Raw genomic sequence first — 72,089 nt, 5'->3', positions numbered from 1 at the left:
CCATACATCAGGCACCATGCTACGGGTGGCTGACTCATAGTGGTGGAAATGGCTAGAGCGGTCCTTACGTGGTATCTTACGTGCAATTGGTGCGCACTCGAACCCCCCAACCCCCTCACAACAAGGCTCTTCCATGACGACGAGTCAAGTGGCTGGCGCGGGCGGCCCACAGCTCACCCACCATGCGGCCTAGCTGTTTCCGCGTAAACTTGAGTCTCGCTTCAAGCCATACAATAGAATGATGCTATCGGCATATCTCTGTCCACAGACGTGCTACCCCGGCCAGGGCAACATTTCTGGAATGCTGATGACGGGGGCACTCACATGAGCCCAAACACTAGATGTTTCGGTTGTTGGTTACCAAACTTAAGTCCGCGCACTTAACAAGTGTACTGGCCTCCACAGGCATAAGAGCACCATTGTAAGTGTGCTGGTGAACCATCCCCTCACACACAGTGTACTGTTGTTTGAGTATCTGGTCATACTGTTATCTTGAATATTAGAGGAAAGACGGCTCAAGACATGATGGACTACATCACACAGAAGTCCAAGGAGGCAGCAGACAAGTTCGTCCCAATACAAGCGGAAATGAAATGCAAATGAGAAACCCGTGGTTTAATCAAGGATGTAAGCTAGCAAATCCACTAAGTAAAGGCTTGTGGAGAAACTATAGAAACAACAGAACACTAGAGAGCTGAGAAAGATACCAGAATGCCGAGAATGAATACATCTGGGTTAAAAAAGAGGTAGAGAGGCAATATGAAAATGACATAGCGAGCAAGGCAAAGACTCAACCCAAACTGCTGCAGAACCACATCAGGAGGAAAACAATAGTGAAGGAACAAGTAATGAAACTGATGATATGGGCAGAAAGATTCACTACAAACAACAAGGAAGTGTGTGAGGAACTCAATACGATATTCCAGGAGGTTTTCACTTCTGTGTAAGGAGAAGTCCTAGAGATAAGAGAGGGAATATCAAAACAGGACACCACTAGAGGAGTTTGGGACTACCAGTGGGGAGGAGAGGAAGCATCTGCCTGATTTGGATGTGACAAAGGCTATTGGTCCAGATGGAATTTCTCCATGGATTCTAAAGGAAGGATCAGAAGCTCTATGCATCCCACTCTCCATGGTGTACAACAAATCACTGGAAATAGGTGAACTGCCAAAAATTTGGAAGACGGCCAATGAAGTTCCAATATACAGGAAGGGTGATAAGCAGGTGGCACTGAACTACAGGCCAGTGTCACTAACTTGCATTCCATGCAAGATGATGGAGAAGATTGTGCGTAAAAAGCAAGTAGAATATCTTGAGAGAAAGAACTTTGTAATGCCACGTCAACAAGGATTCAGAGTTGCCAAATCATGCCTAACAGGTTTAATTGAGTTCTATGACCAGGCAACAAAAATTTGGTACTAGAGAAAGGGCTCGGCAGAATGCATATTTCTTGACAGTCAGAAAGCCTCTGTCACAGTAACACAAAAGAGACTAGGACAAAACTGGAGATGCAGGCCGGAGTGAAAGGGAAAGTACTCCACTGGATAAAGGAGTACCTAAGCAACAGGACACAGCGAGTCACTGTGAGGGGTGAGGTCTGGGAGTGGCGAGGAATCACCAGTGGAATTCCACATGGATCAGTCCTTGGACCTGTACTGATTCTGAAATACGTAAATGATCTCCCAGAACGAATTGACTCGTTCCTCTCAATGTTTGCTGACGATACAAAAACTATGAGGAGAATCAAGACAGAGGAAGATAGTATGAGGCTACAAGATGAGCTAGAAAAACTGAAGGAATGGTCCAACAAATGGCTACTAAAGTTCAACCCAAGTAAATGTAAGGTAATGAAACTATGAGGAAATAGGAAGCCAGACATTGGATACCGAATGGGAGATGAAGTCGTTCACGAAACGGGCAGAAAGAAAGGTCTATGAGTTGATATCACACCAAACATGTCTCCGGAAGCCCACATAAAAAGAATAACATCAGTGGCCTTTGTGAGGCAGGATAACATCAGAACTTTTTTCAGAAACCTGTGTAAGGAATCCTTCAGAACCTTGTATACAACATATGTAAGGCTAATCCTGGAGTATGCAGCCCCAGCATGGAGCCCGTACCTAGTCAAGCACAAGACGAAGCTGGAAAAAGTTCAGAGGTATGCCACAAGGCTAGTCCCGGAACTAAGAGAAAAAGTTATGAATTATAAGGAAAGGCTGCGGGAACTGCACCTCATGTCGCTGGAAGACAGAAGAGCTCGTGGAGACATGAACACCACATACAAAATTCTCAGGGGAATTGACATGGTAGACAAGGATGGATTATTTAACACAGGTGGTACATGAACAAGGGGACAGGTGGAAGCTGAGTTCCCAAATGATCCACACAGACATTAGAGAGAACTTTTTCAGGGCCAGAGAAGTTGATAAACGGAATGCAGTAGGAAGTGAGATGGTGGAGGCTGACTTCATACACAGTTTCATATGTAGATATGATAGAACCCAGTAGGCTCAGGAATCTGTACATCAGTTGGTTGGCGGTTGAGAGGCGGGACCTAAGAGCCAAAGCTCAACCCTCGCAAGCACAATTTGGTGAATAAAATTAGGTGAGAACAAGAAGAATGTTTTATTTCTTATTAGGGCAAGTATATACTATGCTGCAAGCCAATAATACTCACAGAGTTTCGGGCATGACAATAGCATCACTGTCGCTCTCGAGGCAAGTAATAAGTGCTCATATAAGTACAGGTGGGATGTCGGACATTTTAATGGTGATCTATTGTTAACAATTTTAACACGATCTTCCTCTCTTAAATTTAGGGTGGAAAATAATTTTGCATAATATTTGGAGTCCGTACACTTCACAAAAGTAAAAAGAAATGTCCATCTCGAACAGCTTATTTCAATATATTACAGAAACAACTTGAATCGTGATGGATTATGCATAATAACAATTGTGGTATCTGTTGACAGGCAGTACAGCCCTTCACGGGGCAGCCATACTTGGTCATGACAACACTGTGAAGGTCCTCCTCGACACTGGAGCAGACATCAACGCTTCAGATAATAATAGTAAGAGTCACACTTATGCATCCCAACATTATACAACACTTATGTCACACAACACACCAAACTTATCATTTGACAAAATGCAATATATATATTTTATAATTATACCATAGGAGATAATGTCTGTTTGTGTGTCTGTTCAAAGGTGGAGGCCAAACGTTTTATATACAAAAAATTGTCATATACGTTTCATATACAAAAGTAATCTGCACCATTATTCATTGATGTTACGAAAATTAACAGAAAATTCCTGATGTGAATAATTTGCCCGTACTAGCATCAAACAGACAATTCTCCCACACCGTTAAAAGTTTCTCAATCAACTGTAATATACCAGAGTAAGGGTAACTATTCTTGTTTTAGTATTTCACACCACTTAGCTGCTTTTGCTGCCAACCAACCACACATTAGACAATTGTATTTTTTATAAGACAGAGAGAGAGACAGAAAAAGAGTGAGACAGACACAGTGTAAGAGCGTACAATCATTAACCAGGCGTTGCCCACATAGGAAATGCCAGATGTACGTTGTTCACTTCAGGAGTCACTACAAACCCACAGGCCTCCATGCTGGGAAGCCAGTTGTGGAATCTGGCTTCCAAATTCCACATTTGGAATCGCTGATCCAGAAAGTGAGCAGCGTGAGCGTTTTGCTTCCGCTGCGCCAAGGGTTCCGTATGTCAGGTAGAGATGAAGACCAAGACGGTATTCACCCCCACAAGCCAATACAGAGCCATCCTCACTTGGGTCGTTCTCTCTACAACTTGCATGCAAGTGGTGATTCGCTCACTGGCCGCCAGAGGGCCAGGACGTGCTCGTTTGACCTGCCAGTTGTCGCCTGGTGCTGAGTGGAGGCGGGTGTGGATTGTGGTGTGGTGCTCCCGCTGGCCGGAGGGCCCGGCTGGTGGTATGGTGGTTGGTGGTGTGTCCCGTGTACGGCGGGTGGACACGGCGTGCCTTGACTTCTCAGGGGATGTGGACTGGGCGATTGTGGAAGTTGCTGTCGTCGATGTGCTTCAAGCGGATGTCCAGGATTTGATAGGGCTGGAAAAGCTTTCCCCTACGCGAGTGGCGATGACCTTCTGCAGGAGCTCGCTGTACAAGGAGTTTGTGACTCGTTGGGCCGGCCGCTCTGTTCCAGTCACCGACACGGCTGTGTCTGCGGCCGTTTCGGATCCCTGGGAGGCCGTGCAGTACGTGAGTGTGCATGGTGTACCGGTGACGTTCTCTGAGGATGAGCTGCGGGTTGTGTTTGGAAAATATGGAGAGGTGCAGTTTCATCGTTTCAACCATCTGTGTACAGGTCGGCTGAGCGGGCTGCGTACGGGCATTCGTACGCTAGGTATGAAGATTACGTCACCGGTACCATCTCGTCTTCTGTATCGTGGGCTCTCGCTCAGAGTATTCTATCAGGGACAGACTCGTACTTGTTTCTGGTGTGGTGCTGAGGGCCATGTGGCAGCGAGCTGTGATGCTCCTTGGGCTGAGGCTCCCTCCGTTTTCTTGGAGGGTGACTTCCCCCCTTTGGAGACGCGGGGGGCTTCCTCATCGCTTTCTCGCCCTGGCGAGGTGCCTGGGGTGGTTCCTGCGGCGGGTTCAGCGAGTGCTCCCTCGGTCCCTGTTTGGTCGGGACATAGTACGTCTGCTTCCCCAGTGTGCTCTGTGGGAACGGGAGCTCCTACCTCGGGGGTTCCTCGTTCGGTGGTGGCGGAGGTGCATCCACGGCCGGAGGGTTCTGTGCGGTCCTCGGCTGCTGCTGTTGGTGTGGTGCCTGCTTCCCCTGCTGAAGATTGTCTGCTGCCCGGGGATGCTGGGGTGTGTGTCCTCCTCCCTGCCCTCTGACTCTGCGTCGACTCCCTCGTCGTCTACGAAGGTCGCCTTATCCAGTGGTTCGTCCGCTGCGATTGCCTCGGCGTCCGTGGTGGATGCCCCCTGTGAGCTGGAGTGTGCTCTCCCGCTTTCTGGACCTGCTCCTTCTGCTCTGGTATCCGGGCGTGGTGGTAAGCTGTGGCCCCATGCTGTGGAGGTTGCTGCTGTGTGTGCCCGTGCTGCTTCGGCTTTGGGCCCGCCCGCGTCGGGTTCTTCTGGAGCACCCCTTGCTGGGGGTCGTTGTACCGACGATCAGCAGCCTCATGTGAAGCGCCGTCGTTCGGCTCAGGATACATCGCCTCGTCGGTGGTGGGCGGAGGGCGGTGTTGCGATGGAGGTCGCGGGCGAGGACATCGAGGAGGTTTCTTCTGTGGTGCCTCCAGTGACGGCAGCTGCGCCTCCTGATTGTGGCGCCTCTGGGTGGGTGGCTCATCACGGTGACCGGGACCTGGTGGTCGTGTTGTCTAAGAGTACCTGTCGGGGGTCTTCGGCCCTTGTTCCGGTTGGTGGGGGCTCTGCGGATCCGGCAGAGGGCTCGTCCGTGGGGCTGGGTACGGCGACTGACGGTGTTCATTGTGATCGCCCTGGGGTCCGGGATGAAGTGCAGCCTGTGTGTCGCGACGGGTTGGGGGTGTCCTGAGGTTGTTCCGATGGCGCCCTCTGTAGTTTGTGCGTCCTTGAATGTTCGGGGTTTGAATGCTCTTGGGGTCCAGTTGGGCCTGTTGGATGTTTTGCAGGAGCAACGTGTGGATGTGGCTCTCATACAGGAGCATAATGTGCATGATGCGTCTGTGTTGCAGTGTCTAAGCGTGCATTATCATGTGGTGCTCAACTCGCCGAGGACGCCTTTCGGGGGGACCCTTATGTTATTCTCTCGTAAGGCCTCCTTCTCCGTGCTTCACACGGAGTTGGACGAGGATGGGCGGGTGTTGTTTGTGCGGGTGGAGTTTTTGGGGGTCGTGATTCCGTTTTTGACGGTGTACGCCCCCTCGGGTGCAGCGCGTCGTCGGGAGAGGGAGGAGTTTTTTCGGGTGGGGCTTCTTCCTTTCTTGCGCCATGATACGCAGGGCATGATTTTTGGAGGGGACTTCAATTGTGTGACGAGTGCGCGGGATTGTTGTAGCGCCCGTCCGCAGAATGTCTCGGGTGCGCTGCTGGAGGTGGTGCGTTCATGTGGTTTCCGGGACGCTGCCGTGCTCTTTGGTGGAGGGTTGTCGTTTACTTTTGCTGCACGTGGGGTGCGTTCGCGCATCGATAGGGTGTATGTCAATGGTGGGGAATGTACGGTGTATGATTTTCGCACTGTCCCGGTTGCATTCTCCGACCACAGTTTGGTGGTGGTCCGGGTTGGGGTACCCAGTCAGGTGCGGGTCGGTGATTGTGGACTGCAAGGCGCGTATATGCGGGTTGCGGAGTGAGTGGGCGGAGGGTGTGCGTGTGAGGGCTCGTGTAAGTGAGAGGGTCGACGGGGAACGGATTTCTCCATTTCTTTTAAGTAAGGTACGGGCCGCGCGGGACTCTGTTCTTTTTACGGCCTTGCAACGGCCAGATGGGACGGTTGTTTCGGACACTGGTGGGGTGTTGCACTATGTTCGGCAGGAGTTGGCTGCGCTGTATCCAGAGGTGGCTGGGGACGCCGCACTTGCGGAGGATTTCTTGGGTCGGTGCCTTCCTGGGTTGTCGGTTGCGGAGTGTGCTGGTCTGGTGAAAGAGGTCTCCTTGGCGGAGCTGCTTGTGGTGGTGCGGTCGTTTCGTTCCGGGAAGGTGCCGGGTTCGGATGGTCTTCCTATTGAGTTCTATGTCGCCTTTTGGGATGTGTTGGGGGATGTTCTGCTGGAGGTGGTCCAGTCTTGTCTTCGGGAGTGCGTTCTGCCTATGTCTCAGTGCGTTGGGATTGTGCGGCTTCTCCCGAAGTCGGGCGATCTACGGTTATTCTCAAACTGGCGGCCCATTACTTTGTTGAATGTCGACTACAAGATCCTGTCTAAGGTCTTGGCTGGTCGGTGTCGCAGTGTTGTTGCGTCTGTTGTCTCTGTGGAGCACTTTTGTGGTGTTCCGGGTCGTTCCTTGTTGCATTGCAATGCATTGTTTCGAGATGTGCTCTTGTACGTGTCCGACGCTCGCTTGTCGGCAGCGATGCTTTGTCTGGATTGGTCGAAGGCTTTCGACCGTGTGTCGCTCGATTTTGTGTTTCGCGTGTTGGGGAGGCTGGGATTTCCGCCCTTGTTTGTTCGTTGGGTGCGTATGTTGTACGCTCAATGTTGTAGTCGGTTCTGTGTAAATGGGTTTTTGAGTGATTCTTTCCCTGTGCGTCGCTCGGTGCGGCAGGGTTGTCCGCTTTCGATGCTCCTGTATATCGTCTTTCAGGAGCCGTTTTTTCGGGCGATCAAGGGATGCCCGTTGATCGTTCCCCCCCCGTTTGCCGTCGGGTCTTCGGTTGCCTATCTGCGGTTATGCAGATGATACCGTCCTGTTCCTGGCCTCGGAGGGGTCGGTTGGGGCGGTCCAGGTTGTGGTTGAGAGGTTCGAGTTGGCCACTGGGGCGCAGGTGAATCGTGCGAAGTCCGGTCTTATGGGTCTTGGTGGGTGGTCCTCTCGCCTTGTGTGGGTGGGGTCATGGTTTCCAGTTGTCACTTCTATGCGGGTTTTGGGGCTTACCTGGTTCGCTTCCTATGAGAGGTCCTTGGCTTGCAATTGGGATATGGTTTCCCGGAGTGTCGGTGTTGCGATTGGGTTGCTGGCTGTGCGCCCGTTGACGCTTTATCAGCGGGCGTTGCTTGTGAATTGCAAAGTTTTGTCCCGGGTCTGGTTCGTGGCTCGGGTTTTCCCCCTGGATCGTAAGCTGGCTTTCGGGTTGGAGCGCCAGGTTTATCGTTATGTGTGGTGTGGTCGTTACCACCCAATTCGCCGGTCGACGTTGGTGTTGGCTGTGCGGGAGGGTGGGGTGGGCATTCCTGATGTGTTCACGAGGGCTCGGGCGCTCTTTTGGGTCTCGTTGTGTCAGGGGTTTGAGTTGGGTGGGGGGCTCAATGGTTTGTGTGTTTATTATTGCTCTGTTAGGTTTAGCTATTTGGTGGATTTTGGTGTTTGTCGGGAGGCGGCGGTCTGTACCCCCCCCCCCGGTTTACTCTTGGGGGGTGGCAATTCTTCGGGAGGTATGCCGTTGTCCGGGGTTCCTGTCCTTGTCGGTCAAGGCGGTGTATCGGGTTTTGTTTCGTCGTGTTCCACCGCGGGTGGAGGGTTTGTTTCCGTGTTGGGATTGGGGGGATGTGTGGGCGGCGCTGGGGGCTCGGTTTCTGGCTCCGCAACAGCGGGAATTGTTGTTTCGGCTCTTGCATTTGTCGTTGGCGACTAATGCACGGTTGTGCATGCTGGGTTTGCGTGCCTCTGATGCGTGTGTGCACTGTGGGCTCCCTGAGACGCGGTTGCATGTCTTTTATTTTTGCGGGCGGTTGCGGGGTTTGCTTGATTGGTTTCGGGACGTGTTGGTTGGAGTTTGTGGACCTGGGTGTCGGGGTGACCTTTTGAGATTTTTGTTTTTGTCCTTTCCGCGGAGGTCGCGCCGTGTTCGTAATACGCTTTGTCTTCTTGTTGCTGACTTTGTGTATTGTGTGTGGGTGGGTCGGAGGGAGGGTTATGGGGTTGCTAGGCTTTTGGGGTTTTTGAGGGGTCGTTTGCGGTTCACGTGGTGGTGGGTGCAGCGTGCGTTTCCGAGCGAGTTCCGTGGTTGGTTCACGGGTGGGTATGTGCGTGGGGTTGCTTTTGGGTGAGTGGTCTTCTGTTTTCATCCTAGATCCCCGGCCCTCCGGTGGGCCTCCTCGGGGGAGTTGTGCTGGGTGTGTGTGTGGTTGCTCCTGTGGTTGTGTGTTCGGTTTGGTGTGTGGGGTTGAGTGTGCGTGTGGGTTTGCTTCTATGTAGGCTCCTGCGTGGGCCGTTGCTTGTACCTTGAGTGAGTTGCATGCGGCTGTTTGTTACTCTTTTTGTTGGTTTGATTGCTGTTCTTCCTGGAAGTGTGTTTGTTTAGGGTACATGTATCTCTGTGTTTCATTGTTCGCCCCGGATTCTTTCTTGGGGTTGTCATATAGTAGTGCCTGGGCCTTGGCCATGATTTGTTTTTATGTTACTTATATGATTTGTGTGCGATGTGCTTATGCTTTGTGTTATTTCTGTACTTGTGTGCATTGTGTATTTATATGTGTGTCTGGTTTATTCTTTATATGTTAGTTGTGTCTTTCCATGTCCGTAGGCGACCGTTTGTTGTATGTCCGTTACTATGTTTATGTGTATTCGGACTTGTGTCCCTGGCGTTTCTTGGGTCTTATTATGCAATGTTCTCTTCTATGCCTGTTTATGATTATGTTTTTGTTGTTATGTTCTGTTCTTAGGTTCATGTCATGTATATATTGTGCTATACTTTGTATATTTCTTTTATCAAAAAAAAAAAAAAAAAAACTTGCATGCAAGCAAATATAGCCGGTAGAGCTTGGATTCTCACACCAATATTTATATAAAGATGTTTGGGGTTAGGAGCTGGAACCTGAACCAACTTAAGAGACAATTGGAATGTGATGTGAAATGGGGCCGTACTGCAGAATGGGGAATGATGTCAAAAGCAAGTGTAATAGCAAAAATAGCTTTATTCAACTACCTACTAATACACAGGCACCCACATTACGTTAATTCAAGAGTGTCATTTCAAATCTGTCAATACCACAATTGCAGTAGGTCTCCTGACCCACCACCTGACAGGTGTATAGAGTCATAAGGCCTCGACCCACTGTTGCAGTAGGTCTCCTGACCCACCACCTGACAGGTGTATAGAGTCATAAGGCCTCGACCCACTGTTGCAGTAGGTCTCCTGACCCACCACCTGACAAGTGTATAGAGTCATAAGGCCTCGACCCACTGTTGCAGTAGGTCTCCTGACCCACCACCTGACAAGTGTATAGAGTCATAAGGCCTCGACCCACTGTTGCAGTAGGTCTCCTGACCCACCACCTGACAAGTGTATAGAGTCATAAGGCCTCGACCCACTGTTGCAGTAGGTCTCCTGACCCACCACCTGACAAGTGTATAGAGTCATAAGGCCTCGACCCACTGTTGCAGTAGGTCTCCTGACCCCCCACCTGACAGGTGTATGGACTCATAAGGCCTCGACCCACTGTTGCAGTAGGTCTCCTGACCCACCACCTGACAGGTGTAAAGGAAATCAAGGCCTCGACCCACCGGACAGGTCATCAGTGTTATGATCTCAGCCTACAGGAGAAACGAGTCTCCCTCCTTGAGAGTTATTCGTCAAGCCTGACCTAACTAGAAGGTCTAGCAAATATTGAGGTGATAACCCATATGAAAAATGGCTGGTTGGATATGTGTAACAGTTTGAGATTATGGGCAATGCGGGAGAAAATAGATAAATGACTGGCTAGGAGATGTGGACATTTTGCTGGAGGCGTGAGGCTCGCTTCTGGAGGACCTTGACCTCACTTGAGTGCCAGACATCGCAGGGGGAAGCCGCGCTCCGTTGAGCTCCCGTCAGAAGGGAACCCCTAGTGATATATCTCTAAGAGAAGAGAAGTGTGCAGACGTGCCAGCTGTGGAATCGAGCTGGGGACGTGTGGTCTCAAGTCGTGGACGATAATTAGTGAATATTAAGCCGCCCGGAGGCATTATTGTGGGCCGTGGGAGCGCCCTGACCAGACGCCGTCAGAGGGAAAGCGCCCTCGACCAATTAATCTGTGGTAAGCACGATATACGCCAGTTCATAGTGATCACTTGTAGTTGGTCGTGTGCCCAGCGACAGTAGCAATGTTTATTTATAGGTTAGACATGTTTTAATAAGGCAGAAAGCCTGAAATAAGAGAGTGGAGAGGGAGGAACACGGAGCGACGTCCGTCCTCTCTGAGCGCTGGCGGACGACTGAGGGAGCCTGGCTCCGGATGGAGGAAGACCCTCCCAGCGAGTGAGGACCGCCGCCAGGCGAGGTGGAGTATGGACCCGCCCAAAACGGGGGAGTCCACTCTCACTGTATGTAGAGGACAGATAGAGGTTTGAGGCAAGCATATTGTGTGGTTATTTTTGTTTATGTGTTAAAGGGGAACATTTTATTGGAGTGTCGATGGGTTGCAGGTTTGTTCTTTGGGGAAGAAGTTGCTGAGAACTTCGAAGCCAGCAGATGAAGTAGCTGATGAGACTCCAAGGTAGCGGAGCAGAGGACCTCGAGCTGTGAGGAGAAGCAGCAGTGAAGAGGAGTGTCACGTGCTTCTGCAGAGGTGGAGAAGCACCATAGTTGCTCGGGGAAACTTCATGGTGTAGCAGCCAAGAGAGCTGTGGAGGAACCTAGCAGAAGGGTGAAGCACCGTAGTTACTCAAGGAAACTTCATGATAGCAGCCTGGAGGAGCTGCAGAGGATCCTGGTAGTGAAGCCTGGAAGAACCTAAGGATATTAGGGTTGTGAACTTCCAGAGGTGGAAGGGGAAGTTCTGGTGGATTACTTATAGGGAGTTGATAGTGTTTGGTTGTCAGTAGCGTGCAAGACGCAGTGAGAGGTGAGTGACTGTTTGCATTCTTATGTCAAGGAGTGATTTATTCTGAAGCTTAGAGTTGCAGTCGTAGGCTTGATTACCTACAGATGTATGTGCTCGAGGACTGACAGTGATCGATTAATCATTGTTGTGTATCAATGAACATTTATACTGATATATGTTATTGCATTCAAATGCTGATTTTCTATATATACATTATCTTGCTGATAGTGCAACAGTGTATGTAGGCTTGACCAACTTGAGGAGGTTAATAGTATCAGGTGGTAACCAGGAGATAGGATACCACTTGATAAGCTGATAATAGAGTTCTGATGGTGTTGGAGTGCAACCTGATTGTGATATTATAGAGTATAGGATTCATTATTATTATATGTGTGTATGTATCGTGCATGTGCTTTGTCCAGTAAATGTGTCACAATTTGCTGGTGTTTGCCCTTGTCCTAGTGAGGCTTCCCAGGAAGTAGTGAAGAAGGAGAGAGAGAGAGAAAGAACCAAGAACCACTGCTGTGGACAGGGTAAGAGGCAATACTAGTAAGTCGTAGGGGATTGAGGAGATCATATCTCATAAGGAGAGAGTGGGGAGTCACAGCGGCTCGAGTGGGTGTGTGCACGTGACAACGAGGCTAAGTGTTGGAGCCGCATCCCCTAAACGTGTGACGTTGAGCCCCTCTCCAAGAGCCAGAAGCGCCAAGGGTGATCTCCTAGTATAAGCACTCTGCCGAGTTGTGGGTTGGGTTGTCCATAGAGAAGGATCGACGACGACAACACCAACCAACCCACAGTCTATAATAAATTGGGGGCCTGTGTCCGGGAGAGTGAACTGACACACCCACACCCTGTCCAAGAGTGGATTTGTACACCCCTGCTGAGATAAACTGTGTGACCGCAGGTGTATGCTCTCTCTCTTGGGAAGACTCACAGGACAAGATGGATAAGGTGCAAGCATTTGTGGAGTCAGGCAAGCCTGAGGATTTAGAAGGTTGCACGAGGGATCAATTGAAACAAATAGCAGAAAAATGTGGCATCAGGTTGAAAGCATCTAAAGTAGCTGGGATGAAGGATGAGATCCTGAGGCAGTTAAGAGCCAAAAATGAAGCGGCAGAACAAGGAGCCCAGAAAGGAGCTGAAAGTGGAAAGGAGGATGATGGGCAGGATGAAGTGAGATCCCAGGGATCGAGTAGGAGCAGCAAGAGTAGCCGCAGTAGCAGGAGTAGCCGGAATAGGAGCTTGGAGAGATTCCAGTTAGAGCTCCAGATCCAACAACAGCGTGAGGAGAGACAGTTCCAGCTGGAAAAGATGAAATTAGAACTCCAGATGAAAAATGAAGCCGAGAAGGAAAAAGAGAAAACCAGACTGGAAGTAGAAAAAGAGAAAACCAGACTGGAAGTAGAAAAAGAGAAAACCAAACTGGAAGTAGAAAAAGAGAAAACCAGAGTAAGGGAACTGGAGTTGGAACAAGAGAAAGAAAAAGAGAAAGCAAGACTAGAGGTCGAAAAAGAAAAAGAGAGAACAAAACAAATGCAGATAGAAGCGAACAGAACCTTGGCTGAGCAAAGGATTGAACATGGGTTGCCAGAGAGCACCACCCAGGTATCACACCCACCAGATGTTAGGGTTAGGGAGAAGGACATTCCCTTGTTTGTTCCCGAAGAGGCAGAGAGCTTTTTCGAGCACTTTGAAAAAGTAGCCAGTATCAAGGAGTGGCCACAGGAGGAATGGGCCCAGCTGGTCCAGTTAAGATTGACCGGTGCAGCCAGGGAGGCATACACCCAATTGTCACTGGAAGAGTGCCAGGATTACGCCACAGTAAAGAGCAGCGTATTGCGCTCGTTTCAGTTAACCTCAGAGGCTTATAGGAAGCGCTTCAGAGAAATGATCAAAGTTGGAGCATGTACGTTTGCTGAGACAGCAAGAGATCTGGAAAGACGATTCCAGAAGTGGATTGAGGCTGCTGGAGTTGGATCTTATGCTGACCTGAAGCAACTGATGGTCATGGAGAAGTTCTTGGAGATGATGCATCCCGAAACAAAGTTCAAGATCCAAGAAGCAGGGATAAAGGAGGTGAAAGATGCCGCAGATAGGGCAGATATGATTACTGAAGCATACAAGAGCTTGAGGGAGAACAGAGTGCAGAATGAGGTGAGACGCAGCAATGGCAGATCCAGTGGAGTCTGGGGAGGAAGAAATTATGAGAGACCCAGAGGAGTCTGGGGTGAGAAAAATTTTGATAAATGGGCAGATAAAAGTAAGTACCCAAAAACTCAGAAGAGTAGGTCGCGCACTTCGTCTGAAAGTGAGGATGGAGGAGCTAAACGAGAAACTATTCGTGATCCAGGGAATCAAGAGTCCAGTAAAGCCCCACAGAGTGCAGGTAGTGTGCCTGGCCCTAGGAACTCTCATGCGAGTGGACAAAGTCAGAGCCACTCTGGTTCTTATAGGAGAGATTTTTCACAGATGAGATGTTACCAATGTAACGGATTGGGTCACGTGATGCGAGATTGTCGGCAGGGCAAGAGAGTTGTGACCCTGGCCATGTGTGACCCCCGAGGTAAATATACTAATGTGTTCGAAGACAAACCACAGAGAGCGAACTTAGTGAACGAGAGGTATAGGCCGTTCATGAGCAAAGGTTGGATCAGTGTAGGAGGCCAACCTGAGGTAGAAGTTGGTATCTTAAGAGATACCGGAGCTAATCAGAGCTTGATTGCGAGAAGCCTGATTGGGAATGATCGACGGTTAGCTGGCAGTGGGAAGATGAAAGTATATGGGTTATTGTCGGAGAGTGACATGCCCGTTTGTACTGTCCAGCTAAGGTCGGAATATGTGTCGGCAGAGGTGATGTTGGGAGTATGCCCCGACATACCTGTTCCAGGAGTCCAAGTGATCCTGGGGAATGACTTGTGCGGGACAAAGGTGTTGCCGAGAGTCGTAGCGGAGACTGTGCCAGAGGAGTGCCCAGAAGGCCACTGCACGGGTGGGACACCTGAGAGTGTGAACCTGACTGACATCCGAGGAGATGAGTCAGGAGACCGCCAAGCCATTGAAAACCCTGTCTCGGTAGTGACGAAGGCAGAGGTGGCCGACGAGGAAGACACTGGAGAAGGTGAGATAGTGTCGATTCAGCCGGTGGAAGATATCGACGTAGATATAGCGTGGCTGTTTGATGAAGGGCCAGCCCAGGCAAATGGAGTCTCGGTGAGGTCAAAAGTGAAGATGGCCCAGCCGAAGAAGAATCATGTGAAGAGAGCGGACCTGAGTAGAGCCCAGACTGCTGAAATTAGGAGTCGGAAGGTGAATGCAACTGTGCTGAGTATGAATGAGGAAAGATGTGGACATACTGAGGACGGGAGTAGAGCGTCACGTTGTCCACGAGCACAGAGGCATAGGGATAGTGGAGTTAAGTTGTTTGAGATGTCAAGAGTTGACACGTTTCGCAGACAACGTGGAGGAGAGATAGTGAAGAAGAGTAATAGCCGAGAAAATGAAAGGAGAAGAGACAGTATGTGTGGAGAGATGCCTACGAGCACTTTGGGAGAGGCAAAGCGACATGTATGGTCGAGTGCTGTTGGATGTAGTGCAGTGCTCGAAGAAACTTTTAGGGAACGAAGAAGAGTTGAAGGAGAAGAAATGGAGTGGTATAGAGGTGAGAAGTGTGGGAAGAGGATGATGATGCAAGCATGGAGGAATAGAAGAAAGCCGAGGACTCGATGGGAGTCGAACAGGATGAGGTCTCAGATAAATGAGGAGACGAAAAGGAGGATCGTCGGTGAAGACGAGGGAGTGAGGTATGATGACAGGAGACGGAAGTATAATGGCAGTAGATGGAAGTGTGAAGACGACAGAGGAGGTACAGACAGCAGATGTCTGACTCTGGACGTGAAGAGAAGAAGACGAGGAAACGGAGGGTGGAGACAGTAAGTAGAGTGGACCGATGGAGTGCAGGCGTCCAAGGTGGACAGCCTAGCCAAAAGGTGTCAGAGAGGTCAAATCGTTTATGAGAAGATCATGTTTCTGGAGAGAGGTGTGCCAGATGTTGCAAAGTGCAACGAATTAATTGTAGACCCCTAAGAGAGTATATGGGGTGAAGAACGAGACAGTGTGGTGGCGGATGTATTATCCCGAGCTTTGCCACTAGAATAACTCTCAAAAATAAGGGGAGGGGAGTGTTATGATCTCAGCCTACAGGAGAAACGAGTCTCCCTCCTTGAGAGTTATTCGTCAAGCCTGACCTAACTAGAAGGTCTAGCAAATATTGAGGTGATAACCCATATGAAAAATGGCTGGTTGGATATGTGTAACAGTTTGAGATTATGGGCAATGCGGGAGAAAATAGATAAATGACTGGCTAGGAGATGTGGACATTTTGCTGGAGGCGTGAGGCTCGCTTCTGGAGGACCTTGACCTCACTTGAGTGCCAGACATCGCAGGGGGAAGCCGCGCTCCGTTGAGCTCCCGTCAGAAGGGAACCCCTAGTGATATATCTCTAAGAGAAGAGAAGTGTGCAGACGTGCCAGCTGTGGAATCGAGCTGGGGACGTGTGGTCTCAAGTCGTGGACGATAATTAGTGAATATTAAGCCGCCCGGAGGCATTATTGTGGGCCGTGGGAGCGCCCTGACCAGACGCCGTCAGAGGGAAAGCGCCCTCGACCAATTAATCTGTGGTAAGCACGATATACGCCAGTTCATAGTGATCACTTGTAGTTGGTCGTGTGCCCAGCGACAGTAGCAATGTTTATTTATAGGTTAGACATGTTTTAATAAGGCAGAAAGCCTGAAATAAGAGAGTGGAGAGGGAGGAACACGGAGCGACGTCCGTCCTCTCTGAGCGCTGGCGGACGACTGAGGGAGCCTGGCTCCGGATGGAGGAAGACCCTCCCAGCGAGTGAGGACCGCCGCCAGGCGAGGTGGAGTATGGACCCGCCCAAAACGGGGGAGTCCACTCTCACTGTATGTAGAGGACAGATAGAGGTTTGAGGCAAGCATATTGTGTGGTTATTTTTGTTTATGTGTTAAAGGGGAACATTTTATTGGAGTGTCGATGGGTTGCAGGTTTGTTCTTTGGGGAAGAAGTTGCTGAGAACTTCGAAGCCAGCAGATGAAGTAGCTGATGAGACTCCAAGGTAGCGGAGCAGAGGACCTCGAGCTGTGAGGAGAAGCAGCAGTGAAGAGGAGTGTCACGTGCTTCTGCAGAGGTGGAGAAGCACCATAGTTGCTCGGGGAAACTTCATGGTGTAGCAGCCAAGAGAGCTGTGGAGGAACCTAGCAGAAGGGTGAAGCACCGTAGTTACTCAAGGAAACTTCATGATAGCAGCCTGGAGGAGCTGCAGAGGATCCTGGTAGTGAAGCCTGGAAGAACCTAAGGATATTAGGGTTGTGAACTTCCAGAGGTGGAAGGGGAAGTTCTGGTGGATTACTTATAGGGAGTTGATAGTGTTTGGTTGTCAGTAGCGTGCAAGACGCAGTGAGAGGTGAGTGACTGTTTGCATTCTTATGTCAAGGAGTGATTTATTCTGAAGCTTAGAGTTGCAGTCGTAGGCTTGATTACCTACAGATGTATGTGCTCGAGGACTGACAGTGATCGATTAATCATTGTTGTGTATCAATGAACATTTATACTGATATATGTTATTGCATTCAAATGCTGATTTTCTATATATACATTATCTTGCTGATAGTGCAACAGTGTATGTAGGCTTGACCAACTTGAGGAGGTTAATAGTATCAGGTGGTAACCAGGAGATAGGATACCACTTGATAAGCTGATAATAGAGTTCTGATGGTGTTGGAGTGCAACCTGATTGTGATATTATAGAGTATAGGATTCATTATTATTATATGTGTGTATGTATCGTGCATGTGCTTTGTCCAGTAAATGTGTCACAATTTGCTGGTGTTTGCCCTTGTCCTAGTGAGGCTTCCCAGGAAGTAGTGAAGAAGGAGAGAGAGAGAGAAAGAACCAAGAACCACTGCTGTGGACAGGGTAAGAGGCAATACTAGTAAGTCGTAGGGGATTGAGGAGATCATATCTCATAAGGAGAGAGTGGGGAGTCACAGCGGCTCGAGTGGGTGTGTGCACGTGACAACGAGGCTAAGTGTTGGAGCCGCATCCCCTAAACGTGTGACGTTGAGCCCCTCTCCAAGAGCCAGAAGCGCCAAGGGTGATCTCCTAGTATAAGCACTCTGCCGAGTTGTGGGTTGGGTTGTCCATAGAGAAGGATCGACGACGACAACACCAACCAACCCACAGTCTATAATATCAGCAACAGTTTACTAACCTGAAACACTTCGTGCACATTCTTGGCAAATATCAAAATACTTCACTACCACAATACATCAACATATATAAATGCATACATAACAGTGTCATTAGGACACACAACAATACCAACAATTGCTTTAACAATCAATGTCACCAAGACATTCAATCACCTACGTAACACATGTAACTTGAACAGCAACCAAAACATATACAATTAACATTTAATTTTTCAATTAATTATCATTAATTAATTAACCACAATTATATTAATTATGGTCACATAGATGGTCAACAAATCAACAGTTACATCAACGTCACTTTCACCCAGACAAGTGTCCAATGAAAGACAATTACGTTTATCACTGTCACCTCGACAATTAACAATCACTTAATTACATTAATATATTGTTTATCAATTAGACGAAACAATCAATTAACAGCTTAATACACTGTCAACCGACAGCCATCAATGAAAATAATGACTTTACTAATTACAATAATAATTTTACTAATTACATTAATGAATCACTACCAAGGATATCACTGGGACAATCCAACACCACACAATAATTACAAACACAATTTAAGAACATAAAAACAAAGGCAACTGCAGATTTGGCCATTACGAGGCAGATCCTATATATAACCACCCAATCCCACTCATATACATGTCTAACCCACGCTTGAAACAATCGAGGGACCCAACCTCCACCACGTTACGCAGTAATTGGTTCCACAAATCAACAACTCTGTTACCGAACCAGTATTTACCCAAGTCTTTCCTAAATCTAAACTTATCCAATTTATACCCATTTTTTCGTGTTCTGTCTTGTGTTGATACTTTTAATACCCTATTTATATCCCCTTTCTTATGTCCATTCATCCACATGTAAACCTCTATCATGTCACCCCGAACTCTTCGCCTTTCCAGTGAATGCAAATTAAGCTTTGTTAATCTTTCTTCATATGAAAGATTTCTAATTTGGGGAATTAACTTAGTCATCCTACGCTGGACACGTTCAAGTGAATTTATATCCATTCTATAGTATGGCGACCAAAACTGGACTGCATAATCTAAATGGGGCCTAACCAGAGCAAGATATAACTGAAGAACAACACCAGGTGTCTTGTAACTAACGCTTCGATTAATAAATCCCAGTGTCCTACTTGCCTTATTGCGAACACTCAGGCATTGATCCTTTTGTTTTAAATTCTTACTAATTATAACTCTCAGATCCGTTTCGCAATCCGACTTCGCAATCTCAACACCATCAAGCTCGTATCTTGTAACTCTATCATCATTTCCTAGCCTCAGAACTTTACATTTATCAGCATTAAACTGCATCTGCCAATCTTTTGACCATTTCAAAACCCTATCTAGATCAACTTGAAGTGATAGTGAGTCCTCCTCCGAATTAATTTCCTTACCGATTTTCGTATCATCGGCAAATTTGCAAATGTTGCTACTCAAACCTGAATCTAAATCATTTATATATATTTTAAACAACAGAGGTCCCAGGACAGAGCCCTGAGGCACCCCACTTACAACATTTTCCCACTCTGACTTGACTCCATTTATACTAACTCTCTGTTTCCTTTGGTATAGCCATGATTGATTTGATTGATAAAGATTAAGCCACCCAAGAGGTGGCACGGGCATGAATAGCCCGTAAGTGGTACAATTTTTTTTTTCTCAGTATTCTGAGGTTGCATTTAACCATCAAGCTGTTATTGCGGGGGAGGATACTGCTTCACAGTCTTTATGAGGATGTCCAGCTGCTGGACACCTTTGTTGACCAGGAGAGTGGCTGTGTTGGTGGCTTCAGGGTGGCCACTGCATGATTCAGGAACTCTTAAAGCTCTTCTAAGGTCATTGGTTGCTTCACATTCTAGAAGATAGTGAAGTAATGGCTTTTCTGTGACAGTTTGGCAGAAGATGCACTCTCTCTGTCGGGGTTCACCAATCTCCCAGTTGCATCTGTAACCTAGACGTAGTCTATATAGCCTAACTGCTATTTCCCTGTGGATTCCTTTTGGAATATTTAACCTTTCTAATTTGGTTGCCTGAAGATACCATGTTGCAGATGGCGAACCTTCAGCTATTCTCTGGTGCAGGTAGGCTTTGTTGAGATGTGAGCGTTTTTTGGTGATGATGTTTTTTATGTTCTCTAGGCTGGGTTGAATTGTTTTATGTATCACTGGATGACGAGTTGCCAATTTAGCAATTTCATCAGCTTTTTCATTTAATGGGATTCCAATATGGGATGGGATCCAGTTTAAAGTTATGTTGAGTCCTTTGCCTTTAGCGACTGCTCCAAGATACAAAATGGTGGTAATTATTTCCACATTATCTTTCCACTGTTTTTGTCCTAGTATTTGAAGTGCAGCTTTTGAGTCTGTGTGTATGATTGCATTTTGAGTGTTTTGTGCAATCACATATGCGAATGCCTGTTGTATGGCAAACAGCTCTGTTTGGGTTGATGATACTAGTCCTCCCAGTCTCCAATATGCCTGAACGCTGGTCGTGCAAAGAGCAGCGCCAGCACTCTCATTTTCTGTGTCCACCGATCCGTCTGTGAAGATGTGGGTGGCTCCTGCTACTGCTATGCTATACATTTGCTCTTCTATTATGCGCCTTAGGATTGTCGGATCATAGGCAGCCTTTTTCATTGGGAGACTTTCTATTACTATTTTGAAAGTAGGCTCTTCCCACGGCGCGGAAGGAGTGTAATTTGGGTGTGGATGATCACCCTCTCTATCAAGAATCATGTTTTTTAAATGTAGTCTGTTTAGGACTTTTCCTGCTCTTGCAACCCAAGAGTTTCCATTGTTTTGGCCTAGTCCAACCACCAAGGCCTGCCTTACTGGGATTGGATAAGAAGAAATAATTATCTTACTGATAATTGTAGCTGTCCTTTGTGATATTCTTTCTTGTAGAGAGGGCAAACCCGTCTCCAGTCTAAGAGTTTCAAGCCTGGTCCACATGGGGGCTCCCAGTGCAGCTCTCATAGCATTGTTTTGGGCAACTTCAAGCTTTTTCCACTGTTGGTGTGATAGATTTGTGAGTGCAGGTGCGGCATAATCGATCACTGATCTGACTGCCTGTACATAGTATGTGCGAAGGACTTGCAGATTGGCTCCTCCAGAAAGGGAGGTTAGCGACCTGAGGATTGCCGTCCGGGCCGCAGTTCGCTCTCTCAAGTAAGCGACCTCAGCATTAAAATTTATGTGTGTGTCCAGGATGATTCCTAGATACTGATAGGTGTCGACCCATTCTATTGGTTGACCCTGTACTGTGAGTTGGATGTTGGGCTTCGCTATTTTTATGGGCATGGCCTTTGACTTTGAGGGGTTGAGTTTGATCCCAATCTGTTTTGCCTCTTTACTGATGCAGTCTAAGCATTTGGGTGCAAAGCGCGGGTATAGCCATGCCCTAATCCAGCTTAATATAGCACCCCCAATACCATGAGACTCTATCTTTCTTAGAGTCTCATGGTATAAATTGGATAAGTTTAGATTTAGGAAAGACTTGGGTAAATACTGGTTCAGTAACAGGGTTGTTGATTTGTGGAACCAATTGCCGCGTAACGTGGTGGAGGTGGGGTCCCTCGATTGTTTCAAGCGCGGGTTAGACAAGTATATGAGTGGGATTGGGGGGTTATAGATAGGAGCTGCCTCGTATGGGCCAATAGGCCTTCTGCAGTTACCTTTGTTCTTATGTTCTTATTACGAACATTCATAAGAACAAAGGTAACTGCAGAAGGCCTATTGGCCCATACGAGGCAGCTCCTATCTATAACCACCCAATCCCACTCATATACTTGTCCAACCCGCGCTTGAAACAATCGAGGGACCCCACATCCACCACGTTACGCGGCAATTGGTTCCACAAATCAACAACCCTGTTACTGAACCAGTATTTATCCAAGTCTTTCCTAAATCTAAACTTATCCAATTTATACCCATTGTTTCGTGTTCTGTCTTGTGTTGATATTTTTAATACCCTATTAATATCCCCCCCCTGTTATGTCCATTCATCCACTTGTAAACCTCTATCATGTCACCCCTAACTCTTCGCCTTTCCAGTGAATGCAACTTAAGCTTTGTTAATCTTTCTTCATATGAAAGATTTCTAATTTGGGGAATTAACTTAGTCATCCTACTCTGGACACGTTCAAGTGAATTTATATCCATTCTATATATGGCAGTCGGTCAGGTGAATTCACAGTGAGAGGTTGTGTTAACCGGAGCTCCTGAGTGTTGTTATATTATCATTGCAATATGGAAGTTGTAGTTAAGGACCTGGTGACTCTAGTGGGAGCCCTGAGGACAGAGTTGGACTCTCTGCGGGAGGAGGTGCGTCAGCTGAAAGAACAACGAGAAGTAACGAAGGAGGAGACCAGCAGTAAAGGGACCTCGTCATGGAGAGTTGTGAAAGACAGGGGCCTTAAGAAGACTTTGATAAAGCCGCCTTCAAACGCCATAGCAACCTCTAATTCATTTGACGTTTTGGAGGACGAGTGCTGTGGAGAGACTGTGGATCGCGCAAAAGGGAAAGCAACGAAGAGAAAGGAAGCGCAGGCCCCTCAGAGAACATAAGAACATAAGAACATAAGAACAAAGGTAACTGCAGAAGGCCTATTGGCCCATACGAGGCAGCTCCTATTCTATAACCACCCAATCCCACTCATATACTTGTCCAACCCGTGCTTGAAACAATCGAGGGACCCCACCTCCACAATGTTACGCGGCAATTGGTTCCACAAATCAACAACCCTGTTACTGAACCAGTATTTACCCAAGTCTTTCCTAAATCTAAACTTATCCAATTTATACCCATTATTTCGTGTTCTGTCCTGTGTTGATACTTTTAATACCCTATTAATATCCCCCCGGTTATGTCCATTCATCCACTTGTAAACCTCTATCATGTCACCCCTAACTCTTCGCCTTTCCAGTGAATGCAACTTAAGCTTTGTTAATCTTTCTTCATATGAAAGATTTCTAATTTGGGGAATTAACTTAGTCATCCTACGCTGGACACGTTCAAGTGAATTTATATCCATTCTATAATATGGCGACCAAAACTGAACTGCATAATCTAAATGGGGCCTAACTAGAGCAAGATATAGCTTGAGAACCACACCAGGTGTCTTGTTACTAACGCTGCGATTAATAAATCCAAGTGTCCGATTTGCCTTATTACGAACATTTATGCATTGATCCTTTTGTTTTAAATTCTTACTAATCATAACTCCCAGATCCACCAAATTTAGACAGAATGGAAGCAAAGCATCTATGGGATGAAATATCTAGAGCATCTAGATCTAACAGTATTTATGTCATGGGTGACTTTAATTTTAGCGGAATAAACTGGTTGAACAAAACAGGGAATAGTGAAGCAGAAGATTTTCTAGAATTAATTGACGATTGCTTTCTTACGCAACACATTAAGGAACCAACACGGGAAAATAATATTTTAGATTTAGTGTTAACAAACAGGGAAACGCAAATTAATGACATCGAAATAGGGAGTGAGCTAGGGAGCAGTGATCACAAAGAAATCAGATTTAGCATAGAATGGAATAGACCAGTAGGAGAAAATTCTGTTAAAGTGCCAGATTTTCGAAAAGCTGATTTTAATAGCCTAAGAAATTTTTTGGGTCAAATTGATTGGAAAGTCTTGGGTATGGGGTGTGGGCCGGTCTTGGAGCGAGACATGAACCCAGCGATAGGTGACTTAAATGGGGATTTCGATGTGGATTCAATATATAACTTATTTAAGAATATTCTAAACAAAGCACAGGAACGTAGTATACCATACAAATTGAATAGATCGAATACTAATGACCCAAAGTGGATAACAAAGAATTTGAAGAACCTTATAGGTAAAAAGAGAGCTTGGTACAAAAGGATTAAAAATGGGGAGGTCACTTTAGAACAGGAATTCGTACAACTGGTTAGAAATGTTAAAAAAGAGATAAGGAAAGCAAAAAGAAACTATGAAGTTCGCATAGCAGGGCAAGCAAAGACAAATCCTAAAGGGTTTTTTCATTTATATCATACTAAGACTAGGGAAAGGATAGGTCCATTAAAAACTGAGACAGGTCAAATAACAGATAGTGATGAAGAGATGAGTAGTATTTTTAATAAATATTTTGTATCTGTATTTACTAAAGAGGAACTTAACAATATGCCTTCAGCCGAACAAGTCTATGTGGGTGGGGACGAGGACAGGTTGACGAGTTTAGCAGTTACCAGGGAGGATGTTCTTAAACAAATAGTAAAACTCAAACCAAACAAATCCCCAGGGCCGGATGAAGTGTTTGCCAGGGTGCTTAAAGAATGCAAAGAGGAGCTTTGTGACCCACTGTCAGCCATATTTAATAAATCAATAGAGTCAGGCAGAGTGCCAGAGTTTTGGAAAGTTGCTAATGTGATACCAGTTTTTAAGAAAGGAGATAGATCACTTGCGTCCAACTATCGACCAATTAGCCTAACGTCTATTGTGGGAAAGTTACTCGAATCTATAATAGCAAATAAAATTCGTCTTCATCTTGAAAAACATAAATTAATAATTGAGTCGCAACATGGTTTTATAAATGGCCGTTCATGTTTAACAAATTTGTTATCTTTTTATTCTAGCATTGTTGAGGCAGTTGATAGTGGTAAGGATTGCGATGTTGTATACCTTGACTTTAGCAAAGCTTTTGATACAGTGCCACATGAAAGACTGATTAAAAAAATAGAGTCTCATGGTATTGGGGGTGCTATATTAAGCTGGATTAGGGCATGGCTATACCAAAGGAAACAGAGAGTTAGTATAAATGGAATCAAGTCAGAGTGGGAAAATGTTGTAAGTGGAGTGCCTCAAGGCTCTGTCCTGGGACCTCTGTTGTTTATAATATATATAAATGATTTAGATTCAGGTTTGAGTAGCAACATTTGCAAATTTGCCGATGATACGAAAATCGGTAGGGAAATTAATTCGGAGGAGGACTCACTATCACTTCAAGTTGATCTAGATAGGGTTTTGAAATGGTCAAAGGATTGGCAGATGCAGTTTAATGCTGATAAATGTAAAGTTCTGAGGTTAGGTAATGATGATAGAGTTACAAGATACGAGCTAGATGGTGTTGTGATTGCGAAGTCGGATTGCGAAAGGGATCTGGGAGTTATGATTAGTAAGAATTTAAAACAAAAGGATCAATGCATAAATGTTCGTAATAAGGCAAATCGGACACTTGGATTTATTAATCGCAGCGTTAGTAACAAGACACCTGGTGTGGTTCTCAAGCTATATCTTGCTCTAGTTAGGCCCCATTTAGATTATGCAGTTCAGTTTTGGTCGCCATATTATAGAATGGATATAAATTCACTTGAACGTGTCCAGCGTAGGATGACTAAGTTAATTCCCCAAATTAGAAATCTTTCATATGAAGAAAGATTAACAAAGCTTAAGTTGCATTCACTGGAAAGGCGAAGAGTTAGGGGTGACATGATAGAGGTTTACAAGTGGATGAATGGACATAACCGGGGGGATATTAATAGGGTATTAAAAGTATCAACACAGGACAGAACACGAAACAATGGATATAAATTGGATAAGTTTAGATTTAGGAAAGACTTTGGTAAATACTGGTTCAGTAACAGGGTTGTTGATTTGTGGAACCAATTGCCGCGTAACATTGTGGAGGTGGGGTCCCTCGATTGTTTCAAGCACGGGTTGGACAAGTATATGAGTGGGATTGGGTGGTTATAGAATAGGAGCTGCCTCGTATGGGCCAATAGGCCTTCTGCAGTTACCTTTGTTCTTATGTTCTTATGTTCTTATCCCTTTCGCAATCCGACTTCGCAATCACAACACCATCTAGCTCGTATCTTGTAACTCTATCATCATTACCTAACCTCAGAACTTTACATTTATCAGCATTAAACTGCATCTGCCAATCCTTTGACCATTTCAAAACCCTATCTAGATCAACTTGAAGTGATAGTGAGTCCTCCTCCGAATTAATTTCCCTACCGATTTTCGTATCATCGGCAAATTTGCAAATGTTGCTACTCAAACCTGAATCTAAATCATTTATATATATTATAAACAACAGAGGTCCCAGGACAGAGCCTTGAGGCACTCCACTTACAACATTTTCCCACTCTGACTTTATTCCATTTATACTAACTCTCTGTTTCCTTTGGTATAGCCATGCCCTAATCCAGCTTAATATAGCACCCCCAATACCATGAGACTCTATCTTTTTAATCAGTCTTTCATGTGGCACTGTATCAAAAGCTTTGCTAAAGTCAAGGTATACAACATCGCAATCCTTACCACTATCAACTGCCTCAACAATGCTAGAATAAAAAGATAACAAATTTGTTAAACATGAACGGCCATTTATAAAACCATGTTGCGACTCAATTATTAATTTATGTTTTTCAAGATGAAGACAAATTTTATTTGCTATTATAGATTCGAGTAACTTTCCCACAATAGACGTTAGGCTAATTGGTCGATAGTTAGACGCAAGTGATCTATCTCCTTTCTTAAAAACTGGTATCACATTAGCAACTTTCCAAAACTCTGGCACTCTGCCTGACTCTATTGATTTATTAAATATGGTTGACAGTGGGTCACAAAGCTCCTCTTTGCATTCTTTAAGCACCCTGGCAAACACTTCATCCGGCCCTGGGGATTTGTTTGGTTTGAGTTTTACTATTTGTTTAAGAACATCCTCCCTGGTAACTGCTAAACTCGTCAACCTGTCCTCGTCCCCACCCACATAGACTTGTTCGGCTGAAGGCATATTGTTAAGTTCCTCTTTAGTAAATACAGATACAAAATATTTATTAAAAATACTACTCATCTCTTCATCACTATCTGTTATTTGACCTGTCTCAGTTTTTAATGGACCTATCCTTTCCCTAGTCTTAGTACGATATAACTGAAAAAACCCTTTAGGATTTGTCTTTGCTTGCCCTGCTATGCGAACTTCATAGTTTCTTTTTGCTTTCCTTATCTCTTTTTTAACATTTCTAACCAGTTGTACGAATTCCTGTTCTAAAGTGACCTCCCCATTTTTGATCCTTTTGTACCAAGCTCTCTTTTTACCTATAAGGTTCTTCAAATTCTTTGTTATCCACTTTGGGTCATTAGTATTCGATCTATTCAATTTGTATGGTATACTACGTTCCTGTGCTTTGTTTAGAATATTCTTAAATAAGTTATGTATTGAATCCACATCGAAATCCCCATTTAAGTCACCTATCGCAGGGTTCATGTCTCGCTCCAAGACCGGCCCACACCCCATACCCAAGACTTTCCAATCAATTTGACCCAAAAAAATTCTTAGGCTATTAAAATCAGCTTTTCGAAAATCTGGCACTTTAACAGAATTTTCTCCTACTGGTCTATTCCATTCTATGCTAAATCTGATTTCTTTGTGATCACTGCTCCCTAGCTCACTCCCTATTTCGATGTCATTAATTTGCGTTTCCCTGTTAGTTAACACTAAATCTAAAATATTATTTTCCCGTGTTGGTTCCTTAATGTGTTGCGTAAGAAAGCAATCGTCAATTAATTCTAGAAAATCTTCTGCTTCACTATTCCCTGTTTTGTTCAACCAGTTTATTCCGCTAAAATTAAAGTCACCCATGACATAAATACTGTTAGATCTAGATGCTCTTGATATTTCATCCCATAGATGCTTTGCTTCCATTCTGTCTAAATTTGGTGGCCTATATATTACTCCTATTATAATATTATTAGCTTTTTCGTTTAATTCAATCCAAATAGTTTCTGTGTGTGGCTCTGTTTTGATTCCCTCTTTGAGACTACATTTCAAATTGTCCCTAACATATATGGCTACTCCACCTCCTCGTCTAATATATCTATCTGTGTGAAATAGTTTAAATCCATATATTTGATATTCAGCTAATAGTTCTCTATTTTCTACATTCATCCACGTTTCGGTAAGTGCAATAATATCTATTTTTTCTGTGCAGACAAGAGCATTTAATTCGTTAATTTTATTTCTTAGACTTCTACTGTTAGTGTAATATACCCTAAGTGAATTGTTATTTTGCGGACCTTCTCTTTCCCTGATCGTTTTGCCAATTCCTTTCTCCCACAAACACATACTTTTATTACCTCCTTCCTCCAAATCAATTCCCATACCTCTATCTACTAACAGTTTAAACCCAAACAAACACCTCTAACCACTTCTTCTAACGAGTTCGCAACAGCAACAACCCCAGCTCTCGATAGATGCACCCCATCACGAGCATACATTTCATTTCTTCCATAGAAGTGTTCCCAGTTGTCTATGAAAGATATTGCATTTGATTTGCAATATCTTTCCAGCCGGCAATTGACACCAAGTGCCCTCGATATCCATTCATTTCCCACTCCCTTTCTTGGAAGAATGCCACATATGATCGGGATTCCTCCCTTGCTCCTAACTAACTCTATGGCTGTTTTATACCTCTGAATCAGTTCCTCACTCCTAACTCGACCAACATCATTTCCTCCCACGCTAATGCAAATAATGGGATTGTTCCCATTACCAGCCATAATATCATTCATGTTGTTTATAATATCACCAATGCCAGCTCCGGGATAGCAAACCCTTAACCTGTTCCCCCTATCTCTAGCACAAAACGTTCTATCCAAATACCTTATCTGGGAATCTCCCACAACTAATGTTTGCTTAGGTACTTCCTTTACTTCCAGAGGGTAAAGGAAGTACCTAAGCAAACATTAGTTGTGGGAGATTCCCAGATAAGGTATTTGGATAGAACGTTTTGTGCTAGAGGTAGGGGGAACAGGTTAAGGGTTTGCTATCCCGGAGCTGGCATTGGTGATATTATAAACAACATGAATGATATTATGGCTGGTAATGGGAACAATCCCATTATTTGCATTAGCGTGGGAGGAAATGATGTTGGTCGAGTTAGGAGTGAGGAACTGATTCAGAGGTATAAAACAGCCATAGAGTTAGTTAGGAGCAAGGGAGGAATCCCGATCATATGTGGCATTCTTCCAAGAAAGGGAGTGGGAAATGAATGGATATCGAGGGCACTTGGTGTCAATTGCCGGCTGGAAAGATATTGCAAATCAAATGCAATATCTTTCATAGACAACTGGGAACACTTCTATGGAAGAAATGAAATGTATGCTCGTGATGGGGTGCATCTATCGAGAGCTGGGGTTGTTGCTGTTGCGAACTCGTTAGAAGAAGTGGTTAGAGGTGTTTGTTTGGGTTTAAACTGTTAGTAGATAGAGGTATGGGAATTGATTTGGAGGAAGGAGGTAATAAAAGTATGTGTTTGTGGGAGAAAGGAATTGGCAAAACGATCAGGGAAAGAGAAGGTCCGCAAAATAACAATTCACTTAGGGTATATTACACTAACAGTAGAAGTCTAAGAAATAAAATTAACGAATTAAATGCTCTTGTCTGCACAGAAAAAATAGATATTATTGCACTTACCGAAACGTGGATGAATGTAGAAAATAGAGAACTATTAGCTGAATATCAAATATATGGATTTAAACTATTTCACACAGATAGATATATTAGACGAGGAGGTGGAGTAGCCATATATGTTAGGGACAATTTGAAATGTAGTCTCAAAGAGGGAATCAAAACAGAGCCACACACAGAAACTATTTGGATTGAATTAAACGAAAAAGCTAATAATATTATAATAGGAGTAATATATAGGCCACCAAATTTAGACAGAATGGAAGCAAAGCATCTATGGGATGAAATATCTAGAGCATCTAGATCTAACAGTATTTATGTCATGGGTGACTTTAATTTTAGCGGAATAAACTGGTTGAACAAAACAGGGAATAGTGAAGCAGAAGATTTTCTAGAATTAATTGACGATTGCTTTCTTACGCAACACATTAAGGAACCAACACGGGAAAATAATATTTTAGATTTAGTGTTAACTAACAGGGAAACGCAAATTAATGACATCGAAATAGAACATAAGAACATAAGAACAAAGGTAACTGCAGAAGGCCTATTGGCCCATACGAGGCAGCTCCTATTCTATAACCACCCAATCCCACTCATATACTTGTCCAACCCGTGCTTGAAACGATCGAGGGACCCCACCACATAGGGAGTGAGCTAGGGAGCAGTGATCACAAAGAAATCAGATTTAGCATAGAATGGAATAGACCAGTAGGAGAAAATTCTGTTAAAGTGCCAGATTTTCGAAAAGCTGATTTTAATAGCCTAAGAAATTTTTTGGGTCAAATTGATTGGAAAGTCTTGGGTATGGGGTGTGGGCCGGTCTTGGAGCGAGACATGAACCCAGCGATAGGTGACTTAAATGGGGATTTCGATGTGGATTCAATATATAACTTATTTAAGAATATTCTAAACAAAGCACAGGAACGTAGTATACCATACAAATTGAATAGATCGAATACTAATGACCCAAAGTGGATAACAAAGAATTTGAAGAACCTTATAGGTAAAAAGAGAGCTTGGTACAAAAGGATTAAAAATGGGGAGGTCACTTTAGAACAGGAATTCGTACAACTGGTTAGAAATGTTAAAAGAGAGATAAGGAAAGCAAAAAGAAACTATGAAGTTCGCATAGCAGGGCAAGCAAAGACAAATCCTAAAGGGTTTTTTCAGTTATATCGTACTAAGACTAGGGAAAGGATAGGTCCATTAAAAACTGAGACAGGTCAAATAACAGATAGTGATGAAGAGATGAGTAGTATTTTTAATAAATATTTTGTATCTGTATTTACTAAAGAGGAACTTAACAATATGCCTTCAGCCGAACAAGTCTATGTGGGTGGGGACGAGGACAGGTTGACGAGTTTAACAGTTACCAGGGAGGATGTTCTTAAAGTAAAACTCAAACCAAACAAATCCCCAGGGCCGGATGAAGTGTTTGCCAGGGTGCTTAAAGAATGCAAAGAGGAGCTTTGTGACCCACTGTCAACCATATTTAATAAATCAATAGAGTCAGGCAGAGTGCCAGAGTTTTGGAAAGTTGCTAATGTGATACCAGTTTTTAAGAAAGGAGATAGATCACTTGCGTCTAACTATCGACCAATTAGCCTAACGTCTATTGTGGGAAAGTTACTCGAATCTATAATAGCAAATAAAATTCGTCTTCATCTTGAAAAACATAAATTAATAATTGAGTCGCAACATGGTTTTATAAATGGCCGTTCATGTTTAACAAATTTGTTATCTTTTTATTCTAGCATTGTTGAGGCAGTTGATAGTGGTAAGGATTGCGATGTTGTATACCTTGACTTTAGCAAAGCTTTTGATACAGTGCCACATGAAAGACTGATTAAAAAGATAGAGTCTCATGGTATTGGGGGTGCTATATTAAGCTGGATTAGGGCATGGCTATACCAAAGGAAACAGAGAGTTAGTATAAATGGAATCAAGTCAGAGTGGGAAAATGTTGTAAGTGGAGTGCCTCAAGGCTCTGTCCTGGGACCTCTGTTGTTTATAATATATATAAATGATTTAGATTCAGGTTTGAGTAGCAACATTTGCAAATTTGCCGATGATACGAAAATCGGTAGGGAAATTAATTCGGAGGAGGACTCACTATCACTTCAAGTTGATCTAGATAGGGTTTTGAAATGGTCAAAGGATTGGCAGATGCAGTTTAATGCTGATAAATGTAAAGTTCTGAGGTTAGGTAATGATGATAGAGTTACAAGATACGAGCTAGATGGTGTTGTGATTGCGAAGTCGGATTGCGAAAGGGATCTGGGAGTTATGATTAGTAAGAATTTAAAACAAAAGGATCAATGCATAAATGTTCGTAATAAGGCAAATCGGACACTTGGATTTATTTATCGCAGCGTTAGTAACAAGACACCTGGTGTGGTTCTCAAGCTATATCTTGCTCTAGTTAGGCCCCATTTAGATTATGCAGTTCAGTTTTGGTCGCCATATTATAGAATGGATATAAATTCACTTGACGTGTCCAGCGTAGGATGACTAAGTTAATTCCCCAAATTAGAAATCTTTCATATGAAGAAAGATTAACAAAGCTTAAGTTGCATTCACTGGAAAGGCGAAGAGTTAGGGGTGACATGATAGAGGTTTACAAGTGGATGAATGGACATAACCGGGGGGATATTAATAGGGTATTAAAAGTATCAACACAGGACAGAACACGAAACAATGGGTATAAATTGGATAAGTTTAGATTTAGGAAAGACTTGGGTAAATACTGGTTCAGTAACAGGGTTGTTGATTTGTGGAACCAATTGCCGCGTAACATTGTGGAGGTGGGGTCCCTCGATTGTTTCAAGCACGGGTTGCACAAGTATATGAGTGGGATTGGGTGGTTATAGAATAGGAGCTGCCTCGTATGGGCCAATAGGCCTTCTGCAGTTACCTTTGTTCTTATGTTCTATAATATGGCGACCAAAACTGAACTGCATAATCTAAATGGGGCCTAACTAGAGCAAGATATAGCTTGAGAACCACACCAGGTGTCTTGTTACTAACGCTGTGATTAATAAATCCAAGTGTCCGATTTGCCTTATTACGAACATTCATGCATTGATCCTTTTGTTTTAAATTCTTACTCTTCATAACTCCCAGATCCCTTTCGCAATTCGACTTCGCAATTTCAACACCATCTAACTCGTATCTTGTAACCCTATCATCATTACCTAACCTCAGAACTTTACATTTATCAGCATTAAACTGCATCTGCCAATCCTTCGACCATTTCAAAACCCTATCTAGATCAACTTGAAGTGATAGTGAGTCCTCCTCCGAATTAATTTCCCTACCGATTTTCATATCATCGGCAAATTTACAAATGTTGCTACTTGTGAGGGATCTAGATCCCTCAGCTAGTTTTTCCTAGTTTCTAGATTAGGCTAGGCACTCTAGAAACTGAAGCTTTCAAAATAACATATGCTTGTTGGGTGTTGAATGAAAGCTTATGTAACGAACTATCATGTGTGAGTAGTTAGAAGTCTGTGATTGCTCTGTAGAGAGAATTACAGAGATTTTCCTGTTTATGTGAAATAGGATGGCAATTGAGAGTGAAGTGGTGTAGGGAGGTACTAGACTCCCCCAACGGTTTTACAGGGGGAGGGGAGAGAGAGTGGAGTGAACGTTGCCCCTCCCCCCACCATGTGAGACATCGCGCCAGTCCTAGGCCTCCCCCTCCTTGTGACGTCACGGGACGCCGCAGGGCGAGGCCATCTGTGATTGGTTTAGGCATCTCTGCTCCTAGCTGAGTTTTGGCGCGAACAGCTGTGATTGGGAGCGGCATGAGGGAACAGTGCCGGCTTTGTGGGACATTTGGGGCTTGAATCTAATTATTTAAATATTAATATAGTAAATTAAATTACGAAGGACCACCCGCTTTTATAGTAAAGAGGGAAACTGAGAAATTATGATCATTAGGTAATTCCTAGATGAACCAGTAACTATGGATAAAATACTAGAGAATATGATCATAGAAATAATTAATGGGCTGTATAATTAAATGAATCAAACCTCAAACACCTACATTGGGGGGTTATTACTGGAACTCAGTACGTCCAGGAACTAGTGTGGTTCGTTCACTAATCCAATGTATAATAATCTAATCCAATGAATACTTATGAAATCATTATCGTTATCATTAATGGGAACATAGATTATGAACATAATAATAATAATCATAATAAACACATGTTAATCCAATAAACAGAGTTCTGCATATAAAAGAGTACAGATAATAAATGAGAGGAATACAAAGGAATCTTAGCTTAATGACGATTCCTTAGAAGTTAGTCACGAAGCTTCCTCTGACTCTCCTGGACTCGGCATGGAACACTAGGACTTGATTAACATGGTAAAGGACAGCTCGGAGAATTCTTCTCACACGCTGCAAAATAAATGTTTACAGTAGCAACAAATTAAACTACTGGGTTTCTATGCTCAATAAAGTAATATTAATGGTAAATGAATGATAATGACCTGTGATTTATTGTTGTTATACGTAGTCACGACAAGCTACCCATCTATAAGTCTACACCCTATCAGATGCATCAAATAAGGATAAGATACTTAGCTAATATGGGCACTGTAAGTTTAGGCTTACAGTTTAGGCTTCGGTCTGTGACCGAAATTCGCGTCCCAGGCTCTGGCTTGGCCTATCCTGGATAATGACGCGCTTCACTGGCCGGTCACGTGGAGTCACAAAGAACCAAATTTATCAGGTTCCGTGAATGACACTGACACCAGGTGAAGGTATTGTCTGCAAGGCTCTTCACGCCTCACAGTGGCGACTTTCTTCTGTAGTATGGATAGCGTTTACCCCGATGACTGGGTAATGGCGTCTCCTCGTGAGCAACACGTGAACAGGTCCGCTCGGGAGCGATTCAGCACGTGCACTGGCGTCCTCTCCCGCACCGCCCCGCGTCCCGCGTTTATTAACCAAATTAATATTATGGATATCATCATTTCTCGCGGTTGTGCTTGAAATGCTCGGGTTAGGACGGGTTTATTATTTGGAAGAGTTAAATATTATCATTTGCCAGTGCTATGATAGTAAACGTATAATGGAGAAGAATTAATGTCTCTCCATGGCATTCACGCGTGACGTTAATTTTTATTACTAGATATCTGCTATAACTATAAACTCTCTATTTGGCTTTAGTTGGAGGTCATTTTATCTGTAATTAATTATCACACAGAACACCGTTTGTTATAGAGAATCGAATTCAATTCTCAGGCACATTGGATATAAATGTGTTTATTACAATGAAATCTGACGCAATACTGGCGTCGGGTGACGTAAGAATTCTAGCCTATTGTACAGATGTAATTATTAGTACATGTGAATTCTACGTTGTGTTAATTTTACTTACTACAATGATTAGTAGAATTAGTAATGATTAATGAGAATACAACAGTGTTGTATTCAGTGTTGGAAATTTCCAACATAACTCCGTGGGGAGGATTCTAGGGTCGTAGTGTACTGTGGAGTACTGACCTATCCCGAAGTTGGTATTAATATTAGTATGTTAATATGTTAGTATGTTAGTACACACATAACGAACGTCCCGTATTTATCAAGGACTTACAAGAAACTTAAGTCTTGCTAATTACATGTCAAATGAAACATGTTGTTTATAGCCTACACAATAATTAAAGATTTTAAATCACACAATTTAAACAACAGAATCTACTGTGATGTGGATATCCTGGGTCATAGTGACTTGTAATGGTTTGTTACGTGATATCACACCGCAGTATCATCATAGTTATTTAAATGGGATGTGAAAGGAATTACTCTTGTTCAGAGTTGTAATAGGCTTGCAAATTCCGCCTACATTGTTGAGCAGCAGCTCTAGTGGGGCGGTTGCTTGGAGGATCAGAATTATTGTCCTCGGAAATTACTGGGGAAACTTGGTCTGGCTGATATTCTCGCTCAGTCAGTTCAAGGGGAACCAGCTTCTCTAAAGTTTTTAGAGTAGTGTTGCCTCGGCACAAAATGTTAACTACTCTCAGGACACCTTGATGATCTGGATGAATGGCAACAATTTTGCCTATAGGCCACTCTGACCTTGGTCCATCACTGTCGACTAGTACTAGGTCCTCTGGTTTTAATTGCACCTTATTGTAAGGACTCGAAGCCCCGTAGTGGTACTCTCGTAGAGCTGTGAGGTACTCTCGAGTCCACACCTCATTCCACCTGTTAATAACTCTAGAAAGATGCTGGTAGCTTTCCACCAAGTCTCCTCTGGTCACATGTGACGGGTCTACGGAGTCCTCTTCGGCTAAAGGGATGAGAGGGCTCAGTAGACCTCCATGGATCAAGTGTGAGGGACTCAGAGGTTCTCTCTGGGTGAAATCATCAGACAGGTAGGTTATCGGGCGGTTATTGACTCGCGCCTCGATTTCCACAACAATAGTTTGGAGTTCGGAGTAACTGACCTTTTGTCTGTGTAGAGTTTTCCTTAGACACTTCTTGACTCTGCCTACCATTCGCTCATAGAACCCACCTTGCCAAGGGGCTCTCGGTGCTATGAATTTCCAGTGACATTGTCGTCTCTGTAGGACCGACTGTACTTCTGGGTGGTTCCAGACTTCTCGCAAACAAGTTTCTCCTGCCACAAAATTGGAACCATTGTCCGATATCATTAATTTGGGACAAGATCGGCGAGCAGCAAATCTGCGGAAAGCCTGGATGAAGGCTTCAGCACTTATGTCTGAAGTGACTTCTAAATGTACGCCTCTGGTTGTAGCACACGTAAAGAGACAAATGTACGCTTTCACTGGTATATTATCTGGGTTACCAGTGAGAAGTAAGGCTCCTGTGTAATCAACACCAGTGGTTTCGAAAGGACGAAGATGAACCACTCTCTCTTCTGGGAGTGGTGGAGGTCCTGGGTAAGGACATACTCTAGCGTCGTATCTCTTACAGATTACACAAGATTTAATAATTGACTTAACTGTCTGACGACCTTGAGGAAGCCAGTACTTTTGTCTAAGGTCGGTGAGAGTATCTAACACTCCACCATGTAAAGTACCATATTGATGGTGATGTAAAACAAGAAGTTTAGTGATGATGTGGTGACGAGGTAGAAGAATTGGATTCTTTGTGTCCAAGTCAATTTTTGCATGAAGCAAACGTCCTCCACATCTTAGTATATTATGAGTGTTGGCATCATACCAGATACCTAGAGACTTAGTTAATTTATCTGGAAGATTTTCATATCCGCTTCCATATGTCTCTTGTTGTGCACGTTTGATCCAGTAGAGGATAGGATTGGGAAACTTATGTCGAATTCCTATCTTAGCAAGAAAATCAAACACATGTGCAGTCACTCTTAATAATTTGTTTAAGTTAGAATAATGGTGAGGATCAATGGCTAATGTTCGTTGAGGTTCTGGTTCTTTCATGGGAGTGGTGATATTGGTCACTATGACTTGTGGCTTTTGTTTGGGCCACTGACCACCAACAAGCCACGAAGGTCCATTGAACCACAGCGAAGACTTAAAATAAATAATCTGCAGGATTGTCCTTAGTAGGAACATGTCTGAATTTATATCCAGCAGATAACTCATGAATCTCCCTGACACGATTACTGACGTAGGGAGTTTTGTTGTTGTTGTTTCTTACCCATTGTAAGACTGCCTCGTTGTCTGACCACACTACAATCTCACCAAAGTGGATATTATTGAGTGTCTTTGCCAGGCAATGAGCCAATCTTACTCCCACCAGCAATGCAGTCAACTCCATTTGAGGCAAAGATCTCTTCTTAATGGGAGCAACTCTCGCTTTAGATGTGAGCAAAATTGATTGTGCACTATTAACTAAGTAGGCTACTGCGCCGTAAGCTTTGCCAGAGGCATCGCAGAAAACGTGCAAATTGGTGGGTAAGTTTGGTCCTGAAGCATTACGAGGAAATTTCAAAACGCCTAACTGATTAAAATCCGTTGAGAGTATCTGCCATTTAGCTTGTAACTCACTTGGTAACGGATCATCCCATCCCATATGTTTCTGCCAGCACTCCTGCATTAGGAGTTTGCCCCTTATTAATATAGGACTAAGTAGGCCTAAAGGGTCAAATGGTTGACTGACAAACGAGAGCAGTGTTCTCATGGTAAGGGTTGAATTATCAGTTTGTACTGACTTGACATTCATCTCGTCAGTACTGGTGTTCCATTCCACGTCTAGAACCTTTAATTGACTGGGTACCTGATAATCTGGAAATTCTTTCTCGATTACCTGGTTGAGTAGTTTGTTATTTGAGGCCCATGACTGTAGTGGCATATTGGCTCCTAATAGTTCACGGTTAGCCTCATGGTAGATTTCTACCAGATCAGCTTGATCATTAGTTGTCCCCTGGAAATTGTCGACATACAAGATGTCGCTAATGTCTGCCTTATAGGGGCTGTTTGATTTCCTCAAATGTGTGTCTAATGTTGCTTGCAAAAGAAACGGTGAGGACGTAGCTCCAAATAATACTGAGGCAAAACGATAGGTGATTACTTCACTGTTAGGATCCAATGGATCCTTAATCCAGAGGAATTTTGTGTAGTTACGATCTTCCTCCTGCAAACCTACTCGGAGGAAAGCTTTGCTAATATCAGCGGTATAGGCAAAAATGCCTGTGCGAAATCGTAACAGCACATCATGTAGCCTTTGTGTTAGGCTAGGTCCCGTTTGGAGACATTCATTTAAAGACACACTGCTTGGCTTTACTTTAGCACTGCAGTTAAAGACAATACGAATAGGTGTTGTCAATGAGTCTTTCACCACAGCGTGATGAGGTAAATAATGACCAGTTTTTCGGTCATCGTGTTCAACAACTTCAATAAATTTACTGTTAAGTTGTTGTTGGATAAGTTGATGATACATGTTCAGTTTGTCTGGCTGCTTCTGTAGTCGTGTTAATTGAGACTGCAATTGTGAGGCTGCCATAAAATAATTAACTGGAAGTTGTGGATGATCCAACTTCCATGAGAGTCTTACCCAGTATTGTTTATTTGCATAGACAACTGTATCCAGGTATTGCTGGTAAGTCCACGTATCATCAGGACTTGGTTGTTCAGGGATAATGCCTAAAGTGTCTAAATCCCACAAACGATGTATTGGTGGGTCAGACTCAATATCCTCAGATATTTCCCTGAAACGTAGGGGTGACTGTTCCAAGCCTAGTCACGCCACTATTATATTATTAGATTGTTGGTTTGTGGACGCTGGACCTTGTCTGAAAAGCACCGGTCCTGTAAGCAATTTGCCTCCTGCGGACGACAACAAATTCATTCCGTGTTGTCTAGTGCATCCAGCTATAAACTTGTAATAATGATCCGTGCCTATAAGTATTCCAACATCTGTGAGGCAGTCAGAATTTATTTTATAATCTGCTAGCCTCATGCGGTTTCGTTTAAGATGTCTCGCAGTGCGAGCAAACCCGGTGACCTGCAGGTCTGTAGGAAGTTTATCTACTACTACCGCGTGTATTGGACTAGTAGAAGATCCGAGTCTTACTAATACTTTAACTACCTTGTAGTCACGAGGTCCACTATTTGACAAGAAACCAGAAATATTCAACCTCACACTTTTGGCAGGTTTTAAATTTAACTCATCTACCAACTGTTGTGTAATGAAGGTTTTCTGTGAACCTTGGTCAAAAAGACCTCTAGTGTTAATTCTAGATCTTCGGTTTATTAGTTTAAGTTGAGCCGTAGGCAGAGTAGTATTATTGCCTGACTCAGTAGCAAGTACATTTACTTCGTGATGCACTTTGCAATATTGCACTGCGGTAGAATTCGTGGAATTCTCCCCAGTGGTTATGGTTGGTGTAGAAGATTTTCTACATAAGGCGTAGTGGTGTACACCTTGGTTACAGCGGTTGCAGGAACGTAGCTGCACTGCACATTTCTTGGAATCATGAGAGCCCATGCACTTGTGCAATTCTTGCAACCTTTTAACCCTAACATTATAAGTAGGATAAACAGAGCATTGATAAGTGGTGTGTCCCTGATTGCAGAACAGACACCTTCTCTGGTTAATAGACTTAGTCTCTTTAGTAGACAAGTCATTGGTTATCTCAGAAGGAGACACCGAATATGTACCTACATTTCCACTTCTTTTCCCAGTGGATGTAGTAGCTTTGGGGTTATATTTATTAGACTTACTCAGAGTCTGTTTAGGTTGGACTGAAGTATCAGTATTAGTTGGTTTAGACTCAGGTTTAATTTTATCATGAGTCTTCAACCTGTTAACCGTTATCCTCAATCCCTCGAATATTTGGTCAAGAGTGAGAAACTCGGTATTATAATGTGAGCAGAGCTCTGTCAAGACATTTCGAGGTAATTTCCTCTGCAATAGTAACTTGATAGACCATTCTGAAGCAGGTATATTAACTTTAATACCTAAGGCCTTTACTAGAGACTCTACTTCTAGTCTGAAGCTTTGAAGTGACTCTGGTCTACTATTTGGTGCATTCAGATCTAGCAGTTGATAGTAGAGGGGTAGCTATACTTAACTTTTTGTTGCAATAGTTCAACTTCAAGAGTTTTATAGCTTCCTCATAATTACTCTCATCAAGAGTGAGGTTATGTATGACCTTTTTAGCCTCTCCTTTGAGAAGACTAAGTAGGTATGAAAATTTAGAAACCTTGTCTAAAGACGGCTTCTTATGGATGTGAACTTCAAAGGAAGTCCAAAAATTATCCCAATTTTCTGTATCTAATCCTGAAAATGTAGGTAAGTCTAAAGTAGGTAAACGAACCTCTGGTAGTTGGTTATTGAAGTGAGACCCTGTGTTACTGGCATTGGATCCAGATTGTTTCGCTAATTTAGATAGCCTGATAATTATATCTTGAGTCTCATCTTCATACTGGGAGATGTCGTCTACAATTTGACTTACTTGATCAGGATCGATTTCTACAGTATTTAGCAGATCAAGGTAAGATTGACTTGCAGATTTGACTTGATCAAATTTCAGATCAGCCACTCTAACTGATGTCTCTAGGTGATAAGAGTCAATGGGAGTATCTTTAGTTAAGCCCTCAGCCTTGTTAAGTAATCTGGTCAAATGACCTTTAAGGCCAATGTAGGTTCTCCTCAATTGCTCAGGAGTAGCCATGTTGGGCTTAGGTCCAAACTTCATGGGATTAGTATATGTATTACTAATGAAGCTTGGGTACTTGTTCATTAGTGGACAAGTAACATTAAATGTAGCCTAATTTAAGGTGGCTATTTATACTTTACCTCACTTGAGGTTGAATGTACCTACCTACCTAACAACAAATAGCTAGATATTTTGTGCACTGTCTGAACTTCACCATTAGTTCTCGTCCGGTTAGCTCTTCTATATCACCATCAGAGTTAATGGAGATTATCCAGCAATACACAAAATAATGCATACAAGAGAAATATTATGGAGACACTCCAATCAGAGTTATCTCAAAAATTTAATCCCACCCTGATTAGGGTCAGCACAAATAGTATAATACATACACTACTGACTAGCTTAGGTCTAGCCGTGATAATTCCTAACTAAGAACTATAAAGTTATTTAGTCTGGGCTTGTACCAAATTCAGCACAATCTCAGCCTAAATTCTACCTAATAACATTGGTAAAGATTATTGTGGTGCAGTAAGGTGAATATAGTTGTGCTGTATTTTTGGGTTTTTTGTTTTATAAGAGTGCACTTGCACACACAGGTGAAACAATTATGTACAGTTAAGTTTGGCTTGCTAGCCACAGCCGTTTGTGATGGTTGATGGTGTTAATTAACTTGTCAACCACATGCAACCTAGACTCACCTGACAAGTGTACACCATCTCTGGTCAGGTTCTGTCTGTAAGGTCTGGCTGTAAATTGGATATATGTAGCATCCAATCTCACTCGTTTTTTCAGCCTGAAATTTATGTACTTAGCAGCTCTCTGGTAGTAGTCTGGGGTTACTCCCCAACGATTATCTTGACTTGGTTGGCGAGGTTCCACTAATGTGAATACTACCGATTTACTGATGAGCTTGAAAGAAGAAATTATGGCTTTGAGGTGTTTGATCACCTCAGCTGGATGACGAGTGGGATGGATGTCATTACCACCTAAGTATATAATGGTTAGATGGTGAGGCCACTCTAACGCAGGTGTTAGTGTGGGGTTGTTATAAAAGTTATGAGCTGTTGCTCCTGGTGACCTAAAGATTCTCACCTCTGTGTGAGGTATAGGTCTAAGTGTTGTGGGTAATTGGCTATGACCCACTAAAGCTACCTTATACATGAGGTGAAAGTAGCAATATGTTACTGTGATTTAGACTAACTGATGTGTTACACTGTTAGTTGACACAATTATTAAATAGTTAGTCTAGTTTATGTCACACAAGGATTAGTTATTAATGATTAATGTTTGTAATTATAAATTTATTCCTATCCGGTTCGAAGGACCATAATGTGGGACATTTGGAGCTTGAATCTAATTATTTAAATATTAATATAGTAAATTAAATTACAAAGGACCACCCGCTTTTATAGTAAAGAGGGAAACTGAGAAATTATGATCATTAGGTAATTCCTAGATGAACCAGTAACTTTGGATAAAATACTAGAGAATATGGTCATAGAAATAATTAATGGGTTGTATAATTAAATGAATCAAACCTCAAACACCTACATTGGGGGGTTATTACTGGAACTCAGTATGTCCAGGAACTAGTGTGGTTCGTTCACTAATCCAATGTATAATAATCTAATCCAATGAATACTTATGAAATCATTATCGTTATCATTAATGGGAACATAGATTATGAACATAATAATAATAATCATAATAAACACATGTTAATCCAATAAACAGAGTTCTGCATATAAAAGAGTACAGATAATAAATGAGAGGAATACAAAGGAATCTTAGCTTAATGACGATTCCTTAGAAGTTAGTCACGAAGCTTCCTCTGACTCTCCTGGACTCGGCATGGAACACTAGGAGTTGATTAACATGGTAAAGGACAGCTCGGAGAATTCTTCTCACACGCTGCAAAATAAATGTTTACAGTAGCAACAAATTAAACTACTGGGTTTCTATGCTCAATAAAGTAATATTAATGGTAAATGAATGATAATGACCTGTGATTTACTGTTGTTATACGTAGTCACGACAAGTTACCCAGCTATAAGTCTACACCCTATCAGATGCATCAAATAAGGATAAGATACTTAGCTAATATGGGCACTGTGTAAGTTTAGACTTGCCGAAATTCGCGTCCCAGGCTCTGGCTTGGCCTATCCCGGATAATGACGCGCTTCACTGGCCGGTCACGTGGAGTCACAAAGAACCAAATTTATCAGGTTCCGTGAATGACACTGACACCAGGTGAAGGTATTGTCTGCAAGGCTCTTCACGCCTCACAGTGGTGACTTTCTTCTGTAGTATGGATAGCATTTACCCCGATGACTGGGTAATGGCGTCTCCTCATGAGCAACACGTGAACAGGTCCGCTCGGGAGCGATTCAGCACGTGCACTGGCGTCCTCTCCCACACCGCCCCGCGTCCCACGTTTATTAACCAAATTAATATTATGGATATCATCATTTCTCGCAGTTGTGCTTGAAATGCTCGGGTTTGGACAGGTTTATTATTTGGAAGAGTTAAATATTATCATTTGCCAGTGCTATGATAGTAAACGTTTAATGGAGAAGAATTAATGTCTCTCCATGGCATTCACGCGTGATGTTAATTTTTATTACTAGATATCTGCTATAACTATAAACTCTCTATTTGGCTTTAGTTGGAGGTCATTTTATCTGTAATTAATTATCAAACAGAACACCGTTCGTTATAGAGAATCGAATTCAATTCTCAGGCACATTGGATATAAATGTGTTTATTACAATGAAATCTGACGCAATACTGGCGTCGGGTGACGTAAGAATTCTAGCCTATTGTACAGATGTAATTATTAGTACATGTGAATTCTACGTTGTGTTAATTTTACTTACTACAATGATTAGTAGAATAAGTAATAATTAATGAGAATACAACAGTGTTGTATTCAGTGTTGGAAATTTCCAACAGGCTTAGTGCTGATTGCTCAACATAGGTAGGGGGGGAGAGATGGGTATTTTGAGTTGCCTTAGCCCGCCAATTCTTCAGTTTGAATTGGTTGGCCAGGGAAGGAAGGAGTTTTTGGTGGGGGTGGCTCGCCAGCCACCTCCACCCCCTGTTAATCGCTTCTGTCGTCCAAATTACTTGATTGATGGCACTCGTGCCATCAGGGGTTGTGTCAAGGCCCAATTAAGTGAATTGGGGCCAGGAATTTACGGAAGAAACAGTAAAAAGGTAAGAGACAGTTGACTGTGTGAACGCATGAGGCAGGCTGGCTGAGCCTCATGGTGTAACAGGTGGATCGAGTATCCTGTCTAGTGGCAATGGACAATTGATGTTGGGTAGTGTACGTGTATGTGATATTACAGGCCAATGTGGGACTTTGCATTCCGCCAGGCTGCGTCAGTATGGGGACGCCGCCGGCCATTGTCACCACAGTGTTGAGCCAGGCAGGCTCTAGTCTGATGAGGTTGTGATTCGCCAGCCATGTGGGTACTCCTGTGGGCGGCACCCATGTGCGCGCCCGCCCGCGGGTGGAGGCCACCCACCCCGGCCAAACACCACCCAGCCCGCCAGCCCGGCCGGTGGGGTGTTATGACGTCATGCGCTACCCGTGGCCACCCGCACGCCGGCCACCTGCACGCCGGCCACCCCTGGCCACCCAACCCCCCTCTCTCAGCTCGGGAGGGGCGCTGTGGCCACATGCCTTGGCCACTTTCCCTGGACATTCTAGGGCCACACCTCGCACGAGGAGCAAGCTAGGTGTTTACAGCCAGAGAGGTAGTGACCAGGGAAAGGATTGTTGAGGATTTAAGGAGCCGTGAGTACAATAAAAGTTGTTACAGTGAGAGACAGCTGTCTGTACTGTCGTCCAGGTGACTGGTTGGGATGTACCTGGAGATGGATGTTGTACACGGTACCACACAAGTAGTTATATATATATATATATATATATATATATATATATATATATATATATATATATATATATGCGAACAAGCCTGAATGGTCCCCAGGACAATATGCAACTGAAAACTCACACCCCAGAAGTGACTCGAACCCATACTCCCAGGAGCAACGCAACTGGTATGTACAAGACGCCTTAATCCACTTGACCATCACGACCGGACATAATGAGGTGATATCCGAAGCTATTTGAACCACCCCACCGCCGGCACTCGGATGGTAATCTTGGGCATAGCATTTTACCAAATCACCTCATTCTTTGGGGCACACGTGAGGAACACAAATGCGAACAAGCCTGAATGGTCCCCACGACAATATGCAACTGAAAACTCACACCCCAGAAGTGACTCGAACCCATACTCCCAGGAGCAACGCAACTGGTATGTATAAGACGCCTTAATCCACTTGACCATCACGACCGGACATAATGAGGTGATAGCCGAAGCTATTTGAACCACCCCACCGCCGGCACTTGGATGGTAATCTTGGGCATAGCATTTTACCAAATCACCTCATTCTTTGGGGCACACGTGAGGAACACAAATGCGAACAAGCCTGAATGGTCCCCAGGACAATATGCAACTGAAAACTCACACCCCAGAAGTGACTCGAACCCATACTCCCAGGAGCAACGCAACTGGTATGTACAAGACGCCTTAATCCACTTGACCATTACGAGGAGGTGAATGAGTTGATTTGGTAAAATGCTATGCCCAAGATTACCATCCGAGTGCCGGTGGTGGGGTGGTTCAAATAGCTTCGGCTATCACCTCATTATGTCCGGTCGTGATGGTCAAGTGGATTAAGGCGTCTTGTACATACCAGTTGCGTTGCTCCTGGGAGTATGGGTTCGAGTCGCTTCTGGGGTGTGAGTTTTCAGTTGCATATTGTCCTGGGGACCATTCAGGCTTGTTCGCATTTGTGTTCCTCACGTGTGCCCCAAAGAATGAGGTGATTTGGTAAAATGCTATGCCCAAGATTACCATCCGAGTGCCGGCGGTGGGGTGGTTCAAATAGCTTCGGCTATCACCTCATTATGTCCGGTCGTGATGGTCAATTGGATTAAGGCGTCTTGTACATACCAGTTGCGTTGCTCCTGGAAGTATGGGTTCGAGTCACTTCTGGGGTGTGAGTTTTCAGTTGCATATTGTCCTGGGGACCATTCAGGCTTGTTCGCATTTGTGTTCCTCATGTGTGCCCCAAAGAATGAGGTGATTTGGTAAAATGCTATGCCCAAGATTACCATCCGAGTGCCGGCGGTGGGGTGGTTCAAATAGCTTCGGCTATCACCTCATTATGTCCGGTCGTGATGGTCAAGTGGATTAAGGCGTCTTGTACATACCAGTTGCGTTGCTCCTGGGAGTATGGGTTCGAGTCACTTCTGGGGTGTGAGTTTTCAGTTGCATATTGTCCTGGGGACCATTCAGGCTTGTTCGCATTTGTGTTCCTCATGTGTGCCCCAAAGAATGAGGTGATTTGGTAAAATGCTATTCCCAAGATTACCATCCGAGTGCCGGCGGTGGGGTGGTTCAAATAGCTTCTGCTATCACCTCATTATGTCCGGTCGTGATGGTCAAGTGGATTAAGGCGTCTTGTACATACCAGTTGCGTTGCTCCTGGGAGTATGGGTTCGAGTCACTTCTGGGGTGTGAGTTTTCAGTTGCATATTGTCCTGGGGACCATTCAGGCTTGTTCGCATTTGTGTTCCTCACGTGTGCCCCAAAGAATGAGGTGATTTGGTAAAATGCTATTCCCAAGATTACCATCCGAGTGCCGGCGGTGGGGTGGTTCAAATAGCTTCGGCTATCACCTCATTATGTCCGGTCGTGATGGTCAAGTGGATTAAGGCGTCTTGTACATACCAGTTGCGTTGCTCCTGGGAGTATGGGTTCGAGTCACTTTTGGGGTGTGAGTATTCCGTTGCATATTGTCCTGGGGACCATTCAGGCTTGTTCGCATTTGTGTTCCTCACGTGTGCCCCAAAGAATGAGGTGATTTGGTAAAATGCTATGCCCAAGATTACCAATCGAGTGCCGGCGGTGGGGTGGTTCAAATAGCTTCGGCTATCACCTCATTATGTCCGGTCGTGATGGTCAAGTGGATTAAGGCGTCTTGTACATACCAGTTGCATTGCTCCTGGGAGTATGGGTTCGAGTCACTTCTGGGGTGTGAGTTTTCAGTTGCATATTGTCCTGGGGACCATTCAGGCTTGTTCGCATTTGTGTTCCTCACGTGTGCCCCAAAGAATGAGGTGATTTGGTAAAATGCTATGCCCAAGATTACCATCCGAGTGCCGGCGGTGGGGTGGTTCAAATAGCTTCGGCTATCACCTCATTATGTCCGGTCGTGATGGTCAAGTGGATTAAGGCGTCTTGTACATACCAGTTGCGTTGCTCCTGGGAGTATGGGTTCGAGTCACTTTTGGGGTGTGAGTTTTCAGTTGCGTATTGTCCTGGGGACCATTCAGGCTTGTTCACATTTGTGTTCCTCACGAGTGCCCCAAAGAATGAGGTGATTTGGTAAAGTGCTATGCCCAAGATTACCATCCGAGTGCCGGCGGTGGGGTGGTTCAAATAGCTTCAGCTATCACCTCATTATGTCCGGTCGTGATGGTCAAGTGGATTAAGGCGTCTTGTACATACCAGTTGCGTTGCTCCTGGGAGTATGGGTTCGAGTCACTTCTGGGGTGTGAGTTTTCAGTTGCATATTGTCCTGGGGACCATTCAGGCTTGTTCGCATTTTGTGTTCCTCACGTGTGCCCCAAAGAATGAGGTGATTTGGTAAAATGCTATGCCCAAGATTACTATCCTAGTGCCGGCGGTGGGGTGGTTCAAATAGCCTCGGCTATCACCTCATTTTGTCCAGTCCTGATGGTCAAGTGGATTAAGGCGTCTTGTACATACCAGTTGCGTTGCTTCTGGGAGTATGGGTTCGAGTCACTTCTGGGGTGTGAGTTTTCAGTTGCATATTGTCGTGGGGACCATTCAGGCTTGTTCGCATTTTGTGTTCCTCACGTGTGCCCCAAAGAATGAGGTGATTTGGTAAAATGCTATGCCCAAGATTACTATCCGAGTGCCGGCGGTGGGGTGGTTCAAATAGCCTCGGCTATCACCTCATTTTGTCCGGTCGTGATGGTCAAGTGGATTAAGGCGTCTTGTACATACCAGTTGCGTTGCTTCTGGGAGTATGGGTTCGAGTCACTTCTGGGGTGTGAGTTTTCAGTTGCATATTGTCCTGGACACCATTCAGGCTTGTTCGCATTTTGTGTTCCTCACGTGTGTCCCAAAGAATGAGGTGATTTGGTAAAATGCTATGCCCAAGATTACTATCCGAGTGCCGGCGGTGGGGTGGTTCAAATAGCCTCGGCTATCACCTCATTTTGTCCGGTCGTGATGGTCAAGTGGATTAAGGCGTCTTGTACATACCAGTTGCGTTGCTTCTGGGAGTATGGGTTCGAGTCACTTCTGGGGTGTGAGTTTTCAGTTGCATATTGTCCTGGGGACCATTCAGGCTTGTTCGCATTTTGTGTTCCTCACGTGTGCCCCAAAGAATGAGGTGATTTGGTAAAATGCTATGCCCAAGATTACTATCCGAGTGCCGGCGGTGGGGTGGTTCAAATAGCCTCGGCTATCACCTCATTTTGTCCGGTCGTGATGGTCAAGTGGATTAAGGCGTCTTGTACATACCAGTTGCGTTGCTTCTGGGAGTATGGGTTCGAGTCACTTCTGGGGTGTGAGTTTTCAGTTGCATATTGTCCTGGGGACCATTCAGGCTTGTTCGCATTTTGTGTTCCTCACGTGTGCCCCAAAGAATGAGGTGATTTGGTAAAATGCTATGCCCAAGATTACTATCCGAGTGCCGGCGGTGGGGTGGTTCAAATAGCCTCGGCTATCACCTCATTTTGTCCGGTCGTGATGGTCAAGTGGATTAAGGCGTCTTGTACATACCAGTTGCGTTGCTTCTGGGAGTATGGGTTCGAGTCACTTCTGGGGTGTGAGTTTTCAGTTGCATATTGTCCTGGGGACCATTCAGGCTTGTTTGCATTTTGTGTTCCTCACGTGTGCCCCAAAGAATGAGGTGATTTGGTAAAATGCTATGCCCAAGATTACTATCCGAGTGCCGGCGGTGGGGTGGTTCAAATAGCCTCGGCTATCACCTCATTTTGTCCGGTCGTGATGGTCAAGTGGATTAAGGCGTCTTGTACATACCAGTTGCGTTGCTTCTGGGAGTATGGGTTCGAGTCACTTCTGGGGTGTGAGTTTTCAGTTGCATATTGTCCTGGGGACCATTCAGGCTTGTTCGCATTTTGTGTTCCTCACGTGTGCCCCAAAGAATGAGGTGATTTGGTAAAATGCTATGCCCAAGATTACTATCCGAGTGCCGGCGGTGGGGTGGTTCAAATAGCCTCGGCTATCACCTCATTTTGTCCGGTCGTGATGGTCAAGTGGATTAAGGCGTCTTGTACATACCAGTTGCGTTGCTTCTGGGAGTATGGGTTCGAGTCACTTCTGGGGTGTGAGTTTTCAGTTGCATATTGTCCTGGGGACCATTCAGGCTTGTTCGCATTTTGTGTTCCTCACGTGTGCCCCAAAGAATGAGGTGATTTGGTAAAATGCTATGCTCAAGATTACTATCCGAGTGCCGGCGGTGGGGTGGTTCAAATAGCCTCGGCTATCACCTCATTTTGTCTGGTCGTGATGGTCAAGTGGATTAAGGCGTCTTGTACATACCAGTTGCGTTGCTTCTGGGAGTATGGGTTCGAGTCACTTCTGGGGTGTGAGTTTTCAGTTGCATATTGTCCTGGGGACCATTCAGGCTTGTTCGCATTTTGTGTTCCTCACGTGTGCCCCAAAGAATGAGGTGATTTGGTAAAATGCTATGCTCAAGATTACTATCCGAGTGCCGGCGGTGGGGTGGTTCAAATAGCCTCGGCAATCACCTCATTTTGTCCGGTCGTGATGGTCAAGTGGATTAAGGCGTCTTGTACATACCAGTTGCGTTGCTTCTGGGAGTATGGGTTCGAGTCACTTCTGGGGTGTGAGTTTTCAGTTGCATATTGTCCTGGGGACCATTCAGGCTTGTTCGCATATATATATATATATATATATATATATATATATATTATTAAATATGACCGAAAAAGTAAGATTAATAATTCTAACACGAATTTTCTCAATCTTTCGTACATTTCGTTTCACTGTTGGAGGTAAATCAAAAATCAATTCTCCAAAATTAATTTTTATTTTTAGTCTGACGCGACACGAGCGCGTTTCGTAAAACTTATTACATTTTCAAAGACTTTAGTTCACAAATACACAACTGAATAGAACTTACGCATCTCCAATTTTATATCTACATTTAGATATATGGCAATTCCACGACCAAGAGATGGCTTCCTGAACCTTGCAGGAATTAACCTCACTGAGGACCAAGTCACTCTCCTAAATCTGGGCATAAACTGTCATGTTATGTCCAGACCGAGTGAGATGGCCCGGAAAGTAGAGTTGGAAATTCTGTTGGACGACATATTCGACCTCGAGACTGAAAAGAAGGTCACTACCAAAGATAGCTTACAAGCAGAACTTATTGCAGAAGGAGGAAAGAATCGAGGCAACTACAGAAGCACCATACTGTCCCCCGAGCTTAAAGCGGCAGCTAAAAGCCTTCGTGAGAACAAGGAGATAGATGTCAGGAGAGGTGACAAGTCGCCAATATATGTCATTCTTAAAAAAGACGAATATCTGGCGAAAATGAACATCATACTCTCTGACCAAACTAAGTTCCAAAGGATAACGAAGGACACTACAGCCGAATTAAAAGCAAAGGTCAACAAACTGATCGTAACTGTGAACGCCAAGAAATCCGGACTCCACCTGCCAAAGATCATTGGGGAATATAAACCTGGATATGCGTATGGAAATGTCAAGACGCACAAGCCTGGAAACCCACTTCGGCCAATCATTAGCCAGATACCCACACCCACGTACAGACTGGCGAAGCGACTCAACGGCCTGCTGACTCCTTATGTTCCTTGCGCCTTCAGCCTGAAGTCTCCAAAGGAATTTGTTGACTTACTGCGGGGCACACGGGCCACAGGGATAAGAGCCTCGTTGGACGTAGAATCGCTGTTTACCAACGTACCTGTGGACGAGACAATCGGAATGATAGCCGACAGAGTGTATCGTGATCCAGCCTGCACTCCTCTTGACATACCAGAAAATATTCTGAGGAAACTACTCCAAGCTTGTAATAAAGAGGCACCCTTCTTGAGCCCGGATGGGCACATGTATAAGCAAGTAGATGGGGTCGCCATGGGTTCTCCCCTAGGTGTCCTGTTTGCAAACTTCTACATGGGTACCATCGAGCAAAAAGTCTTAGTCGACATGAACTTGAAACCGGCCATATACTGCAGGTATGTTGACGACATTTTTACACAGGTACCTGATGTCAGACATCTGCAGGAGCTGAAGGAGTCATTTGAGCAGAGTTCCGTGCTGCGTTTCACTTACGAGATGGAAAAGGATGGGAAGCTGCCCTTTCTAGATGTAACAGTCATGGAAAAGTGCGGAGGTTTCCACACTGCAGTCTACACTAAGGAAACAAACATAGGAATGTGCCTATATGCCAACAGCGACTGCCCAGACAGGTACAAGAGGAGTGTTGTTAACGCATATGTCGACCGTGCTCTCAGCCACAGCTCAGAATGGAAGCAAGTCGACGAAGAACTCTGTAGGGTAAGGCAGGTCCTAGTCAATAATGGCTTCTCCAATGGTTTCGTCGAAGACATCATAAGAAGGAAAGTGCAAAGCCATGCAACCTCTGAAGAGACAACTAACACAACACCTATACCCCCTATTAGACTATTTTACAGGAACTTCTTTTCCACAGCTCATAAAACGGAGGAAAGGGTCCTGAAAGATATTGTTAATAGAAACGTTACCCCTATAGACAAAAATCAGAGGATACAACTGACGATTTACTATAAAACCAGAAAAACGGCCAGCCTACTCATGAGAAACTCTCCAGACACAAAACAGAACGCTTTAAAAGAGACTAACGTCGTCTATGCCTTCAAATGCCCTCTTGGGGACTGTAAGCTCCAAAAAACCCAGTATATAGGCAAGACAACAACATCTCTTTCTAGGCGTTTAACGATGCATAAGCAACAGGGCTCCATTAAGGAACATATAATCTCTTCCCACAACCAAACCATCGCCAGAGAAATCCTAGTAAACAACACAGAAATCATCGATAGATACAGCGATAGCAGGCGGCTTGACGTTTGCGAGGCACTACACATCAAGAAGTCAACACCAGCAATCAACAGCCAATATTGCACAACTATATTCTACCCACCTCAAGACTCCGCTCCAATATAGAAGCATCAAGAAATAAGGACCAATAGGCTTTCTACAAACACTTCTATTCAATATCCATTGTTTCGTGTTCTGTCTTGTGTTGATGAAATTAATACCCTATTAATACTCTTGTTCTGTCTTGTGTTGATGAAATTAATACCCTATTAATACCACATCTTGTTCTGTCTTGTGTTAATGCCACATCACCCCTTCCACCTCACTCAAATGTAGATATAAAATCGGAGATGCGTAAGTTCTATTCAGTTGTGTATTTGTGAACTAAAGTCTTTGAAAATGTAATAAGTTTTACGAAACGCGCTCGTGTCGCGTCAGACTATGAAATAAAAATGAATTTTGGAGAATTGATTTTTGATTTACCTCCAACAGTGAAACGAAATGTACGAAAGATTGAGAAAATTCGTGTTAGAATTATTAATCTTACTTTTTCGGTCATATTTAATAATATATGTCTACAGGAAAGACTGCTACCAAAATATACTATATATATATATATATATATATATATATATATATATATATATATATATATATATATATATATATATATATATATATATATATATATATATATATATATATATATATATATATATATATATATATATATATATATATATATATATATATATATATATATATATATATATATATATATATATATATATATATATATATATATATATATATATATATATATATATATATATATATATATATATATATATATATATATATATATATATATATATATATATATATATATATATATATATATATATATATATATATATATATATATATATATATATATATATATATATATATATATATATATATATATATATATATATATATATATATATATATATATATATATATATATATATATATATATATATATATATATATATATATATATATATATATATATATATATATATATATATATATATATATATATATATATATATATATATATATATATATATATATATATATATATATATATATATATATATATATATATATATATATATATATATATATATATATATATATATATATATATATATATATATATATATATATATATATATATATATATATATATATATATATATATATATATATATATATATATATATATATATATATATATATATATATATATATATATATATATATATATATATATATATATATATATATATATATATATATATATATATATATATATATATATATATATATATATATATATATATATATATATATATATATATATATATATATATATATATATATATATATATATATATATATATATATATATATATATATATATATATATATATATATATATATATATATATATATATATATATATATATATATATATATATATATATATATATATATATATATATATATATATATATATATATATATATATATATATATATATATAAGCGTGTAGACTGACTAGAGTATGTAACCAGTCAGTGTAGAGATTTACCATATAAGTGATCCAGCCTGTCGATTCTATATAATCGTTCAGGCGGGATTAATGCCATAGAGTACCGTAAAATTATAATCATTAGAGGTAGGCAGGGATGTCAGTGGGGACCCCTGAAGTCTGTGTAGGTAGTTGCACACTACTTGGTGATATAATTTTCATTGATTATGTGAATGCCATTTCTATGTGTTCATTTGCATGTATATGTACTGTGTTGTGTGGTAAGTCAGTAGGGGTGATTGCTGACTGATTGCCTAATGATGTCATTAGCATGTGGGGTATGCTGACGGCATCATTATGTTGCAGATTTGTGCAGTGTTGTTATCAGTTTATACGATACTATTGCCCCAGGAACTGTGTTGAGGGTTTAAGGGACCTCTAGGATTATTTAGGGAAATTCACAGTACTTAATGAGAGCAGGCAATTGATGGGTTAATTGCCTGGCTGAGGTATGTGTGTGTTCACAGTAGCCCTTTGCAATCGGGTGCAAGAAGATAAAGGGGGCAGTAATATTAGTATACTTGTGTGTGTTGCACAACCGTGCGTCATTATTGTGTGGGCACAGTAATTAGCGAGTTGCAGTAGCCGCAACCATATGTGGGCAGTGCTGTTATGATGTTGCATGCCATTGTAGTGTGACCTATGTAACGCTGGGGTCACTTTGTTTCTTTAAGTTATGTTGAGGACTTAAGGATTCAGTGAGTTAATTAAGGGGTAATTAACTGGATAAGGGGTGCACACTTAGTATTGTGGAGTGAGTGGGGGCTGTTAGGAAAGAACAGTGTTGAACGAGAATGAGATACGTCTCGGGAGCAATTAATTATCCATGTGACAATTAATTGACCACTCTAGCTAATTATGTAATTAGCCTTCTCATCATGAAATCACGTAGTGGGAGAGGATCTGTCAGAGTCTGTCAGTACTTGTGTTAACGTAATATGCTCGAGACTAATTACCTTTCAGGGGTATAGTAATTAGTGGCTCATGTTAATTAGTGGAGTAATTAACATTGGAGAGCTCCGGTGACTTGGTAAAGTGAGGTCATAGAGCTAGCATAAATCGTTGTATTAATCATATCCTGTCTGAGGACAGTGGATTATTGGCACATCTTGTTAATTAGGGTAATTAACTCCTTTCCCGTGAATTCACAGTGTTTGACGAGACCTGCTTAGGCAGTGCGGAGTGAGACGTATTTCTGGATGATTAATTATCGGTCCTAGTGACAGTTAATTAATGGCTCAGTAATTAGTGCCTTAATTAGGGTAATTACCACTCACTCGTAATTTTTTGACACAGACTGTGGAGAAGCTACCAAGTTAGGGTAGGCTTAGTTAACGTAACTCAATGGGGATGTAATTAGTGGTCCGTTTGACCTTAATTGAGAATTACTCACTGAATACTTGCAAGGAGTCAAGTGTGGTGTAATATGTTGAGTTATTGTTAACACGAGAGAGACAAGTGTTAATGATTAACGTAGTGACGTGTAAAGGCAACAGTCACAGTGGAGATTCAACCTCTCCTAAAAAAATTTAGGAGAGGTTGTGTTAACCGGAGCTCCTGAGTGTTGTTATATTATCATTGCAATATGGAAGTTGTAGTTAAGGACCTGGTGACTCTAGTGGGAGCCCTGAGGACAGAGTTGGACTTTCTGCGGGAGGAGGTGCGTCAGCTGAAAGAACAACGAGAAGTAACGAAGGAGGAGACCAGCAGTAAAGGGACCTCGTCTTGGAGAGTTGTGAAAGACAGGGGCCTTAAGAAGACTTTGATAAAGCCGCCTTCAAACGCCATAGCAACTTCTAATTCATTTGACGTTTTGGAGGACGAGTGCTGTGGAGAGACTGTGGATCGCGCAAAAGGGAAAGCAACGAAGAGAAAGGAAGCGCAGGCCCCTCAGAAAGTAAAGGAAGTACCTAAGCAAACATTAGTTGTGGGAGATTCCCAGACAAGGTATTTGGATAGAACGTTTTGTGCTAGAGATAGGGGGAACAGGTTAAGGGTTTGCTATCCCGGAGCTGGCATTGGTGATATTATAAACAACATGAATGATATTATGGCTGGTAATGGGAACAATCCCATTATTTGCATTAGCGTGGGAGGAAATGATGTTGGTCGAGTTAGGAGTGAGGAACTGATTCAGAGGTATAAAACAGCCATAGAGTTAGTTAGGAGCAAGGGAGGAATCCCGATCATATGTGGCATTCTTCCAAGAAAGGGAGTGGGAAATGAATGGATATCGAGGGCACTTGGTGTCAATTGCCGGCTGGAAAGATATTGCAAATCAAATGCAATATCTTTCATAGACAACTGGGAACACTTCTATGGAAGAAATGAAATGTATGCTCGTGATGGGGTGCATCTATCGAGAGCTGGGGTTGTTGCTGTTGCGAACTCGTTAGAAGAAGTGGTTAGAGGTGTTTGTTTGGGTTTAAACTGTTAGTAGATAGAGGTATGGGAATTGATTTGGAGGAAGGAGGTAATAAAAGTATGTGTTTGTGGGAGAAAGGAATTGGCAAAACGATCAGGGAAAGAGAAGGTCCGCAAAATAACAATTCACTTAGGGTATATTACACTAACAGTAGAAGTCTAAGAAATAAAATTAACGAATTAAATGCTCTTGTCTGCACAGAAAAAATAGATATTATTGCACTTACCGAAACGTGGATGAATGTAGAAAATAGAGAACTATTAGCTGAATATCAAATATATGGATTTAAACTATTTCACACAGATAGATATATTAGACGAGGAGGTGGAGTAGCCATATATGTTAGGGACAATTTGAAATGTAGTCTCAAAGAGGGAATCAAAACAGAGCCACACACAGAAACTATTTGGATTGAATTAAACGAAAAAGCTAATAATATTATAATAGGAGTAATATATAGGCCACCAAATTTAGACAGAATGGAAGCAAAGCATCTATGGGATGAAATATCTAGAGCATCTAGATCTAACAGTATTTATGTCATTGGTGACTTTAATTTTAGCGGAATAAACTGGTTGAACAAAACAGGGAATAGTGAAGCAGAAGATTTTCTAGAATTAATTGACGATTGCTTTCTTACGCAACACATTAAGGAACCAACACGGGAAAATAATATTTTAGATTTAGTGTTAACTAACAGGGAAACGCAAATTAATGACATCGAAATAGGGAGTGAGCTAGGGAGCAGTGATCACAAAGAAATCAGATTTAGCATAGAATGGAATAGACCAGTAGGAGAAAATTCTGTTAAAGTGCCAGATTTTCGAAAAGCTGATTTTAATAGCCTAAGAAATTTTTTGGGTCAAATTGATTGGAAAGTCTTGGGTATGGGGTGTGGGCCGGTCTTGGAGCGAGACATGAACCCAGCGATAGGTGACTTAAATGGGGATTTCGATGTGGATTCAATATATAACTTATTTAAGAATATTCTAAACAAAGCACAGGAACGTAGTATACCATACAAATTGAATAGATCGAATACTAATGACCCAAAGTGGATAACAAAGAATTTGAAGAACCTTATAGGTAAAAAGAGAGCTTGGTACAAAAGGATTAAAAATGGGGAGGTCACTTTAGAACAGGAATTCGTACAACTGGTTAGAAATGTTAAAAAAGAGATAAGGAAAGCAAAAAGAAACTATGAAGTTCGCATAGCAGGGCAAACAAAGACAAATCCTAAAGGGTTTTTTCAGTTATATCGTACTAAGACTAAGGAAAGGATAGGTCCATTAAAAACTGAGACAGGTCAAATAACAGATAGTGATGAAGAGATGAGTAGTATTTTTAATAAATATTTTGTATCTGTATTTACTAAAGAGGAACTTAACAATATGCCTTCAGCCGAACAAGTCTATGTGGGTGGGGACGAGGACAGGTTGACGAGTTTAGCAGTTACCAGGGAGGATGTTCTTAAACAAATAGTAAAACTCAAACCAAACAAATCCCCAGGGCCGGATGAAGTGTTTGCCAGGGTGCTTAAAGAATGCAAAGAGGAGCTTTGTGACCCACTGTCAACCATATTTAATAAATCAATAGAGTCAGGCAGAGTGCCAGAGTTTTGGAAAGTTGCTAATGTGATACCAGTTTTTAAGAAAGGAGATAGATCACTTGCGTCTAACTATCGACCAATTAGCCTAACGTCTATTGTGGGAAAGTTACTCGAATCTATAATAGCAAATAAAATTCGTCTTCATCTTGAAAAACATAAATTAATAATTGAATCGCAACATGGTTTTATAAATGGCCGTTCATGTTTAACAAATTTGTTATCTTTTTATTCTAGCATTGTTGAGGCAGTTGATAGTGGTAAGGATTGCGATGTTGTATACCTTGACTTTAGCAAAGCTTTTGATACAGTGCCACATGAAAGACTGATTAAAAAGATAGAGTCTCATGGTATTGGGGGTGCTATATTAAGCTGGATTAGGGCATGGCTATACCAAAGGAAACAGAGAGTTAGTATAAATGGAATCAAGTCAGAGTGGGAAAATGTTGTAAGTGGAGTGCCTCAAGGCTCTGTCCTGGGACCTCTGTTGTTTATAATATATATAAATGATTTAGATTCAGGTTTGAGTAGCAACATTTGCAAATTTGCCGATGATACGAAAATCGGTAGGGAAATTAATTCGGAGGAGGACTCACTATCACTTCAAGTTGATCTAGACAGGGTTTTGAAATGGTCAAAGGATTGGCAGATGCAGTTTAATGCTGATAAATGTAAAGTTCTGAGGTTAGGTAATGATGATAGAGTTACAAGATACGAGCTAGATGGTGTTGTGATTGCGAAGTCGGATTGCGAAAGGGATCTGGGAGTTATGATTAGTAAGAATTTAAAACAAAAGGATCAATGCATAAATGTTCGTAATAAGGCAAATCGGACACTTGGATTTATTAATCGCAGCGTTAGTAACAAGACACCTGGTGTGGTTCTCAAGCTATATCTTGCTCTAGTTAGGCCCCATTTAGATTATGCAGTTCAGTTTTGGTCGCCATATTATAGAATGGATATAAATTCACTTGAACGTGTCCAGCGTAGGATGACTAAGTTAATTCCCCAAATTAGAAATCTTTCATATGAAGAAAGATTAACAAAGCTTAAGTTGCATTCACTGGAAAGGCGAAGAGTTAGGGGTGACATGATAGAGGTTTACAAGTGGATGAATGGACATAACCGGGGGGATATTAATAGGGTATTAAAAGTATCAACACAGGACAGAACACGAAACAATGGGTATAAATTGGATAAGTTTAGATTTAGGAAAGACTTGGGTAAATACTGGTTCAGTAACAGGGTTGTTGATTTGTGGAACCAATTGCCGCGCAACATTGTGGAGGTGGGGTCCCTCGAGTGTTTCAAGCACGGGTTGGACAAGTATATGAGTGGGATTGGGTGGTTATAGAATAGGAGCTGCCTCGTATGGGCCAATAGGCCTTCTGCAGTTACCTTTGTTCTTATGTTCTTATGTTCTTATGGAGGAATTGTCAAGTGAAGACTAACGTAGTGTTAACGATTTAACGAGCTGTCGTTAATTGAGTGATTAACGTAAGGGGTTGACAGTCTGTTATGATCGGAGTCAATTGCGCTGTAATTAAGTTTCCGTAATTCGTTGGACTGATCAGCTCTGTCTGCGGACAGAGTGATTAAGCACTCGTAGCTAATTAAAGATAATTAGTAATCGCCACTTAGTGAATTCACCAGGTGTTGATGTTGTTGTTTACACGGAGTATTTGAACATTGTTTGTGATTACCGTAGTACAATGTTGCTGACTGCTGTGATCAGTCAATTAACGTAATTAATCACTTAAGGCAATTTCTTTTGATTGTCGTCTGGTGACGAGAGTAGAGTCATCTAGGGATCTGTGGAGCTGTGTCCCAGAATCCCGCCTTGCCTATCTTTGTTACTTACAACAGGGCAACTTCTTAGTGGGAGTTGCAAAGTGTTCACATGGGGTTGTGATAGGGGGGAGTCACTGTTGGACTCCCGCCTAGTTACGTGGGTCTCTCCTGGGGGGCGGGAGGACCCCTAAGTTTGTGATTATAGTAGCTGTCAGGGAAACCGAGACACTATTGATTGCCTGCTTGTGTCTTTGTTTCAGTGGATCCTTCATTTGTTCAGTTAGTTCATGTTGTCAGCCCGAAGTGTCAGCAAGATGGAGCCTGCTGTCACTTCTCGAGGGGCTGTTGAATGGCTGTGTTGCAAATGCCACTTGCTGTACAATAACGTAACCATTCGCTGTGGTGTAACTTAGTCTGTGATATTTTTCTTTGTTTTGCAATATTGCGTCATCAGTGGGCACACCTGTGTTCAGGTTAGTTCAGTATACAGCCTCACAGTAAGGGTTGCTATGTAGCTGGTTGTTATCGTGCCACTGGATTGACATTAACGTAATGTAAACTCGGTAATGTAGTAGTTAGTCTCTTGTTATTAATAAATTGTTATGTTATAGAAAACAGTCTTTGATGTCAACCCTTCAACCATATTATTGCACCATATTTCTGCATATTATTAAATGTTGATGTGATCTTGATAAGGCGGCTGTTCTTGGGAATTCGAATTCCAATTCATAGCGCCACATCAAATATTTATATTTGATTGTGAGAACCCGTCGGTTACCCTTTATTAGTTTTAACGTCCTGTTTAACTAGGAGGAGCCAGCGGCCTATTGTGGACAGGTTTTCACCCTTGGTGGTGGAGGCCTGGCGGTTTGCTCCCGCTTTTCGTTTTTCTATTGGACTCATGCTTAACTGCTGAGAGCAGACTTTAAACTTGTAGTCCACCTCCTAAGGGAGGTAGGCGTAGAGAAAAATCTCACAGCTGGCGCCCAACGTGGGGCTATGCAACTTGGGTTCGAGCCCATGAAGTGTAGTCTTATTGATTTTTAAAGTAACATAAGATATTGTTGCAGAATATTGTGGAACAGTATTGTTGGAGGTATGTTTTGTTCACGGTTGTCACACGTAGGTACAGACACCACACACAGACAGTATGAAAGAGGTATTTCATGGTAGATATGGGGAAATCTGTCTGGCTTTTTGTGGCTGCTAGCTAGGGGACATTGACACACTCATTTGGTGAGGGGTGTTAGCTCAGCAGCAGGTGTCGTGGACACCAAGCCAGCGTGCAACAGGGGTTGCAAGAGTGCACTCAGGATCTGCCTGAGGTGCAAGACACCACCTACCTGAGGGTAGAAGAAGCTTCTAGAAGTGACCTCAAGAGTGAGAGGCCTTATTGGACGACACTGTAGTTGTCAAGGGTGTGATAGGAGTGTAGTTGTTATTACACGGTAGGATCTTAGTGGGAGGTCGCGCCACCAGAGTAGGATCCGAGTAGACTTCTTTAGAGAAGGGGAGTAATTCATCTGTAGTTAGACAGGTGATGAAATTTCTTGCCAGAGTGGGGACTGTACAACCCCAGGAAGAATTCATGGTAGTCACTAGAGAGGTTGAGCAGAGGCTCCCGTTTGCAGAGGTGACAGCAAGGCCGAGTTCGAGCCTGATGGTGAGAGCGTAGCAAGTCAGTGCTGGCTCAAGTGCAGATTGCAAGGAGGCAATCTCACACAGGGAAGGGAAGCCAAACCCACCCTAGTGCACTTAACCCGGTGACAAGGTATGAAGGTAAAGATGCCTAGCTTGGCAGTTCTGAGAAAGACTATTCGATGGATGCATACATCGATCGCCTTTTGAAGAAAGGCTGCCAATGCAAGATGGCAAAGGTCATTTTGGGTTGGTGATTTTCCATGGTTTAGATCCCCAGCAGCATAATGATTTTGTTCTTTAAGGGGTGGTAAAGGCCTTGGTAAAGGGTTATAGTAGATCTGCAGAGGGAATGCTGATCACATTACAAGTTAGATTCAGGGAGAAATTGACAAGAGAGTTTGACAGATGTCAAAAGTTTCGCTTGAGTCTTTGTTAGAGTAGCGAGACCTAGGAGAAGCAAGGGAGGGACCCCAGGCTCAGTAGGGGAGCATAGGTACTTGTAGAAGAGGGTTTTCTCCCAGATAGTTCAGTCGGTAGAGCAAAACCGGCTGGTGTTGGGCAGTTGGACAGTGAGAGTGATCCTGTCAACTTGTTGCTAGGTCAGGTGGAGGATTGACAGTAATTCTTTTGTAGGCTGAGGGGAGTGTAGAAGTGCTTCACCGGTAAGGCCACACCAATGTGTTGCTCATGTGTCCAGTATGACATAGACCGAGGATGGAAGTGGGAGGTTCAGTGATGGAAATGGTTGCGAGGTGTTGAACCGGCCAGGACCAGAGCTGGAGCCGAACATGTTGCCACTCCAAGGTCGGGCAGCACCACCAGGGTGATCTGGTGGTAGTGCACAGAGACTCTCAGGCCAGGGATGTATAGGAAACAGAGTTTCACACTCCACACTTGTTTAGCTAGTACACCTGTTGGGCAGGTGTGTGCAGAAAAACAGGCTGGTGTTTTAAATGTATTTTCCTTGCAGGAAAATATATTCTTTAGTGGGAGGTTGTGTGAGGGATCTAGATCCTCAGCTAGTTTTCCTAGTTTTTAGATTAGGCTAGGCACTCTAGAAACTGAAGCTTTCAAAATAACATATGCTTGTTGGGTGTTGAATGAAAGCTTATGTAACGAACTATCATGTGTGAGTAGTTAGAAGTCTGTGATTGCTCTGTAGAGAGAATTACAGAGATTTTCCTGTTTCTGTGAAATAGGATGGGAATTGAGAGTGAAGTGGTGTAGGGAGGTACTTGACTCCCCCAACGGTTTTACAGGAGGAGGGGAGAGAGAGTGGAGTGAACGTTGCCCCCCCCACCATGTGAGACATCGCGCCAGTCCTAGGCCACCCGCTCCTTGTGACGTCACGGGACGCCGCAGGGCGAGGCCATCTGTGATTGGTTTAGGCATCTCTGCTCCTTGCTGAGTTTTGGCGCGAACAGCTGTGATTGGGACCGGCATGAGGGAACAGTGCCGGCTTAGTGCTGATTGGTCAACATAGGTAGGGGGGGAGAGATGGGCATTTTGAGTTCCCTTAGCCCGCTAAATCTTCAGTTTGAATTGGGCGGCCAGGGAAGGAAGGAGTTTTTGGTGGGGGTGGCACGCCAGCCACCTCCACCCCCTGTTAATCGCTTCTGTCGTCCAAATTACTTGATTGGTGGCACTCCTGCCATCAGGGGTTGTATCAAGGCCCAATTAAGTGAATTGCGGCCAGGGATTTACGGAAGAAACAGTAAAAAGCTAAGAGACAGTTGACTGTGTGAACGCATGAGGCAGGCTGGCAGAGCCTCATGGTGTAACAGCTGGATCGAGTATCCTGTCTAGTGGCAATGGACAATTGATGTTGGGCAGTGTACGTGTATGTGATATTACAGGCCCATGTGGGACTTTGCATTCCGCCAGGCTGCGTCAGTATGGGGACGCCGCCGGCCATTGTCACCACAGTGTTGAGCCAGGCAGGCTCTAGTCTGATGAGGTTGTGATTCCCCAGCCGTGTGGGTACTCCTGTGGGCGGCACCCATGTGCGCGCCCGCCCGCGGGTGGAGGCCACCCACCCAGGCACCCACCCCGGCCAAACACCACCCCGCCCGCCAGCCCGGCTTGTGGGGTGTTATGACGTCATGCGCTACCCGTGGCCACCCGCACGCCGGCCACCCCAGGTCACCCAACACCCCTCTCTCAGCTCGGGAGGGGCGCTGTGGCCGCATGCCTTGGCCACATGCCTTGGCCACTTTCCCTGGACATTCTAGGGCCACACCTCGCACGAGGAGCAAGCTAGGTGTTTACAGCCAGAGAGGTAGTGACCAGGGAAAGGATTGTTGAGGATTTAAGGAGCCGTGAGTACAATAAAAGTTGTTACAGTGAGGAAGCAGCTGAGAGACAGCTGTCTGTACTGTCGTCCAGGTGACTGGTTGGGATGTACCTGGAGATGGATGTTGTACACGGTACCACACAAGTAGTTATATATATATATATATATATATATATATATATATATATATATATATATATATATATATATATATATATATATGTCGTTTGTATATGTCGACATATATATATATATGTCGTTTGTATATGTCGACATATATATATATATGTCGTTAATTTCATCAACACAAGACAGAACAAGAGTATTAATACTCTTGTTCTGTCTTGTGTTGATGAAATTAATGCCCTATTAATACCACATCTTGTTCTGTCTTGTGTTAATGCCACATCACCCCTTCCACCTCACTCAAATGTAGATATAAAATCGGAGATGCGTAAGTTCTATTCAGTTGTGTATTTGTGAACTAAAGTCTTTGAAAATGTAATAAGTTTTACGAAACGCGCTCGTGTCGCGTCAGACTATGAAATAAAAATGAATTTTGGAGAATTCATTTTTGATTTACCTCCAACAGTGAAACGAAATGTACGAAAGATTGAGAAAATTCGTGTTAGAATTATTAATCTTACTTTTTCGGTCATATTTAATAATATATGTCTACAGGAAAGACTGCTACCAAAATATACTAATATTAAAGCGCACGACCCAGCAGCAAGGAATCAAGCCTTCACGATAAAATAACGCCAAGATCTGATTCGTGATCAGATATACAAGGCAGAGAATAAAATCAAAGACAACAAAACGCAACTACTTCATGCTACAAACGAGTGGAGAAATAGCAACACCGACGATAGTATCCGTACCCGCATTGAACAACACCTCGACATCCTCACAGACCAACATCACCTCAGCACTGAAACAAGGATTATCAAGAAACTAACAACATTATATGTAGGACCTATGGCAATTCCACGACCAAGAGATGGCTTCCTGAACCTTGCAGGAATTAACCTCACTGAGGACCAAGTCACTCTCCTAAATCTGGGCATAAACTGTCATGTTATGTCCAGACCGAGTGAGATGGCCCGGAAAGTAGAGTTGGAAATTCTGTTGGACGACATATTCGACCTCGAGACACAAAAGAAGGTCACTACCAAAGATACCTTACAAGCAGAACTTATTGCAGAAGGAGGAAAGAATCGAGGCAACTACAGAAGCACCATACTGTCCCCCGAGCTTAAAGCGGCAGCTAAAAGCCTTCGTGAGAACAAGGAGATAGTTGTCAGGAGAGGTGACAAGTCGCCAATATATGTCATTCTTAAAAAAGACGAATATCTGGCGAAAATGAACATCATACTCTCTGACCAAACTAAGTTCCAAAGGGTAACGAAGGACACTACAGCCGAATTAAAAGCAAAGGTCAACAAACTGATCGAAACTGTGAACGCCAAGAAATCCGGACTCCACCTGCCAAAGATCATTGGGGAATATAAACCTGGATATGCGTATGGAAATGTCAAGACGCACAAGCCTGGAAACCCACTTCGGCCAATCATTAGCCAGATACCCACACCCACGTACAGACTGGCGAAGCGACTCAACGGCCTGCTGACTCCTTATGTTCCTTGCGGCTTCAGCCTGAAGTCTCCAAAGGAATTTGTTGACTTACTGCGGGGCACACGGGCCACAGGGATAAGAGCCTCGTTGGACGTAGAATCGCTGTTTACCAACGTACCTGTGGACGAGACAATCGGAATGATAGCGGACAGAGTGTATCGTGATCCAGCCTGTACTCCTCTTGACATACCAGAAAATATTCTGAGGAAACTACTCCAAGCTTGTACTAAAGAGGCACCCTTCTTGAGCCCGGATGGTCACATGTATAAGCAAGTAGATGGGGTCGCCATGGGTTCTCCCCTAGGTGTCCTGTTTGCACACTTCTACATGGGTACCATCGAGCAAAAAGTCTTAGTCGACATGAACTTGAAACCGGCCATATACTGCAGGTATGTTGACGACATTTTTACACAGGTACCTGATGTCAGACATCTGCAGGAGCTGAAGGAGGCATTTGAGCAGAGTTCCGTGCTGCGTTTCACTTACGAGATGGAAAAGGATGGGAAGCTGCCCTTTCTAGATGTAACTGTCATGGAAAAGGGCGGAGGTTTCCACACTGCAGTCTGCACTAAGGAAACAAATATAGGAATGTGCCTAAATGCCAACAGCGACTGCCCAGACAGGTACAAGAGGAGTGTTGTTAACGCATATGTCGACCGTGCTCTAAGCCACAGCTCAGAATGGAAGCAAGTCGACGAAGAACTCTGTAGGGTAAGGCAGGTCCTAGTCAATAACGGCTTCTCCAATGGTTTCGTCGAAGACATCATAAGAAGGAAAGTGAAAAGCCATGCAACCTCTGAAGAGACAACTAACACAACACCTATACCCCCTATTAGACTATTTTACAGGAACTTCTTTTCCACAGCTCATAAAACGGAGGAAAGGGTCCTGAAAGATATTGTTAATAGAAACGTTATCCCTACAGACAAAAATCAGAGGATACAACTGACGATTTACTATAAAACCAGAAAAACGGCCAGCCTACTCATGAGAAACTCTCCAGACACAAAACAGAACGCTTTAAAAGAGACTAACGTCGTCTATGCCTTCAAATGCCCTCTTGGGGACTGTAAGCTCCAAAAAACCCAGTATATAGGCAAGACAACAACATCTCTTTCTAGGCGTTTAACGATGCATAAGCAACAGGGCTCCATTAAGGAACATATAATCTCTTCCCACAACCAAACCATCGCCAGAGAAATCTTAGTAAACAACACAGAAATCATCGATAGATACAGCGATAGCAGGCGGCTTGACGTTTGCGAGGCACTACACATCAAGAAGTCAACACCAGCAATCAACAGCCAATTATTACACAACTATATTCTACCCACCTCAAGACTCCGCTCCAATATAGAAGCATCAAGAAATATGGACCAATAGGCTTTCTACAAACACTTCTATTCAATATACATTGTTTCGTGTTCTGTCTTGTGTTGATGAAATTAATACCCTATTAATACTCTTGTTCTGTCTTGTGTTGATGAAATTAATACCCTATTAATACCACATCTTGTTCTGTCTTGTGTTAATGCCACATCACCCCTTCCACCTCACTGAAATGTAGATATAAAATCGGAGATGCGTAAGTTCTATTCAGTTGTGTATTTGTGAACTAAAGTCTTTGAAAATGTAATAAGTTTTACGAAATGCGCTCGTGTCGCGTCAGACTAGAAATAAAAATGAATTTTGGAGAATTGATTTTTGATTTACCTCCAACAGTGAAACGAAATGTACGAAAGATTGAGAAAATTCGTGTTAGAATTATTAATCTTACTTTTTCGGTCATATTTAATAATATATATATATATATATATATATATATATATATATATATATATATATATATATATATATATATATATATATATATATATATATATATATATATATATATATATATATATATATATATATATATATATATATATATACATATATATATATATTTATATAAGTGTGTAGAATGACTAGAGTATGTAACCAGTCAGTGTAGAGATTTACCATATAAGTGATCCAGCCTGTCGATTCTATATAATCGTTCAGGCGGGATTAATGCCATAGAGTACCGTAAAATTATAATCATTAGAGGTAGGCAGGGATGTCAGTGGGGACCCCTGAAGTCTGTGTAGGTAGTTGCACACTACTTGGTGATATAATTTTCATTGATTATGTGAATGCCATTTCTATGTGTTCATTTGCATGTATATGTACTGTGTTGTGTGGTAAGTCAGTAGGGGTGATTGCTGACTGATTGCCTAATGATGTCATTAGCATGTGGGGTATGCTGACGGCATTATTATGTTGCAGATTTGTGCAGTGTTGTTATCAGTTTATACGATATTATTGCCCCAGGAACTGTGTTGAGGGTTTAAGGGACCTCTAGGATTATTCAGGGAAATTCACAGTATTTTTTTTTTTTTTTTTTTTTTTGAGATATATACAAGAGTTGTTACATTCTTGTACAGCCACTAGTACGAGTAGCGTTTCGGGCAAGTCCTTAATCCTATGGTCCCTGGAATACGATCCCCTGCCGCGAAGAATCGTTTTTTCATCCAAGTACACACATTTTACTGTTGCGTTAAACAGAGGCTACAGTTAAGGAATTGCGCCCAGTAAATCCTCCCCGGCCAGGATACGAACCCATGACATAGCGCTCGCGGAACGCCAGGCGAGTGTCTTACCACTACACCACGGAGACTGCAAGAGAGCAGGCAATTGATGGGTTAATTGCCTGGCTGAGGTATGTGTGTGTTCACAGTAGTCCTTTGCAATCGGGTGCAAGAAGATAAGGGGGCAGTAATATTAGTATACTTGTGTGTGTTGCACAACCGTGCGTCATTATTGTGTGGGCACAGTAATTAGCGAGTTGCAGTAGCCGCAACCATATGTGGGCAGTGCTGTTATGATGTTGCATGCCATTGTAGTGTGACCTATGTAACACTGGGGTCACTTTGTTTCTTTAAGTTATGTTGAGGACTTAAGGATTCAGTGAGTTAATTAAGGGGTAATTAACTGGATAAGGGGTGCACACGTAGTATTGTGGAGTGAGTGGGGGCTGTTAGGAAAGAACAGTGTTGAAGGAGAATGAGATACGTCTCGGGAGCAATTAATTGTCCATGTGACAATTAATTGACCACTCTAGCTAATTATGTAATTAGCCTTCTCATCATGAATTCACGTAGTGGGAGAGGATCTGTCAGAGTCTGTCAGTACTTGTGTTAACGTAATATGCTCGAGACTAATTACCTTTCAGGGGTATAGCAATTAGTGGCTCATGTTAATTAGTGGAGTAATTAACATTGGAGAGCTCCGGTGACTTGGTAAAGTGAGGTCATAGAGCTAGCATAAATCGTTGTATTAATCATATCCTGTCTGAGGACAGTGGATTATTGGCACATCTTGTTAATTAGGGTAATTAACTCCTTTCCCGTGAATTCACAGTGTTTGACAAGACCTGCTTAGGCAGTGCGGAGTGAGACGTATTTCTGGATGATTAATTATCGGTCCTGGTGACAGTTAATTAATGGCTCAGTAATTAGTGCCTTAATTAGGGTAATTACCACTCACTCGTAATTTTTTGACACAGACTGTGGAGAAGCTACCAAGTTAGGGTAGGCTTAGTTAACGTAACTCAATGGGGATGTAATTAGTGGTCCGTTTGACCTTAATTGAGAATTACTCACTGAATACTTGCAAGGAGTCAACCCAGCAAACAATTTTAGGTTGCCACAACATATCTGGAAAGTATTCGAAAGTATTGGAAACGTTTGTTTTATCGTATCAGATACGATATTGTGTGTGGACTTAAATAGGTTTCCAAAACTTATAACCAAGACATATGTATCTAACACTAATTTGAGATGTTGTGGCAACTTTACACTCCTAACATGAGTCATTCATAATCCATTCATATACCAATATGAATCTCTTATGAAAGGTTTGAGCCAATAATCTGAACCCTTTTCACATCTTTGTGTTTAAAGTTAAATTTCTTGAAATTAAATTATATTTTATATTATATTATTTTTATTATATTTTATATTATATTATTTTTTTCAATTTAAATATTAAAACCAATTTAAGGGTAAAAAAAATCTAATAATGTATAGTTCTTTTATTATTTACTAACAATTATAATTATTTACTAACGGAGAGAGGGGAGGCTGTACGGCGGAGAGTGGCGGCTGTGGCGGACAGTGGCGGCGGTGGCGGATAGTGGCGGCGGGCGGACAGTGGCGGAGGCGGGCGGACAGTGGCGGCGGGCGGACAGTAGCGGCGGTGGCGGATAGTGGCGGCGGGCGGACAGTGGCGGCGGTGGCGGATAGTGGCGGCGGGCGGACAGTGGCGGCGGGCGGACAGTGTCGGCGGGCGGACAGTGGCAGCGGGCGGACAGTGGCGTCGGGCGGACAGTGGCGGCGGTGGCGGATAGTGGCGGCGGGCGGACAGTGGCGGCGGGCGGACAGTGGCGGCGGTGGCGGATAGTGGCGGCGGGCGGACAGGGCGGCGGCGGGCGGACAGTGGCGGCGGGAGGACAGTGGCGGCGGTGGCGGATAGTGGCGGCGGGCGGACAGTGGCGGCGGGCGGACAGTGGCGGCTGTGGCGGATAGTGGCGGCGGGCGGACCGTGGCGGCTTTGGCGGCGGTGGTGGACAGTGGCGGCGGGCGGACAGTGGCGGCGGCGGGCGGACAGTGGCGGCGGCGGGCGGACAGTGGCGGCGGCGGGCGAACAGTGGCGGCGGCGGGCGGACAGTGGAGGCGGCGGGCGGACAGGGGAGGCGGCAGGCGGACAGTGGAGGCGGCGGGTGGACAGTGGAGGCGGCGGGCGGACAGTGGAGGCGGCGGGCGGACAGTGGTGGCGGCGGGCGGACAGTGGTGGCGGCGGGCGGACAGTGGTGGCGGCGGGCGGACAGTGATGGCGGCGGGCGGACAGTGGTGGCGGCGGGCGGACAGTGGTGGCGGCGGGCGGACAGTGGTGGCGGTGGCAGACAGTGGTGGCGGTGGCGGACAGTGGCGGCGGTGGCGGACAGTGACGGCGGTGGCGGACAGTGGCGGCGGTGGCGGACAGTGGCGGCGGTGGCGGACACTGGCGGCTGTGTCTGGCGGTGGTGGCGGGCGGTGGCGGGTGGCGGCGTCTGTGATGAGTGGTGGCGGCTGGCGGTGGTGGGTGGTGGCGGCGGTGGTGGTGGGTGGTGGTGGCGGCGGTGGTGGTGGGTGGTGGTGGCGGCGGCGGCTGGTGGTGGTGGGTGGTGGCGGCGGTGGTGGTGGGTGGTGGTGGTGGTGGTGGGTGGTGGTGGCGGTGGCGGCTGGTGGTGGTGGGTGGTGGTGGCGGTGGTGGTGGGTGGTGGTGGCGACGGCGGCGGGTGGTGGGTGGCGGCGGCGGCTGGTGGTGGTGGGTGGTGGCGGCGGGTGGTGGGTGGTGGCGGCTGTGGTGGGTGGTGGCGGGCGGTGGCGGGCGGTGGCGGGCGGTGGCGGGCGGTGGCGGGCGGTGGCGGGCGGCGGCGGCTGTGGTGGGTGGTGACGATCGGCGGTGGTGGGGGCTGGTGGCGGCTGGCGGTGGCGGCTTGCGGTGGCGACTGTGGCAACGGGCGGTGACGGCTGATAGCGGGCGGTGGTGGTGGCTGGTGGCAGGTGGTGGTGGCGGTGGTGGCGGCTGGTGGTGGCGGCTGGTGGTGGTGGCAGCTGGTGGCGGTGATGGCGGCTGGTGGTGGTGGCAGCTGGTGGCGGTGATGGCGGCTGGTGGTGGTGGCAGTTGGTGGCGGTGATGGCGGCTGGTGGTGGCGGCTGGTGGTGGTGGCAGCTGGTGGCGGCTGGTGGTGGGTGGTGGCGGGTGGCGGCTGGTGGTGGGTGGTGGCGGGTGGCGGCTGGTGGTGGGTGGTGGCGGGTGGCGGCTGGTGGTGGGTGGCGGCTGGTGGTGGGTGGTGGCGGGTGGCGGCTGGTGGTGGGTGGTGGGGGCGGATGGTGAGTGGCGGTGGTGGGTGGCGGCGGGTGGTGAGTGGCGGTGGTGGGTGGCGGTGGCTGGTGGCGGGTGGCGGCTGGTGGTGGGTGGTGGCGGGTGGCGGCTGGTGGTGGCGGGTGGCGGCTGGTGGTGGGTGGTGGCGGGTGGCGGCTGGTGGTGGGTGGTGGCGGGTGGCGGCTGGTGGTGGGTGGTGGCGGGTGGCGGCTGATGGTGGGTGGTGGCGGGTTACGGCTGGTGGTGGGTGGCGGCGGGTGGCGGCTGGTGGTAGGTGGCGGCGGCTGGTGGTGGGTGGCGGGTGGCGGCGGGTGGCGGCTGGTGGTGGGTGGTGGCAGGTGGCGGCTGGTGGTGGGTGGTGGCGGGTGGCGGCTGGTGGTGGGTGGCGGCTGGTGGTGGGTGGCGGGTGGCGGCTGGTGGTGGGTGGCGGGTGGCGGCTGGTGGTGGGCGGCGGGTGGCGGCTGGTGGCGGCCAGCTGGGACACACCCTTCACCACTGAAGGTCTGAGCAAAACTAACCATATGTCTCTCTCACCCACCAGCCCAGTGTTGCCAGCTCGCGCTCTCAAAATGTTTCCTTCAAAGATTGTATATTATCTTTGAACAACAAGTTTGATTATCAAGGAAATAATGCATATATTATTGTCACATTAATACTGTGCAATATCTTATTACATTCCTGCTAAATAATTATAATTTGAAACAGGACAAAAAATCCAACATATATATAAAAACCAACATTAGAGATCACGAGGCCTAGGCCTCGCCTGTGACCACACATCCTGCCTCCCTGGCCTGCTACACTCACACACCTCACACTCTTAACTCTCTCATAATCACTCTCACTCTCTTACTGTCACTCTTACTCTCTGTCACTCTTACTCTCTGTCACTCTTACTCTCTGTCACTCTTACTCTCTGTCACTCTTACTCTGTCACTCTTACTCTGTCACTCTTACACTCTGTCACTCTTACTCTCTGTCACTCTTACTCTCTGTCACTCTTACTCTCTGTCACTCTTACTCTGTCACTCTTACTCTCTGTCACTCTTACTCTCTGTCACTCTTACTCTCTGTCACTCTTACTCTCTGTCATTCTTACTCTCTGTCACTCTTACTCTGCCACTCTTACTCTGTCACTCTTACTCTGTCACTCTTACACTCTGTCACTCTTACTCTCTGTCACTCTTACTCTGTCACTCTTACTCTCTGTCACTCTTACTCTCTGTCACTCTTACTCTCTGTCACTCTTACTCTCTGTCACTCTTACTCTCTGTCACTCTTACTCTGTCACTCTTACTCTGTCACTCTTACTCTCTGTCACTCTTACTCTCTGTCACTCTTACTCTCTGTCACTCTTACTCTCTGTCATTCTTACTCTCTGTCACTCTTACTCTGCCACTCTTACTCTGTCACTCTTACTCTGTCACTCTTACACTCTGTCACTCTTACTCTCTGTCACTCTTACTCTGTCACTCTTACTCTCTGTCACTCTTACTCTCTGTCACTCTTACTCTCTGTCACTCTTACTCTCTGTCACTCTTACTCTCTGTCACTCTTACTCTGTCA

Source organism: Procambarus clarkii, chromosome 57 (genome assembly GCF_040958095.1).
Source record: "Procambarus clarkii isolate CNS0578487 chromosome 57, FALCON_Pclarkii_2.0, whole genome shotgun sequence".
NCBI classification, from domain to species: Eukaryota; Metazoa; Arthropoda; class Malacostraca; order Decapoda; family Cambaridae; genus Procambarus; species Procambarus clarkii.
Note: the sequence above shows the minus strand (reverse complement) of the source record.